Below are 72,089 nucleotides of genomic sequence, written 5' to 3'. Positions count from 1 at the left end.
GGAATTAAAGAAGGATAAGGCTAACGAAATTGTTTGCGGTATTTGTGGCTACAACATTCACACTACTGAAAATTGTCCAACTATATCTGTCTTTCAAGAGGTATTGAATGAGCAATCTAATGTTGTAAGCAATTACCAAAGACCTTTCAGTGGGCCCACCTATAATACATACAATCCTAGTTGGAGAAATCATCCAAACTTCAGTTGGAGGAATGGATAAACCGCTACACCTCAAGGTTTCCTAAATCAAATTCCAATTCAAGAGAAACCTCAAGAGGATTCGGTTCTAAAACACTTTCAAAAGCAAGAGCTTTTCAATCAGGGTATGCTATAAGCCTTTCAAGACCTTACAAAAGCGATACAAGGACTTAAAGTTGAAAATACGATTGGGAATAGGGGGAGTTTCCAAGCTCAACCTCTTCCCAATCCTAAACCACAATATGAAGTTAGTGACCCAAGCTCTTTAAATCAGATGGAGCAAGCTAAATCCATCACCACTCTTAAGAGTGAGAAAATCATTGATAAAACTATTCCGGTTAGGGCTGAAAAGCTTAAGGAACCGGAAGTGGACAAAGAAGATGGATCTAGCCATGCCCCACCAGAGTTAGAACTGGAACCTCAAGGGAAGTCGGTTGCTCCATTTTCCCAACGGTTAGTTGTACCAAAACCTCTCTCTAACTCTCAGGATATTCTAGAAGTGTTGAAATAAGTGAAGGTCAACATTCCTCTACTTGATGTCGTGAAACAAATACCTTCATATGCCAAATTCCTAAAAGACTTATGTATGACCAAAAGACGGTAAAATATTCAAAAGAAAATCTTCCTGACTGAGAAAGTGAGTGCCATCCTAAAGCAAGATGTACCGCAGAAATTCAAAGACCCCGGTAGCTCAGCCATATCATGTGTAACCGGGGAGTATCGAATTGAGCATGCACTTCTTGACTTAGGAGCGAGCGTCAATTTGATTGCTTACTCAATATACAAACAGTTAGGTTTGAGTGAATTTAAACCCACCCTAACCACATTATAACTTGCTGATCGTTCTGTTCGTGTACCAAGAGGGATATTGAGGATGTGTTGGTCCATGTTGAGAGATTTTACTACCCTGTAGATTTTATCATCCTGGATACCGAATCCATCGGTAACATGACACCCAAATTCCCGTCATTCTTGGTTGCCCATTCCTTGCCACCTCAAACGTAATTATCAATTGCAGGAATTATGTCATGAGTATGTCTTTCGGGAATATGACATTAGAAATGAATATCTTTTTCAACACAAGCAGATGGTTAGAGGATAATGATGATCTCCACAACATTAACATGATTGACACTTTCGTGGAACATAGGACACCTTTTACCTTATCCTCTGATCCCCTAGAGACATGCCTGTCCCACTCCCATGATTTTGATGATGACATGATTAACACTATGCCAAAACGGTGAAAAAAGGACGACTGAAAACCGTCTCAAATCACAACAAAGGACGGTTTTGAACCGTCGCATGGGCCATCCTATTTTGCGGTGTCATATTACTTAAAGGATGGTCATGAACCGTCATTGTTGAAGGACATTTAAAGGACAGTTATGGACCATCTGTAAAGAAGGACGGTCATGGACCATCAATAAAGATAGACTTTAAAATGATGGTTATGGACCGTCTATTACGAAGGACGGTCATGGACCGTCCTTAAAAGGGATTGTTATGAGCAGTCCCTGATGAGCCTTAAAAGGATGGTCATGGACCGTCTTTAAAAAGGACTGTTATGAACAGTCTCTAATGAACCTTAAAAGGACGGTTATGGACCGTCTCAGATTTGAATATTTTAAAAAAATATAGTCGACCTAAAGCCATCAGAAAATTTCTTGAAAAAGAAAAAAAATAGCAACAATTTTCTTTTTTATGTCTTTCATCTAATAAAAAAATATTCAACTAACAAAATATTATAATTCAGAATTATGAAAAATTGTAGAAACTTCATTTGCTTTTTTTTTAAAAAAAAAAGTGGGCACACTTTTTTAAAATAAAACTGATCATTAAAATAAAACAGTGTAATGCAAGCAAACCAAAAATAGAACGGGGCAAACTAGAAATTGAGTGGGGCAAACTAAAAATTGAGTAGGGCAAATAAGAAATTGAGGGGGACAAACTGAAAATTGAGTGGGGCAAACTAGAAATTGAGTGGGGCAAACCGAAAATTGAGCCTGGCAAACTAGAAATTGAGCAGGGCAAACTGAAAATTCAGCGGGGCAAACTAGAAATTGAGCGGAGCAAATTAGAAATTGAGCAGGGCAAACTAAAAATTGAGAAGGGCAAACTGAAAATTAAGTGGAGCAAACTAATGCATGCATTTGGTCCATGCAGGATTTTCGTGTATTTTGAAATCCATTAAAAATGTGGGCCCCACATGGATGCATGCATTTATTTATGTCATTCATCCATATACACCATTTACTTGTGACATTTTACTTATATTTATGTACAAGTGAATGACCTCTGTTGTGAATTTGATCCGTTGATTACAATTTCATGGTCCAATAAACATGATTTTACAAATTTCAGTTTGCCCCGCTCAATTTCTAGTTTATCCCACTCAATTTTCAGTTTGCCCCGCTCAATTTCATATTTGCCCCACTCAATTTTTAGTTTGCCCAACTCAATTTCTAGTTTACGCCGTTCAATTTTTAGTTTGCCCCGCTCAATTTCTAGTTTGCCCTGCTCAATTTTCAGTTTGCCCTACTTAATTTTTAGTTTGCCTTGCTCAATTTTCAGTTTGCCTCGCTCAATTTCTAGTTTCCCCGCTCAATTTTCTATTTGCCTCACTCAATTTCGAGTTTGTCCTGCTCAATTTTCAATTTGCCCCACTCAATTTCTAGTTTGCCCCGCTCAATTTTCAGTTTGCCCCGCTCAATTTCTAGTTTGCCCCGCTCAATTTTCGGTTTACCTCACTCAATTTCTAGTTTGCCCTGCTCAATTTTCAAATTTCCCCTCTCAATTTCTAGTTTTCCTAGCTCAATTTTCAATTTGCCCTGCTCAAATTCTAGTTTGCCTCGCTCAATTTCTAGTTTGCCCCGCTCAATATTTAGTTTGCCCCGCTTAATTTCTAGTTTGCCTCGCTCAATTTCGAGTTTGCCCCGCTCAAATTTAGTTTACCCCCATCAATTTTCAGTTTGCCCCGCTCAATTTCTAGTTTGCTTCGTTGGATTGGCTGGTGCAAGTTTTGTGGCTCTTATCATGAGGTATGTGTTATATCCAAACCATTCATCCATTAGTGAGCTCGTATTAATGCTTGAGGTGAAAAATAAGACAGATCTAACTATCAAGTGGACCACACTGTAAAAAACAGTGGGGGGGGGGGGGGGGTGAACATCTACCAATATTGAAACCCTTTTAGGGGTCAGAGAAGTTTTGGATCAATATGAAAATTTTTTTTTCCTCTTCATTCAAGTCTTTGTGACCATATGAATTGATTGGATGGTAAATAAATGTTATGGTGGACCCTATGAAATTTTTTACGGTGAAAATCAATTTCCCCGCTGCTATTTGTGGTGTGGTCCAATTGATCTTTGGATATGATTTTTTTTATTTTATTTTATAATGCTCTGAAATGATCTTGAAATATGGATGAACGTTGTGGATGTAATAAATACATAACTGTGGGGCCATGTAACTTTGATCTCTTTTGAACCATTCGTACAACTCAGAGTTCAAGGAGCGTCAGGAAGTGGATTGCGTACCGAGTAACTCAGTACCTTAAGCGTACTGAGTAAACTCTATGGGGCCCACCTTCGTTCACGCATTTTATTCAATCCGTTCATCCATTTTACCAGATAATTTTATGGCTTTAACCCAAAAAATTAAGCCTATAAAAAGATCAAGTGGACCACACCAATGTAAATAGTGTGAATTGAACTTCTACTATTGAAAAGTTCTCGGGGCCCACGTAAGTTTTAGATCAAGCTGATATTTGTTTTTTTTCCCTTCATCCATTTATGTTTGATCTTATGAACAGGTTGGATGAAAAATTAACATCACTATGTGCCTTAGAAAGGTTTCAATGGTGGAAATCAATACTTCCACTGGTTCATGTGGTATGGTCCAGTTGAGGTGTGGATATACTTCAATTTTGGTCTCAACACCCAAACAAAACAAGGCGTGAGTGTGTGAAATATATATATATATATATATATATAAAGGAGTGGGGGAGAGGCTGCCAAATCGGCTTATGATACCTATAGCTATGGTTATAATCCGTAGCCATAGAGGATACTTAATCGGCATGACCCTGTCGGACAGGCCAACAAGTGGTGGGGGGCCGCCAGTTCGGCGAGCCCACCCCAGTTCGGGTCTGATTTTCTGCGCCATATGTGTGCTGCATATGGTAGAATGAATTATAAATTGCGTCCATCCATCTATTAGGCCCCACTAAGCATGGCTTATAATTAAAAAATCAAGCCTATTGGATAATTCTATCTATTAATTTTCTTGAAATCATTAATTAGTTTTGTTCCTACCGATGCTTTGATAGCCAATGGTCTGGTAGATTGGAAAGTTCTAGTACGTGTAATTTTTCAGAAAAAAGCCATCACCACCGGTGCTCACTAAATGTAGGGAGCCGATTGGTAGAAAATATGCCACTTGGACTGAATGATGATGGCCTCGCATGTTCCGATTCTCACACCTATATCCATACCTCAAGTGGTAAACTGAGTGAAAGATACCTCGTTTCAACAAGAGGTCTTGGCATCGATTCCCTCGTGGGGCTGGCTAACAGTGAAGTGTGAACTGTTAGTGGGTATACTAATAAGCTAAAAAAAAATATATTCCGATTCTCTTCACTGTTGTGGGACCCATCTGAATTATGTATGGATCTAATTTTTAGTACTGGGCCTTAAAAACTTTAGTGAGACATTCACTGGTTGGAGTGGACTTCATGTAGTCATCACAAGAGGCCATGCAAAACTCAAGGGTTGACATGTCTCTCTTACAACTGCTTTTATTATTATTATTATTATACCTCAGGCTAGCTTGAGTTTTTGGCTATAGGATTACACATTTAATGATGGTACACTACAAGAAAACGGCCCTTAGCCGAGCGATGGGTCAACCCTTTGCCGGCAGCCAGTTTTAATGGCTGCCGGCAGAGGCCCTTTATATAAAAGAATAAAAAAACCTAACCTAATTTCATCTCTCAAATGGCACCGCACGACCCTCTGCCTCCCTCTCTGCCGCTCCCTCTCTCTCTCTCTCTCGTGCACTCTCCCTCTCTCTGCCGCTTCCTTTCCCTCTAGTGCGCTCTCACTCTCTCTGTCGCTCCCTCTCTCTACCTCTCTGTCTCCGACCCTCTCCCTCTCGCGCGCTCTCCCTACCTCTCTTTGCCTCTCCCTCTCCCTTTCCCTCTCCGCTCGCTCGCTCTCTCTCTCTCTCTCTCTCTCTCTCTCTCTCCCTCGTCGGCCCTCTGCTGCAATATCAGGTATCTCTCTCTCTCCGCTCGATCTACCGCATATCAAGGAGCATTCTGCTACGACATCAGGTATCTCCCTCCCTCTCTCTCTCTTCTTATCTATTCATATCAATTTGGGCATTTTTTGGCATTTTTTAATCCTTCAAGTAACATTGTGCAACGATTTGTGTATTGGGAATTTTTGAGTTTCGAATCCCTAATTAGGGATTTGTAGTGTCAATTCCCTAATTGGGATTTTCTAATATTACAAATTATGGATTGTGGGATTTTAGAATTTTGGGGATCTTGAGGGATTTTTTAAATTGAAAATTTCAAGTGGTTTTGATAGCTGATTTGGTAGATTTGATGTTTATTTGTTCATATTTTATTTATTTATAGGGTTTTGATGACGATTTGGAGGATTTGATGGTTATTTATTCATGTTTTCTTTATTTTTAGGGTTTTGACTGCCGATTTGGAGGTTTTAGTGTTAATTACAATATTCCCTGGTGGCCCTTTGGTGATGGACTAGCCAGTGTATCTAGTAGAGATAGGTTTTAGTATATACTTTCCTTTTCACAGAGTATTAGGTCCTTTATCTTATTCTTTAATGGACATTCCTCTCTTTTCATCAACAGTAATTAGGTGGCTAGTTTCCATATACAGAGAAAGATCAGTGAGCTTACGCATTCTTCTAATTTGCATTTTGTATTTTTGGGAATGCCAATTACTTTGCTAAGAAATGATATAAATACATTAATCTAAAATTTCATGCCTTTTTTTGTAGGGTTGTAGAATGCTTTAGAGCGAACTACCCCTATTTTGGCAAAGCAAAGAGTAAGTATAAAGATCAGGAACTATGGCTTGTCTATCGAAATTATATAACCATGCAATTTTTACTCATGGTATCTGAGGAAATTTCTTTATGTTTTGACTCTACATGCAAATGAATTTGAATTCCATGCATTTGAAGACTCTGAATAATTCATAAATTGTGGTAGTGAGACACTACATTGATCAAATCAAACAATGCAATGGTACGAATGGGATGCTGTCAAGGTGTTTGATCCAAAACTTAATTGCAATGCCTTATGAATGTCCCTAGGCCCTCAAGCGCCAGGGCTGCACCCTCTATGGCTTCAATCCCATCCAAAATATCAATGTAATCTTGATAATATATACATATATTAGTTTGATCCAAAACTTTTATGGCTCCCAAGAAGATTTCATCGGTGGGTATTACTGTCCCTGCTATTTTCTGTGTGGGTTCCACCAGAACTTTGGATCCACCTCATATTTTGCCTCATACCTTATAATGATATTTCTAGCTAGATGAACCATGTGTATACAACACATGCATCATTATGGGGCCATAGAACTTGGTGACCTCACTTCAGTACTAAATCTAGCTACTGAAGCCGTCAATAGCTAATCAGTGTATGTTATCATAGTGAAAATAGGATTGCATGATGGGTAACCCACCATGAATGTACCAAGTAAACTCTCTTGGGTCCATCATAAATGCCTATAGCTTGTCTATGTTGTCCATCCATTTTTTTCAGCCATTTTTGGAGTTGAGCTCAAAATTGAACCCTGTCCAAAGCTCAAGTGAACCCACCATAGGAGACAGTGGGATGACGATGTCCACAGTTGAAACCTTCTTACGTCCTACAATGATGTTTATTTGTCATCCAACCAATCCATAAGGCCACAAAGACATGGACAAAGGTAAAACATAAATTTAAGTTTGATCCAAAACACCCTCCATGGCTTCAATACCATCCAACGTAAGAATTTATTGCCAGTTACGAGACAACTTTTTTAACTCCAAGCACATCCAAAATTGTGGCACAACTTTGTCTAAAACCAATTCTCCTTTGGATTGTGTGTTTACGTTTATTTTAGGATGTAATATATTTTGGATGGGTCTCGAGTCTATGTATACAACCCTAGCCCTGAATTCTCATGTGTTGGTGATAGGTATTTGATTATTCTTATTTTAAGTTGTTTTGACGACCTAATTTGTGTTTTCTGCATTTTGTATTTCGAGATTGTGTAGCCTAACCTTTTCCCTTTCACAGAATTCTCTTGTGGTTGTTGTAGTGGCACCAGATATCACATGAACATCATGGTGGGCCCTCAAAGACAAAGAAGTGGGTGGGCTTCTCATGCATTTTTATTTTTATTTTTATATTTCATAAAAAAAAATATGTGGTTATTTATTTATTTATTAACTACATGATTCAGGTGAACCAAACTCAAATAGTTGGGAGAGGTGTCTGTCCTTCATTTTTAAAAAGCCTGTTGTGATGAATATATATAATCCAATCCAATCATTAAATGTCACACTAAAATTTAAGTATGTGCCAGAAATGAAGTTCATTAGTGATTGAGGTAGGACATAAGAGAAAACAATTTTGAAGGTGAGCATTGTCTTATACACATTTTTTAATCATGTGGTCCACCAAAATGTTGGATGAAGTTGAGTTTTGGACCATCAATTAGAGCCTACATGGGGCACAAGGTGGTCCACATGGATTTCATATAAAAATCACAATGGCTCCTTTCATTGCACCGTGAATAGTTACTCTAGCCTATTGGAAAGCTTTTCTTAAAAAGGTACCGGAATGTAATGAGGTATATAGTCTTATTTTTTCATAAAATTCCTTAGAATGATATATTAAAGAGGAAGGAAACTGCCTTGATTTTGGTACTTAAATATGTGGATGTGGAGCTATGGTTGTTATCCACTGATATAATAGCCCCAATCTTATATAAATCATGACAAAAGAATATATATATATATATATATATATATATAGAGAGAGAGAGAGAGAGAGAGAGAGAGAGAGAGAGAGAGAGAGAGAGAGAGAGAGAGAGAGAGAGATGCTAACCTGCGCACCAGTTCTCATGAGTTTTTTTGTAGAATCATTGACAGTAACATAAGCCCAAGATCTAAACCTTCCATGTGATGCAGTACCCCATAAAACCCCCTGATCACAACTTTTACTTTGAACCAAAACTTTGGTAGGTCCTGAGAATTGGTGCGCAAGTGAGCATCTCTCTCTCTCTCTATGTGTGTATGGGAATGCTCACATGTGCACCAACTCTCACTATCACACGTGAGAACTTTTTAAAACCTTATCTTCCGTGATACGAGCGTAAGATCTAAACTGTGTACATGATGTAGTACCCTACGAAACCCCCAAGGCCCAACTTTTACCTTAATTCAAAACTTTGGTGGGCCATGGCAACAGAGACGCAAATTAAGGGAGAAAATGTTTCATTTTTGCCATAGCCCACTAAAGTTTTGAATCAGGTGAAAGTTGGACTTTGGGAGTTCTGTGAGGTGTTACATCCCATGGACAGTTCAGATCTTTAACTCATATCATGTGAGATGAGTATTTAAAAAGTTCTCACGAATTCTCATGAGAACGGGTGGGCAGGTGAGCATTCCTCTCTCTCTCTCTCTCTCTCTCTCTCTCTCTCTCTATATATATATATATATATATATATATATATATATATATATTCCAAAAGTGGAAGACTCTAATTATCATATCTCCGGGTCTTTCCTCCATTGAATGTGGTCTTTCCTCCATTGAATGTGGGTGCATTTTTTTAGCCATGTGTATAAATATCAATAATGAAATGGTTAGTAGTGGCCCGTTGAAAGATTTTTTTTTTTTCTTCTTGGTAGGATTCATCCATTGTGGGGACCATTTAGATAAACCAACTGAGGCTCACATGTACAGATTGGATACCAAAGAGAGAAGTTACTGACAGGGCACAATTCTCGTGGAAATAGATGGACCACATGTAAGGTATCTCTCATGAAGACTTTATGCTTATGATATTCATGGATATTAGGGTGAGACAACTGGACGTGGACTGCGATGGTGACCCCAGTATGTAGGCTACGTGGTGTTTGGATCACCACGCAATCGACGTTCAATTAGACTTCCCTTTGTCAAGGACGACCTTGTCCCTATGGATTTCGGATATATACTGGAAACCATGGATTTCAAAAGGGCTGCTAGCTTCAAATATGGAAAGGATATCTAGTTTGGAGCCGTTCATCAGATTATCCAACGATGCCATGTCCCAGAAATCATGTTTATATTATCAGAAAAGGTGACCAATTGTCCAAATTTTACACAGGCACCGCACGTACGGCAGCTGAACAAAGTATATCTTTCACTCCTAACGGCTAGATCAACCTGGTTCTAAGACACGAAATTGACACCGTGAGGACACCTGATAAGCAGCTCAGATCTTGGACACATGTTACTCATTTTCATAGGTGACTCTTGCCCCAGTGGTAGACTCGCAATTTTCAGCACTAGGTCAAGGGTTCTGATGTACAGCGGGCTGCGGACAGCTTCATGGCCAAGATGGATCAGAAAAGGCCCGGTTGACGATAGAAGTGATCGGGACTGTCAGACCTTAAATCGGCCGTATCTCGCAATTCGGAATGAGTTATTCGACATACCATATATGATTTTGGGGTAGAACGAGTTACTTTAGGGCCCGTTTGGCCGGTTGGATTGGAAGGGATTGGATGGTATTGGAAGGGATTGGAAGTTAAATCCTGGGATTGGCCTGGCGTGCCAAACAGAGAAGATGATCTGATCCCAATCCCATGGATCTTAAGACAATCCACTGACAACACCATCGTTACCTTTAAATCCCATCCAATCCACCCTAATCCATTCAAATTTGCCTGGGACGTGTTTTGTTCGAGGGATTGGAAGGGATGGGAAGGTTTAATCCGGGATTAGCCAGGCATGCCAAACAGACTGGATATAGCAATCCAGGGATATAGCAATCCCATGGATCTCAAGACAATCCACTGACAATACCATCATTACCTAGAAATCCATGTCATCCACCCTAATACCATTCAATCCCTTCCAATCCACCTAGCCAAACGGGCCCTTAGCCACCCAACCCTGCCGCTATGTCGGGTTGCCCACGCTAAATTTATGAAATACCATCAGATCGAAGGTTGAATTCCCATTTAATTTCTGTTTTTACTATTTATAATAAGTTTTAGTTTAACTCTTCATCCATTGGGCTTTAAGAGTTGCGCCCAACATGCATGAAAAGTGCTTAGAATAATTAGAAGAACATTTATGTTTGGTCAAATAGGACACTTACTATTTTTGGCCAAAAATCTTACACACTAGTGGAAGTCACGACTGTCCATAAATAGGAAGTTTACTATTTATAGTAAGTTATGATTTCTAGGAGTTGTAGTTGCAGTTTGATTCCAAAACTTCTCCTATAGCTTAGTATCCCTATTTAAAGGGTTGTGAACTCATTTATTTCATTCATCAATCAAATTACGAATTTTATAGAATATATTTTCTATTTTCCTTGCTTTTTTTTTTTCTCGTGGATTTGAGAAGTCTCTCTAAGGAGTCCAGAGAAGCTTTGTGAATTCAGAGTAGTTATCCTTGATGAAGATGGTGATCGACCTCATCATGTTCATCCCTGCGTTAGGTTCAAGTACCCATGGGTGGTGAAATCATACTACAGTGTGAGTGTGTGGTCGTATATGCGTGTGTTAAAAAAGGTTAATAATAAATAAATCTTTTTTACTTTCATATTTTAGACAAGTCATTTTAGGTGTGGATTGTGTGGTGACTCCAACACCCCACGTGTACCAGAGAAGGGTTGGTTTTGGGATGTAGCCAAATTTAATTAGGTGACATGTTGTTGTCAGAAATGAGTTGATTAAGTAGATATTAGACCTAACTACTTTCAAATAGGTTCTGCATGTACTCCATCTCTGAAATTAGCATGTGACCCAATCAAATCTTGCCCTATTATGTGGTGACCGCAACACCATGAAGTTGGATGGTGTTGGGATATGGCTGGGATTTGATTGAGCATTGTGTTGCCATCAGTAGGGGTGTACACTGAGTCAAACTGAGTCAATATGGCCTCAGCTCGACTCGGCTTGGCCACTAGCTGACTCCAGCTCGAACTTGACTCGGCTAGGTCCTCGAGCCTAACTGGTCGGCTCAACTCAGTTCAATTAGCAGCTCGGGCCAGTTCAAGCCGAGTTCGAGCCAAAATCGAGCCTCCGCGGCATTTTCATAAACACGGGCTGTGCACTTTCAATTTCTCACTGTATGTAAAACAGCAGTAACTGTTTATAAGTTTTTTATCAAACACCTTGTAAGCAACATCAAAATCAAGAAAAAAAATGGTATCTATTTCATAAACATTCGTTTCTTGCCACTAGCTGACATTTTGTTGAATCACTTCATCCTACACTTGGTGAGCAACATCAATATCAAAGTAACTGAGTCACTGAACTAGTTTGATCAAGTTCGACTCGAGTTGGGGTTTGATCCGAGTCGAGTTGATCTCGGTTCAAAATTTTTTCAAGCTAAAAAAATCAGCTCAACTCGGCTCGAACTCAGCTTCGAACTGAGTTGAATCGAGCTTTTTCGAGTCGAGTCGAGCAAGCTAACCGAGCTAACTCGGCTCATGTACGCCCCTAGCCGTCAGAGATGGTACCAAGCAAAGTATGTTTGAATATTGTTAGGTGAATCTCCTCCTGAATCCTTTTTTTTTTTTTTTTTACCGTGGCACAGGACCTAATCAAATATTGCCACGTCCCAACATCATCGTGCTATGTGGTGTTAGGATCACTGCCTATTTGATTCGGGCTGAAAGCTAAGGGGCCAGTGCATGAGATCAAAATCAAGCTACTCCGATAGTAGATGCCAAACCGAAAAGGTTTCTTGAATGAGTTGTTATTCATCAATGTATCCATTGATGGGCCCGCAAGGCTGAGAGTTCTGCTGATTCCAATTTTCAATAGCCTAAGTGAGCACACTGTACAAAAATCACTGACAATTTGACATGTTGGTCCATGCAATCTCACACAGTGTGTACAAAAATCACTGACAATTTGACATGTTGGTCCATGCAATTAGCTCTCTCAATGTGAGAGTATTGGCTCATTTTATTTGACCCATCCATTTGAATGGCACGAATTAGGTGGCCAGGATCATCCATTGGCATGTTGTGGACCGTAACACACCCACTGTATTACTTACAAGATGGCCAGTTTAGATAATCTAAATCGTTGTTCATAAACATGAACGATCAACTCAATTCAATTTCTAGCCAGATCAAGTAGACTAAGTCTTTAGTAACTCGGCATTTGGTAATTTCGAAAACAATGTTTAATATAGTTTTAAGGGCATTTAAAAAAATAATAAAAAAAAAAAATCAATATTATGTATGATAGAAACATCTAATGAACAGCCTAGATCTTGCTAAGCTGGCTTGGGCTTGATTCGGACCTTAGATTGTCATGGGCCTGGGTTTTATCTTTGTGGGACGGGCTTGACAGTACAGCTGGTCCAAACGCATGCTGATGGTAGCCCTACAGGGCACTTGTCAATCTGAATTGGGCATCTAATCGCATCCACTGTGGATGGTAACTGATCCAATGTACGGTTAGATCAGATGATCCTGTCCATTTAACCAGCGGTCGATGGTAGAAAAATGAAAATGTTCAAATGTCCATGTGGGAAAAGAGAAGAAATTGATAGATCGTCTGAGGGGTGTGATCTTGGAATATGGGCCACTCATGATGGAACCACTAGATGGACGGCTCCATATCTATGATGCATCGCCCTGCCACTTGTACATAGGAGAGTGGCTATACGACATTCCAGTCGGATTGCCTCCGCCATATCACTCTCTCTAACGGAAGCGGATTGCGTACTGAGTAAATTCTGTGAAGTTCACCATGATTTACTAATTTTATCCACTCCGTCCATTTATTTTACCAGATAATTTGAGGGCTTGAGGCCAAAGATGAAGCATATCCAAATCTCAAATGGACCACACCACAGGAAACAGTGTGAATTGAATGTCCACCGTTAAAAATTATATGGGGCACAGAAATGTTGGGTCAAGCTTATATTTGTGTTTTAACTTCATTCATGTCTTTATTATCTTATGATCAGGTTGGATGACAAATAAACATCACTGTGGGGCCTGTCAAGTTTTCAACAGTGGAAATCATTATTGTCATTGTTTCCCTGTGGTATGATCCACTTGATATTGGGATATGATTCAATTTCTGGAATTATCCGGAAAAACGAATGGACGGCGTGGAGACTGCATACATTCACGGTGGACACAACTGAATTTACTCAGTAAAATAGGATTCCTCCCCAACTTGGTAGTGTTCCCATCATTGATTGAATGTCGATGGTGATCATAGCTGCCACATGGTGGGCCCCACCATGCATGTGCCTCGATCAAAAGGTTGAACTATCGGACAATTGTGCTGACTAGATTGGCAGACGAGGGACAGATTGCTACACCGATGGCTGACGCTTCTTTTGTTTTTAACCACGAGAAATGGACGAGTTCTGAGGGGCCATCGTGATTTATGGGTTTCATCCGCACCGTCCATCCATTTTTTTCATATCACTTTAGGGTACAAATCAAAAAAATGAGGAAGATCCAATGTTCAAGTGGACTACACAATGGGGATTAAATTCTCACAATTAAAAACTTCCTGGGAGCTGTAGAAGTTACGAATAATAGTGATATTTATGTGTTCCTTTATCTAGTTATTTGTAACCTTTTGAACAAGTTAGATGGCAAATAAACATCTCAGTGGGCCTACGAAGGTTTCAACTATTACTACCGCTTTGGGTGGTGTGGTTTTGAACCTTATATGTGCGTCATTTTTTGGGTTCGTGTCCTAAAATAATGATAAAATGGATGGACGGTGTGGATAGAACCTAAACTTCACGGTGGGGCCCTCGGAGCCCTGCCTGTACCGAGCTCGGGACCGGCTGGGGTAGTACCCGATCCACGTCCATGAGAAATGATAACTCGAGGGACTGAGGGTACTTCTTCGAGCACTTTCTTCTTACCCATGGCATGCAAACATGAATGAGATCTGACCACCCATTAGGCTGGTTACACCCTGTAGACACCTTAACCCATAAAATCAGATAGTTCTTCTTATTAAGTGGACCACACGCATGCAACAGAAACACACGGTTTAGATATCTACTCAATCAATTAAAGCTATATAAAAATGGATAATGACTAAATACTCCACAGTTATATTTTTGGACCAACCGCAGCGAATGAAACGGCAAGAGGACCTTATCTTTGGGGGAGCTGCGGATTACCTACCAACTCAGCAGGCGATAGCGCACTTAGTAAACTCTGTGGCCCCCACCGTGGATGCATGTGTCTTATCCTCGCTATCTATCTGTTTTTTTTGGCTCGTTTTAGGGTATGAGCCCAAAGTTTAGGCATATCCAAAGCCCAAGTGGGCCACACCATGAGAAACAGTTATATTTATTTGTCATCCAAGCTGTTTGAAAGGTCGCACGAGCATATAAGAAGCGAACAGACAAATATCATAAATGAAAATAAAAGAAGAAATTTTACTTATAAAATGTAGACACTTAATAGATAAAGAGAAAATCCGTCCTGGTCTGCAGCTGTGGGGTAGGTGGTGAGATCATAAAATTAAAGACTTTTTCACTCCAGCAACTTGAATGTAGATGAAAGAATTAAGTTACAAGCTAAACTAAAGCTAATCCATTGTAGCAGTGTAGACAAACAAAATTACACTGTTTCTAAGCTAAAATCGGTCAAGCGTAGCTACATAGACAGAATAGATTATACTAATAGCTTATTTTAGTTTAGTTTTTATCTTGTGTTGAGTTAGCAAGGGTCTAGAGCTCTTAGATCTCCCTCGTATATGTAAAATTTCTCTATGGTTGTTGGAGAGAAATCTTCATAGCTATTCATATTTGTTAATGTGGAAATAAACGTCCGAGCTCGTAAATAGTTATGACCTATTATACATGGCTATTTGTCATGAGTTGATCATTAATTGTGGGCGTATCCTCAATCCACCACAACAATTGAGAGTTCTTTGTAAGTCATCATATATAGATAACCGTTATCCTTTCTTTCGCTTGATAGTACATTATACACCGTGAAAATGGCCAAATTAGCATTATTTTTAAATCACTTCGTAGCTCCTTAAACAGTTTTGGTCATAGGGGTCTCTTCTATATAATGTTATAGTGCATTGGTCGTATCCATCTTTAGCCATGATCATGTTTCGATCATTACTCATTATCGGCCATTGGGCTTCTAAGGTGAGTAGTCAACTTTGTCACCTAAGCAAGATATACAACATGTGTCCCATGATAGTCATCAACTAGATTTGCCCATTTTGAGCTACTCATGACTTTTTAGATTTTGATTAAATTTGACCATAAGATTAAGCAAAAAAAATTCTTTTGTTTGTCTCTTATTAAGATTTCGCTACCACATGGCATCATTTATGTCATTAAATCTGACACGATTAGATTAGTTGTAAACAATACCCCCCACCATATATCTTTGCATATGATTGAAATGTGAAGAGATGTAGCCATATTTGATGAAGAGTCAAACCAGCATCTTCTATATGCTAGTAGTCGATTGTTTAATTTTTTTTCCTTCACAACTTTTATTTCAAGAATTTAGCTAGCAACGCTATCTGTATTTAATGTAACTATGTGAAAATCGTCGCGATTGTCTTTATTATAGACCCAATACAATTTACCTAATCTTCATTTGCATGTTTTTACTCTTCTTGGCTTCTCCTTCTTGGATGTGATTTTTGTTTTCAAAACATTTCCTAAATTCTTGTATTATCGCTTCTTGTTCCACGAGCTAAATGGGTCGTACAAAAATTCCAGCACAAGTGGTCAAACTTGCACCCTCCTATGGCCTTGAGCCATTGAAAGATCTCTTCTGCAACTAGGTTCTTTTCTCTTCTAATATTGTTGTCCAGTTTAGAATTTGTTCTTGGTCTAGCTTACTTCTCATCTTATAAAGGGAAAATTTTCCTTTAAAGATTCTAACTAACTCAATTGGTCATTATGGATACCTAATAAACAACTTAACTTAAGCTCCATAATAGGTGGTTGAATTGGTATAGATGGGTGGAAGCTCAATTTCAGAGACAATGGATAGATGTCAGCATTCATGAGTGTCTTCGTCTTTCTTGCTACGACATACCTACGAACATTTATCTTCTTTCGTCAGCCAGTTGCTTCTGGGGCTGGTCGACCATTACCTTTCACTTTTGGTGTTGTCACGCCCCAAATTTTAGTTACCCACGTAGGCTAACTCAAGACCCAAATTCTAAGGGCATGATCATATTTGTTCGCTTTTGATCACATTGTATACACTCATTCAAGTTGAATAATATCCAAACACAAATTAAATGAAGAATCACCACTAAATCATAATTTAATTAAATTTAACGAAATAAGCATTCAATCCATATCATTTATTATTTGACTAATTATGCTATAAGCTTTAAAATTTTAAACTAAGTCCTAATAAACAAGAGAAAATCTAATAATAATGGCCCACCTGCTCATAGTAATCCAACTCTTCATCTAAAACATTAACTTTGGTAAGGTAAGCTTATACGCTTAGTGGGATCACCACCTTAGCAAAATTCAAAATTTATAGATTATTTTAAATTATAAAAACAATATATATATATATATATATATATATATATATATATATATATATATATATATATATATATATATATATATATATATATATATATATATATATATATGCAAAGGAAATAGATAAATTAAATTTTAAAGATTTCAGTGACATAAATTAAAGTAATGGAATCGTAAATATGATAAGGATGCAATGCTTTGTTTGAATTCTCGTAAATAATAAATTAAACAAATATAAGCTCTTACAACTCCATACACAATGGATGATCATGTTATATTAATGCTTACGTATCAATACATTGTGATAATGGACCTATTCATATGTTAGCAGGTAAGACTATTACTCCAGTTGTACCTTTAAAGTATGTCTACATGTACAATTGCACTCATACGTCATACATGAAAGACACTCCAAAGGATCCAATGGGTTTTAAAGTCTTTTACTAAGGGATACCATCATACTAGTTACTGAATTTATGGAGTTGCGTTTAAGGGATATAATTGCCCTATTTCTATCTTTAGGGACTTTTGCTCATGGGACATAATCACCCAATTTGCTTAAACCTTTTAGGGACATCCCCAAGGCAGCGCACCTTCATATAAATTTCAAATCATAATTGAAAATAAACATGCACATGCTATGCTATGAACAATTATCTCATATTCATTAATTCAAACTAGGAATATTAAATACGTCTTATGTCATCTGTCATGGATTAAAAATTCAAACATCACACTTATCTATTTTTAATACAATGCATAGAATTCTTTATAAGGTTAAATAATTATTTTTTAATAAAATTAGCAATAATTATAGATAGTTAATAAGAAACCTTTTTGTATTATTAAATAATTTAATCTCCTAATTAAAAATAAATAAATTAATCACATGATAACCTATTAATTAATTCATTTAATCATATTTTTAATATATTTATAATTTAATTTCTAAATCTTAAAAATGGGAGGAAAATAGTGACAATCAATTATGAATTTCATAATGGAAATAATCATATGAGTTAGGTGGAATTTATAACAATAGAAAATTTATTTATTTATTTTCAACTAAAAAGTATATAAAAAAAATTGGATGCTTAGAATTATAATTTTCTTCAAAATCTTGAATTTAACAGCTTAGTTTAATTATAAGAATTCTTATACTAATCTGGATTTGATTTAAACAATTTAAAATTAAATTCATTATTTTATTTTTATAACTTAAAAATAGAATAAATAAACTAAAATTTTAAATTATATTTGGCCAATATTTAAAATAAAAAATTAAATTGATGAGTAAAATATTTAAAAATCAAGGTTGTATTAAAAAGTTTATTTAATTATCTATGTCAAACTAATCATGTTTGTATTGCAAGGTGAATTTAGGAGCTTGGACTGAAAAGGGCATTAAAAGCATAGATTTAATGCTCAAGAATCACTAAAGCAAGGGACGGATCTTAGGAGACCGAGATTGAAGAATTCACATGCCAAAGATCTAAAAAAATCAAGTGATTGAAGTTAAAGAAGCCTAAAAATCGTCCTGGATGCAAGATCATAGGGTTTCCACCATCCGTTCAGCATGAAACTTTATGCCTGGCCTGAAGATCATAAAGTAACCATAAATGTAAAATTTAAGCCATTGGATCTTTGTGGAAGTGGCCCAACGAAAAGATTAGCCACAAAACCACCAATTTGGGGCCAACCTAATCTCTAGATATGCTTCAAACTTGGGCTCAACCCCTTAAATTAGATGGAAGGACGAATGAATGGAGCAGATTTCTCAAAACATCCCTGTGTACCCCACCTTGAGTAGTATGCGTGTGCACAACACACATGCACTGGCGGTGCAGCGAATCATGGGAGTCGGTCAACATACGCTAACCCGACTCCCAGCGTTCCTCTTACGCAGGCAGCAGACTGACGTCCATTGTGATTGATTATGTCTCACCTCGATCACTCGGATAACTAATCCAAACCGTCCAGAAGATGCAAAAGGTGGCCACGACCCCAGCCATGAATAGAGCTGTACACAAGCAGACTTAGCTTGGTAACTCGCTCGACTTGACTCGGCTGGAAATGAGTTCAAGCTGAGCACGAACTGATTTTTAGTGCTCCAAATGAGTTCGAGCCGAGCACGAGCTTGAGCTAGCTTGACTCGACTCGACTCGAATAGTATTCGAAATTGACTCGACTCAGACTCGACTTGTGTACAGGGTATATAGATCCATTTCCCAAAAAAAAAACCTTAGTTACACTTACCCTACCCCTTTTGAAAACTCGACCCGTGCACCCAACCCTCTCTCTTAGTCCTCCCTCTCATCCAGCAGTCGTCCTCCCTCTCTCTCTCTCTACTCTCTCCCTCATCCACTCATCCTCACCTACCCTCTCTCTCACTCTCTACTCTCTCCCTCACTCTCAGCCTTCTCCCTGCACCACACGACTGCCCCTGTCGGCTTTTCCCTGCACCGCACGGCCGCTCGCCCCTGTCGGCTGTTACTCGCATTTTTGAGAAAGTGATGGCCGTCCATCTCTCTCATCCCTTCCTCTCCTCCTCTCTTTCCTTCCCCGCCTAAAGAAGATCCCTTCAAATATGCAAATTTTTCCTCCAAAATCCAATCTCGAGATCGATTGAAACTCAAAAGGTATGCATCTCTCTACTGCAAGCTCTCAATTCGGGAATGCCGTTAGGGTTTCTTGCATTTGTGGTAATCTAGGATTTTTGAGGTCCAAAAGAGAGCTTTTGGTAGTGTAAAATCTAATACTTTTAAACTTATGGTGTCTACTTCGTTGCTTTTGATGAATTTTTATAGCCTTTTTCCTACAATCAGCCGGAATTACTACTCGAAATTTGCTCGAAATCGGCTCGTACTCAGACGATCCAAGCACAAGCTGCTGTTCCGAGCTCGAAGGCTGAGCCGAGCTGAGCACGTGCTGGAACTCAAGCAATCTGAGTCGAGCATGAGTTGGGTAATACTCGACTTGGCTCGACTCGTGTACACCTCTAGCCATGAAGATAAAATAGGAGCTAAGATGATTTAACCATCCCAAACTCAATCCAAACGTGACTCGGTTTGCGTTTTTTGCCGCTGCGCAAGATTTACGCACAAAATCACCTCTTGTGCGTAAAGAGCCTTCGTAGGTAGTTTCTAAAAGCATCCGACCGACCTTCACACTCTTGTAAAAGGGAAGGAGAAGTGAGTCGTGGAGGGATCAGGCAGACTTACGACAATGGATGTGGAAAGAGAGAAAGACTATGGCCAGCATTGAGTTCTCCTTCTTTCTTATTTGGTTTTTCTTTTCCTTTAATGTTTTTCTGAGATTTTAGTGTAATCATGTCTATGATTGGCTAAACCTCTTAGCTAGGGCTAAGAGGTGAAGCTTATAACATGATGGGATGCTCTCTAAGGCTTCGATTCATGTTTGAGTTGAACTCTCTTTGCTTCTAGTTTGATTATAATGAATGCTTTTAGTTTTTAATGGTTTGTTGTGACTTAAATTACAATGGATCTGCGATAGCTTTAAGCATATTCTTTTCATTATTGTGATTATGAAATTACGAACCCTGTTGTTCACCATCGTCTCATGGACGTGGTTGGATGATGGAATCCTTCCTAACGTTCATAATTCTCTTAGATTGTTTGTGGATTAGTTCAATTTTGTTGTTTACTTTGTCTCATGGGCATGGTTTTGTGATGGAATCAATTCTAGTTCTAATACCTCTTATCTATTGAGAACTAGATCAAAGAAAGTTCATAATTAATTTTTAATGAATTATCTTCCAATTGGATGAAGATGGGACTCTGATTCCAGTTGTGTTCGTGAATCAAGCATAGATCTCCCTGATTTCCACAAGTAGATCCTTGAAAATCCTAGTTTTCCACCTTTAAATTTTACAAGTTTTAGTTACATAATTTACAGTAATTTTCTTAAATTCTCCTGATTTAGATTACATGTTCTTCTAGTTCTAGTTCTAGTTACTTTCAGATTACATACAAGGTTCAGTCCCTGTGGATTCGACATTGGTCTTACCAAGATTATTACTACATCGCGACCTTACACTTGGGGTTGTGAACAAGACCCGCACTTAAACTCCATCAGAGAGTGATCAGTTCCTAGAAACATTTATGTAGTGCGAAGTTTTCACTACATAAATCGAGGCAGGTCCAAAGCTCGAGTGGGTCCCATGACAAGAGGTGTGACAGCAAATGGCTACAATTGAAATCTTTTGGTGTCCAACATGATGTTTATATGCCACCCATACCATTGATAAGTTTTTCAAAATCGTTCGTAAGTTGTCTGCCTAAGTTGGCTTAAGCCGGGAATGGCTATTTTTGTTTGTGTTTTAACGGGAGGTTTGTCGCTTGCTTGAGCAATTGCTGCTAGGATGGTGGCTGATGTCAGCTGGGTTGTAGCTGATTTTTGTTGCAAGGTGTAGCAAGCTTTAGCTTTTGGTGCATCAGATTGGGGTTGTGATCTTGGCTGCTAAATGTTAATTTTGTTGGTGGCATGAAGGAGTGGCATGTGGTCAACAATCTGGCCTGATGAAGGAATAGGGGCAGTTGTTATGGTCATCAGGAGAGGACGATAGGAGCTCCTTAGGGAGAATTCTTACTCTCTCTGTTGTTTCCCATTTTGCTAGTTATATGATAGGAGAGGCCTGACTTGTGGTGCCCTCCTTGAAACATTACTTTGTTCACCCTCTGTTCATATATACAAAGCCCTTTCTAAGAAGAAGAAAAAAATGAAAAAAAGAAAAAGCTCATTCCCTATTATATGAACTTAAAACATAGAAATATTAGTCTAATCTAGAACCCCTATGCCTCAATGTGTCAACGTTGAGCGGAACCCACTGTTTCCAGCCATATAGCCCCAGAGTTTTGGATCTACATCATTTTCGCCCACGCTGGATTTTCTTAAACATCATTGTGGGCTACACCATCTTATTGGGCCTTTGTGCCTTTAAAATGCATGATTTCCATAGAGATAGAGAGGATACAAAGGGATTCGAATTGTCTAGCATCGTGTCCATCCATGTTTTCAGCTCATTTTAGGCTATGAGCCCAAAAATGAAGTAGAACTGAAACGCAGGTGGAACACATCATAGGAAAAATGTTCATTGAACTCCCACCATTAAAAAAGTCCCAGGGCCCGCCATAATGTTTGCATGCCATCCAACCTACTGATAAGGTCATGGAGACTTAGACGAAGGGAAACACAAATCTCAGCATGATGCAAAACTTTTTTGGCCCACAAGAAGCTTTCAATAATGGGCGTTTGATGAGCATTATTTCCTATGGTGTAGTCCACCTGGCCTTTAAGTCTACTTTATTTTTGGGCTCACGGCCTAAACTCATCTGGAAAAATGGATAAATGTACATCTAGGCGGGCCCGTCGAAACTTCCACACACCCAACCTTACATCACCCATTCGAAATAGGGTATAACTTTGAAAATAGGAAGTCATTTGGGGTAAATCCAACTTTTTCACTCATTAATGCTCTTCTTTTCTTTTTCCTGTAATGATTTGGAGTTAAAGTTAAAGTAACATTCTCCCCTAATGATTCGGAATAGCATTCCACGCTGCCCCCCCCCCCCCCCCCTTTGTACCACATGTGCAGAAGGTATGCTATTTAAAATATTGTAAAAGTAGGCAATTTTATGTCCATAGTCCATAAGAAAGGGGAGATTTAATAGAAAAATAAAATAAAATAAAAATTACTTGGGATGGTATCAACAGACTGTTAACCATACTAGGTAAGGTCCATGTAAGAAAGGTCATCTGCACCATATGCCATTGCTGAAGTGGCTTGTGTGAATCGTTTTTGCATGCCACTTCAATCAAACTAGCCCACCAATATCACCACCGTCATCTAGAAGGGGAATCCTTATTAAGGTGGACCGCAACCTTCGAGTCACTTTCAATCACAATATTGGAGAAACCTTGGTTGACGTAAAGAGAGAGTCCTACTGGAGCCCTAACATCCCCTCCAGTGTTGGTGTCCTCCCCGCAATCCTGGAGAATGCAAAGAGAAATTTGCATCTCCAATCTCTATAAACACCACCCCCTTCTAAATTTCCCAAGTTACACGTTGTTGACCCATTTACATTCACTTTCAAGTGAATGGCATAGGTTACACTATGCTAATCCATTTACATTCACTTTCAAGTGAGAGGCCTAAGTTAGAATAGAGTATTCTCTAAAGAAAGCTAACGAGGTAGTGGATGATTACGCTTGATTGGGAAGCGAGTTTCAGGGGGATTGACTTTTTATTTCGCCCTAGGATCTCCCATATATTATAAGGGAGAGACTTTTCCTTAACTGCATGGAGCTGAGTTCCATTAGAGAGACTAATGATCCGTTGTAGTTTCTGCAGAGATTTGGGTTGGGTCGTGGTGTTTTTCGAGGCCTGGGCCTACCCAAATGAGTGTTATCATTTTATAGCTTTTCTCATTAATAAAGTTGCCAAAAAATTTTTATTTTTTATTTTTTAAAATCAATCAAACTAGGCCATACGTGTGAACAATGGTCTGTATTTGAAATTTGTGTGTGGATATGATATGCATGCCAGAGTATACTTGACTTAAGAGTTTAACTGGACTGCTAGTGTCCCCCCTGTCCTCGTTGAGACAGCCAAATCAGAGACTAGACAAAGGATCCAGTTATCCTCTCAACCACCAATTTGCACTCAAAGTTTAGGCAACTTGTGAAAGGGTAGGGGTTAGCTCTTCTGAATGGATTCTTTTTTACTTTATGATAATAGACATGAGTCTATAGACTTAAGGACTTGTTCTTTTATCAATACTTTAGTTTAATATTTCTCACAGGGATAACAATGTACAAATAAATGAAAGAAGGCTAAATAATGCTGATTTTATTAATACTTGAATGTATGGCCCATTATAATCAACAAAAATGTTAAACAACTAAATAAATAAACGAGAAAGAAAGAAAAATACCCAATGCGTCTATTAGAATAGACACTCAAGGCAGGTAGTCAGCAGGATGTGACTAGATGGATATGATTAGCTAAATCAGAACTTAGTTGATCATGATCCTACAATTTAAGGTTACAGATATTTACTTATACTCCTTGAGTACTGTAGCGGAAGCTGCTGGGTAGTAGCGATGTAATCTAGAACTAGGTAATGCTACAGTAAGTCATGACTACGCCAAAATAGTGAATTTGAGACGAATTTTGCGACAGACGATGTCCGTCGTAAAAATTGCTTGGTTTAACGATGGATTTAATTCGTCGCTAACAAGTCCTTCATCAATCCCGTCTTTCTTGAAAATCCATAGTTCAAACGTTGCGGAATTTCGCGACGGACCAAAATCCGTCACTAATATCTAATTTACGACAGATTTTGGTCCATCGCAAATTTTGATTTTGCGAAGGAATATAATCAGTTGCAAATTCCCGCCCAAAATGCCAATTAGCGACATTTTTCAATTGCTTTTGCGATGGATCATGGTCCGTTGTAAAAGGACTTTTGCCCTAAACATTATTTTTTTTTTTATTATTTTAAGAATATGGTGGAAGATTATGTTTTTTTGTAGTCTAAGAATTGTTTTCTAATAGAATTTCAGTGGTTTAATTGTACATATTTGTATCTAAGATTATTTTTTAACAATTGATTGAATGGAAAAAATAAAAATAAAAATATTTTGTTTTTATATCGAATGAGTGGAAATTTTTTTTTTTATTATTTAAAACTAATATTTAAATGATTTATAATATCACATGAAAAAGAATATTGAGAAGTTTAAAAAATTTAATAATGTTTGAAAAATAATTGAAAATGTTCAAATTTTGAAATTAAAAGAAAAGGTTATTTTTAAAAACATTGAGATTTTGAAAAAATATATATATATATATATATATATATATATATATATATATATATATATATATATATATATATATATATATATATATATATATATATATCATTTTAAAAAATAAAATTGAAAAGTTGAAAACAAAATAATGCTTTTGAAGAAAGAAAAATGGCATTTTGAAATTTTTGAGAAAAAAAATTTAAAATTTGAGAAAAATTTTTAGATTTTGAAAATAAAAATTCAGAATATGCATTTTAATTTTTTTTGAAATATTTTATAATAAAAGTGATATTTTGTTAAAAGTTTTCAAAGAAAAATTAAGAGTAAAAAAATATACATTTTGGGAAAAATGTTATTTTTAAATGGAAATTGAAATTTATCTGTGAAAAAAATATATACATATTTTTTACTAAATTATTAGGCACATCCAGTAACCTTTAACCATTTTTGGACAATCTAACTAGTCCAGATTAATACAGGATATTGCCAACCCTTTGCCACACAATGATCATCCGTCTCTTTGAGAGTTGGCCACTATTCAAGCTCTTCATTTGTACAGTGGCAGAGTGACCTCTACTCCTTTTCCTATGATTGTCAAATGGTCAAGACCTCTCTTGAGCTGGGTGAAGCTGAACGTTGATGGTTCTTCCCGTGGGAATCCAGGCGAGAGTGGTGGAGGAGTTGTGAGGGACTCCCAAGGTCGGGTAATTTTTGTTTTTCATAGGAATTACGGCATTGCTTCCAATACGATCGCAGAGGCCCAGGCTATGCTGGATGGCATTACTCTTTGTAGCAAATTGGGGTTCTCTAATACAGTTGTAGAATCCAACTCCAAACTGGTGGTGGAGGCTAGTGCTGACCCTTTCGCTCATTGCCCTTGGAACATCTGGTATAGATTGGGAGCCATTCATGTCTTCAGCCTCAGTCTCAGCCTTTGTTTTAGGCATATCTACCGAGAGGGTAATTCTATGGCAGATGTGCTTGCCAGGATGGCCAGTGAAGGATGTGGCAATTCTTTCTTTTGGTCTCGCTCAGAATTGCCAAGGAGCATCAGGGGTCTCTTAGTTCTTGACAAGGCAGGGCTGGGTTACTTGAAAGTATGATTTTGGTGTTGGTTCATTTCCGTCTTGTATGGTAGGTGGGATCAAGCTTCCTTTTTCCTGCCTGGCCCTCCTTGTGTTGTCTCTTGGTTTGTTGTCCATAGTCCTGAGGGTGTGCTAGTATACGATAGGCGGGGCTCCTTTTCTTTTTATGGGAGCCAGCCCGAAGAGTTGTTCATCCTGTCTCTTTCTTTTAATAAAATTGGGTGGCAAGATTCCACCTTTTCCAAAAAAAAAAAAACTAGTCCAGATTGAAGAGTAAATAACTTCAGATGTTTACGTCAAATTTCACTCAAATTGTTGATCAATCTTGTATGCCCGATATCTTTCTCATATGTAGCTTGATCAGGGCGAGTGACTAGTCAAATTGAGGGTATTGATCAGTAAAATAGAGTAAATGGACTAGACTTGTAAAATGGGCCAAATATTTTGGTCAAAATTGTGACCCAACTTATTGACCTCGTAAGAACCTAAGAATAGATGTTAGTAAGTTTTGTGGGCCCCATTATGATGGGTGTCGAGCATCAACACTGTGCATTTAATGTGTCCCCTTTAGGTTATGAGATATCTCAAAAATCATTTGTATACGAAACTCAAGTGGGCCATACCATCTAAAACCATGTGAAGACATCCTAAAAAATATAAAAGCATTGGGTGGGGCCCATATGAGTTTTGGATGTGGCTGAAACTTGGTCTGACCCCTCGTCCAAGTGGGACACACATAATGAGTGGGTTGGATATGAGAATCACATTTAGGCAGGCCCAATATATGATTATGAATGGGGTGACGAGCCTCCCCTTAGTGACCAATGAGCACTTAGACTAATGAGCTGCGGATGATGGTATGAGACATTGTGCCCGTACTGTCGGCCTATGTTGGGGTGATGACCTTCCTATAGTGACCGCGAGTAGGACATTAAAGTCCAAACTGTCTTTGTCTGAGCTTAAGAATTTTGGGATTGATGAACCCACAAGGGCTAAGGATCACGAGAGTCATATGACCACAGCTCTTGTGCCGCACGATCAGGTTAGGGCAATACTTCTGCTAAGGGTATTCCGATTTTCCCAACCTGTTGGGTGAATAAATCTAATCAATCAACTAGGCTAACATGTTACATGACATTGCATTATTTATTGTGGCGATTCAGTAATTGAGGTCGCAACTGAGGGAGTGTTGCTCATTGTAATCGTTAGATGTCATCGCTTGAGGGAGTGTTGGTAGTGAGGGGCATGCATCATATCATTAAGCCATGCATTGCATTAATCAACAGTACTTAGGATTCTATGATATATGATGTTCACTAAATTTATTTATGTATGATAATTTGTGTGACCTATTGCTAATGGTATCAATGAGTTAGTTACTCATTCCCACTCTCGAATGGTGTTTTAAAACACCAACTAGAACCTATCATAGATGTAGGGTCGATATAGTTAGATGCGCTGGAGGATGCGAGCATGGATGATGAGGAAGAGCGAGCGCACTATCAGACTTTCGGCGGTTCTTCTAGTTTATGTTTGGATGGTCGCAGGACATGGGCTAGGGCCCTAGTTATTTTGGGATATTTATCTAGGTGGAACTAGTTCCTGGTTTGGGTTTCTTGGCACTGTTTTTTAGATATCTTACATGTTTAGCGGATCGTATTTATATTTTATGATATTCTCATGCTTATAGTTTGCTTAACACCTCATTGCTTATGAATAAACCCAAATGCATTGGAATCTAGAACCCATTAGGACATACGTAGCACCCGGGAAATCCAGAGCTGAGTTCATACTCGGCCCTTGAATTTCGGGGTGTGACAGATATTATTAAACAATCATGTGAATTATTTTTTGAATGACTATCAGGTGTAAGATTTTTAAAAAAATACAAACAAATCTGGCATTTTTTTAAATTCGAAGATATTTTAGTGACAGACCAAATCCGTCACTAATTTTTGAACAAGTTGACAATGGACGACGGATTTGAGGTCTGTACCTCTCCTCATATTAGCAATGGACCTTATCTGTCGCCAATATTTTTAATGACGAATAATTTGGGCAGTTTTTTCCAAATTTCAGCGACGAATTTTTTATTTTTGCGATGGACCTTATCCGTCGGTTATCTGCGACGGACCTTATCCATCAGAGATTAAATGATGAATTTTATCCGTTGGAATAAAAATGACACAGTAAATATCAACGGACGAAATCCGTCATTTGTTTGGTTTTACGACGGATTTGGTCTGTCACAAATATGCGATTTTGGCGTAGTGAGTGCCCATTTAAAAACTTTCAAGAAACCTTTATAATTGATAAATTTACATTTGAGTGCCTCAAAAGCTCTTATAGATATCAAATTCTTCTTTAAATTCAAAACGTGCCTCACATTTATTAGAATATGCTCCACCCCATCATACATTCTGATGTGCACGAAACCAATTCCAATCATCTTACAGGCATGATCATTGCCCATAAGAACTAGGCCACTATTATAGTCATCGTACATAGTGAACCAACTCCGATGAGGACACATATGGTATAATACCCCCGTATATATCTAAAATACACTTGTTTACAAGTGTCCGACCTTAAACATAAATAATACGTCATAGCCACTCGTCCCCTCAGTGGATTCCACTGAATTGGCCTCATTTGGTGAATCATCTGATTTCTCATCCTTCTGGGTTTCGAGATTTGTACATTTTTTCTTCATATGTCATATCCTCCTACAATTCCAACACTTAAAATATCCTTTGCCCTTCGACTTAGACCTCGATCATGACATCCCCTTCTCTCACTCAGACGATCTTCCCTTAACAACTAATGCCTCCATAGAAGTACATTCCCCACCATATTCCTTCTTTAATACTTTCATTTGATTTCTCATCCTTCTGGGTTTCGAGATTTGTACAGTTTTTCTTCATATGTCATATCCTTATACAATTCCAACACTTAAAATATCCTTTGTCCTTCGACTTAGACCTCGATCACGACATCCCCTTCTCTCACTCAGACGATCTTCCTTTAACAACTAGTGCCTCAATAGAAGTACATTCCCCACCGTATTCCTTCCTTGATACTTCGAATAAAGGGTTAAGATAACGATATCGAGGTCTAAGGTATCCCTACTATGTCATCGAGTATCCACCATATTCTCGTAGAAATCCGGAAGAGACGTCAATAAAATTAGGGCTTTATCTTCTTCTTCGATCTTTTCCTTCACAATTTTTAGTTTTCAAACTAGTTTGTTGAAGATGATGATGTGCTTAGTGAGATCCGACCCTTCTATCATATTTACAGTATATAATTGTCTCTGCAGATATAAATTATTAGAGAGTGACTTCGTCATGTAAATGCTCTCTAACTTCGCTCATAGGCCCACAATAGTCATCTCATTAATAACATTATAAAGGACTTCATTGGCCAAGCATAATTAAATTGTGGTAATCACCCATTAATCAAGTTTATCCCAATCATATTTTGTCATACAATTGTCAAGGAATGATGGTTGCAACTCTTGCTGAATTTGGAGAGCTTTTATCTATCGCCTCCATAATTTAAAATTACTTTTGCCCATGAATTTCTCTATCTCGAACTTCACATTCGATCCACTTGATATCATGTCTCAAATTTGATCTAAAACTCCAACGTTTGCTCTAATACCACTTGTTGGGGACACAACAAGCCCTTACACAACTTGTTTGGCCCTGAAACAACCTCAGAAAGAATCACACAATGTAATAGGAAAAAAAATTCAAGTAATCATAGAGAACGTAAGGATTTTATGTGAAAATACCCCTGCACGAAAAAACTATGGCTCCAAGAGACAAATAATCCACTATGAACAGAAAGTTATAGGAAATCGAACAATTTACATATCTAAAACCCTATTTTGTCCCTTTAAAACTCTTGGGTCATGCTTTTGTTCTCTCACATTCACCCTCAGATTACCCTAATCCTGTATTAACATTTCTTATATAACCCTCTACAGAATTAGAAACAAAACCATGCACTTAAGTAAAAGTTGCATGAATCATCAATTAAACCATCGATTTAATTAGCTCAAATTGATGACATTCAATCAAATCAACACTCCGAATTAAACATGCCCAAAAGTATCCAGAGATTAAACTATTACTTTCATGATTTTTAATCAAATTGACTAGGTTGTCGATCAAATCAAAATCCGTGTTTCTTCGTCAGATTGAAGGCACTCAATCAATACATACATCGAGGTGGGCCCTACGGTTAGGGTCCCACCCACATGGCTTGTCACGAGGTCTCACCCAAGTTGTGCTCCAATATAAGGGACACGAGAGAAAATGCATTGTTAAAAAAAATTGCTTGTTCACTCTACATAAGAGAACATTTTTAAAGTTACACGTATTAGTAATGTAAATTAGGAAAAAATTATGTCTGATCTATTCATTTCTTGTATGCATGGTCCATTTGAATAGTGGACCAATCCGATTCTTGAACCAAGGCATATTAACCTTGGAGCATGTTAATAAACAGCCTAGATATTCCACGTGTGGAGCAAACTTTTCCAATGTGTGACCCATTCTGCTACTTGTTACTTGACCAAGTGTGGGGTGGAGCATGAATAAGGAACAACCTAAAATTTGCACATGAAGTGCCCAATTTTTGGATGCTTCTATTTCTACTAATTGTTGCTTAATCACATCTGTGGTGGTCCACCTGGAGATGGCCCCAACCACATACTAAGAGAGAACTTTTTTTTTTTACAACATCATTACACAATTTCTATTCGGACCGCCCTCCACTACAAAAAGGGGAAAAAGGGTGGCCTATCATAACCCTCAGAAGTTAAGGCTAAGAAAGGATAATAGGATTTGGGCTGATCCTAATAGATCTTAGGCTCGTTCTGTCAAGGACTAAGTCTCCTCTAGTGAGGGTGGGGAGAAGAGAATGGTCAGAGAGGACCTTTTCTTACTGGTCAACATTGTCAAGGCGTGCTAAGCTATCCGCTACTTTGTTGGCCTCCCTAGGGGTGTGGACGATCGAGATATTGGCTACATTCTTGAAGTTATCATAGTGCCTTTTCCAATAAAAGGCCTTTCACGGGACTTGTTCTGACTTCGAGAACAGGTCCACCATCACAGCTGAATCACTCTCCACCACCACCCTAACACAGCATTAAGTTAAGCATAGGATAAGGCCATCCACCACCAATTTGGCCTCTGCTTGGAAATTTGAACCGATTATGTAGCATTTGGTGAACGCAAAGATGAGATTACCTCTATCATCTCTACAAACTCTGCCACTTCCAAATAGCCCCGGATTCCCGCGGGATGATTCGACAACATTTGGCTTAGACCATCCTTCCTTGGGCCTCTTCCATTTCACTATAAAAACTAAGGGGGATCTCTCTTAAGCTACCGAGAGTTGTAAGTCCTTGATCGTGTCCCTGCTAGATCGATCGTTGGAAGGGGACAAAGGGAAGGAAGATGAGATGCAGGTGAACTAGCCTTTAACCTTGTGGATAGACTGGGCCACCGAGATAGTGGATTTTTCGAAGCGTTTGCTGTTTCTAGAGGCCCAAATTTCCCAAAAGATGAGGGTGGGAGTTAGACCCCGAAGTATTCCAATGCAAGAATTTTCAGATGTCGATGCCCACCATTGAGCCGCATGGGTTGTGGCAAATTGCCCTAGAAGGAAAGCAATAAAAAGGAGGGAGGAGAAGTGGGACCACAAGGCTTTGGCTAGATCTCCAGCTGCGGATGGGTACTCCAACGATTCTTCCTAGCGGGCGGTGTCCTCTTAGTAGCAGAGACAACAAGAAGCTAATTGCACACATTTCCTCTTGATGCTCTTCTCCACAGGGATTGTCTAGTCAACACTTTCCACACCAACTGTAACGCCCTGAAATTCGGGGGTCGAGCATAACTCAGCTCCCGAGTTCCAAAACATCACTTATGCAATGTACAACACCAAAAACAAACCACATGCATTCCATTAACCAAAATCGTCGCAATACAAGTAGTGCAGCAATACATGAATCACGACTAGGAAAGCATGAAAACAACAACATCTAACACTACAAACAACCACAACTACTACAACCACTAACAGCTACCCCACAACAACAACTCCAACTACAAGCCAACAACGGCTACACACAGAAAGAAACACCAAACAAAGCAAAGACGGCCACGACGATGCTACTCGTCGGAGTCAGGAGACGGAGGCGGAGCACCCTTATCCTGCAAGCAACACAGGATAGACTTCAAAGTCCGGGACATCTTCTTGAACTTGTGCTTAACCAAGCCTCGAAGATCAACCATCTCCTGGCGTAAAGCAGCTTGCCCTTCTTCAAGCCGTGTAAGACGGGCATCTCTGGCAACCTGCTCTGCGCCCTGCTCTGGCACCACAGGAGGGGAGCTATCACTCGAATCCTGTGCCTCAATCTCTTCCTCGTCTTGCTCTGCTTCTTCCTCAGACTCCGCACCACCTTCAGCATAACTCTCATCATCACCACTCTCAGACCCGGCCTCACCCTCAGAGGCAAGCCGACAGAACCAACCTCCATCAGCTTAAGGGTCCTCAAGTTGATATAACGAACAGGGACCGGCTTCTCAGCTCCAAGCCTATAGCCAAACTCATGTGCGATCTTGCAAATGAGGCAGCCAAAGGGAAGAGACTCGGTCCGTCTACTCGAACGAGCGATGAGAATAATCTGACGCAGGACGTACGTCGGCATACACAACTTCGCATCCTGCCCCACCTGATATAGAAAATCTACCATCAGGCGCGTACACTCGCTGCGGTTGCTCCACCTGGGATACACATTGAACGTAAAGATGTGGTGAAGCAAACGGAAGTCGTCCGTCATGAAAGAAGCCAGAAGACTCCTATTCGGCTGCCATTCGACCAGACGACCACACAAGGATCGGGTGCGACGATCCCTCTCGCGCACACTGTCCACATTCTTCTCGCTGGCATGCACTTCCCCAAGTGGCACCTTCAAGAGTCGGGATATCAAAGCAACATTGACAATTCCAACTCGACCACTACCACAGGGAATCTTAAACTGCAGAGGATCCAGCGAAGGCTCCAGAATGTTGGCATAGAAGGCCCGAACAGTGCTAGCATTCGCGCGATACTCGCCTTCGAACAAGGGACCCCAACCGGCCCCTTCTAGGCGCTCCAACAAAAAGAACTCACCAAAGAGCCGCGGATCAACATGAGCCTCAAAAAGGATTCTATGCCCCTCATAGACTCCATGCGACAATTTCGCCAACAAGGTCCTACTGACAGGAGCTCGAGGATCGAGGTCCCGCTTCGTCTGGAACTCGCGCGTGGCGGACGTGCTAGCAGCGGCACCTCTCGGCCTCCGTGCACGGGTTGGGCGACTCGGCCCGGCTTCATCCACGGGCGCTCTCTTCTTCCCCATCAAGGAAAGAAGGGAAGAAATGGAAAAGATGGCCGTCACAATCTCAAAGAGGGCCATGAGAAATGAGAGAAAGAGAGAAATAAGAAGATGGTGAAGCTTCCACACAACTATGAGCCAAAAAGGGAATGAAAGGGCTCAAATGAGAGGGAAAGATGGGGAAATCAGCAATGGAATAGAAGATTTGAGAATGGGCTGATGGGTTTGCACGAAAATGGAAGGAAGATGAAGATTTGGGAGAGATTTGAGAGAGTTTGGAGAGGTTTTGGAAGAAAAGGAAAGCTTGGAGGTGGGTGTTGTGAAGGAAATAGATGGAAGGAAGGGTTTTAAAATGAAAACCGTGGAGGGGTGGGCCACACAAGCCTCATGGACGATCGGCCCGCGTCGGCCCGGCCCGCCTGGCCCGGCGACCAGCGATCCCTCGCCGAACCGGCGATGGCATCGCCGGTCTCTGGACATATCGGCGATGCCTCGCCGATTTGGTCCTCCTGGTCCTCCTTGGTCCAAATGATGTGGTCCCCCCCCTGGGTCCCACAGAAAATGCCCCGATTGGCCCCTTGTGTAGTTTGAAGCCTATCGGGTCATTCTGACAGAAATCTGATGCAAACAGCGATTTCTGGAAGGTTTAAAAATGAATAATGGGAAGGTAAACCATCTACACTCATTAATAGAGGGTCTAGAACAGGTTTCGGGTCGCTGTGTGTGATCAGGTAAGGGTACAGACTCGATCTCGGCAAAGGTTTTCAGAAAACTTTCGCCGATAGAAACTACGGAGCACAAACACAAAGCGATGATAGACCCGCACCCAATTACACTATAGTGGCGACAACGTGCGGTGTGTGACCATAACCCAGGTCCGGTTTAATCCAGATCATGCTCTGATACCAACTTGTAACGCCCTGAAATTCGGGGGTCGAGCATAACTCAGCTCCCGAGTTCCAAAACATCACTTATGCAACATAATTAATGAATGATGTATGTTGATTGTATTAGCACATAAACATGGGATAGATTAAGCCAAAACGCAGATATGATTCAGGGTAAGTGAATAAAGCAAGCGGAAGACTTATAGTAAAATATGTGTACAAGTGTAAGTCCCTCGAATTACATATACAACCAGATCGTGTAAAAGTGTTATTTATCAAAATTATAAGTACAAGTTACATCATTTCGGTTCCCAAAATAATCATCCCATAGATCCCGCCAAAGATCAAGGCTCGCTAGAACCCGTCAAAATGCATATAGGAGAAGGTAGCCTCATCGTCATCCAGGCTCCCGCTCTGCCTCGACGTCGCATCCACATCTGCAACATCAGAACCTAGACAGAGTCTGGTGGGTGTGCAACACCGCCTCCAAACGTGGGAGTGAGTGATCAACTCGGTGGAACAATAAGGCAATCGGTTAACATGTTATCGCTCAATCAAACAAGAATGATAAAGCGGGACAATTAAATAAATCCTAAGTACTCTTATTAATGCAAGTATGAATGCGGTATGATGCGTGCCCTCACACGTACACCCTCAGCGTCTTCATCTTACGTTACGCATGACATCGCCTCAAAGTGCGCCACATCTACAAAGCACATGCAAATGCGGTGCATGGATATGATTACCAAGTTGTTATTAGTCCAATTCATACAGCAGGATTGGGAAGCTAAGATACCTTCCTCATATCACCATCCAACAGTGATCCATACTAGGGTCGTCATTCCTAGACATCTCATACGATCATATAGTTGAGGTCGTAGCAAAGGGCTCGTCACCAATCAATGCACGCCTTTCATGCCCTTACTACCACAGATCGGCTCGTCACCTCCTTGCGGTATCCAGGTATGCTCGAGGTCACTACAAAGGGCTCGTCACCAATCAATGTAGGCCGACAGCACGAATATAGTGTCCCATACCACCATAATCGGCTCACGAGTCTGATGTGCTCATTGGTCACTACGGGGAGGCTCGTCACCCCAGCGTGGGCCGACGGCTCGACCACGGTGTCCCATACCACCATGTCCGGCTCATGAGTCTTAGCGGATCGTGTACCATGGTTATTAGGATTTCACTGGTAAGTTCGGTACCCTAGATTCAAGCAGTAGCGTCCATACATGGTTAACATACACTGGACAATCGGGTTAGTTGATGAACTCGACTAGCACGAGCGCACGTTGAATTGAACGACATAGAGTGCGCAAACACTCCGCGTGGCCAAACCACTGCCGCCAACTCTAATACGACTCGGGTTCGTCTAATGCGTCTCACGTGGCGAAAGCAATCTCAACCACGACCAAAGGGTCAATTACCGATTTCCTGGACTAAGGCATAGTCCCAAACATCCTACACTACGACAGATATTCATATGGAATGTAAAACAGTAATGGATCAACAACTCAAATCATGTTACATACACATCTGAAGAATAATCAACTTAATATAAATGTAAGCATAGGAATGCTTGAATTTAAATAACTTGAAATGTAAATGCATAAAGGAAATCATGCGCATCCATAGAAGTATTGAGAACCACTTCTCAATGCCTGCATTTAGTGTAATCAGTTACACTTAGGTCATTCATGCATTTCTACAAACACTTAGCATACAAGGAATAACATACATGACGTATGTTGGAATACATGCACTTAGACAATTCCCTTTACCAAGGAGTTGTCATACATGCATCTAGCATACATACATGACCAATAATCATGGCAAGCACAAGTGCGTATTTTATACATATACGGTACTTTATAAATACACTTAGAATACACAAATCTCAATATAGCACATGCATATCAGGAAAGCAATGTAAACATAACATTTGACATGTGAAATCTCATCCATAACAAGAATAAATCACTAACTGGGATTGAAAGCCTTGAAAACCATAACCTATACACTTAAAGTCCGCACCTTAAGCGAAGAAAGAACCGCCGAACTGATTTAGACGAGTTGTCTTCGTCAACGGCGCTAGAATACCCTAAAATAAGGATAGAAATGAGATACAACAACACCAAGTCTAATCTAAGCTCTAACACAGGTTAGGGTTAGGTTAACTTACCCCAAAAGAACTCAGAATCGCCAAAGGAACGATTCAAAGTGAAGATTCAAAGGTGAAGAAGAACAAGGAAGAATCAAGGTGATTCACCAACTAATCTCTCTCACTTCCTCTCTCTTTTCCACTCTCTTTCCAAGCTAGGGTTAGAGAAAATTCGTATGGAAATGAGAGCTAGGGTTTAAGGACTATATATAGGCCTTAAAATGATGGAAATAACCCCAGGGTCAAGGTATACTTAGGTTATAACCAAAGTACGCCTTTCTCGATCCAACGAAGCACTTCTGGTGGGCCTATAACCACGAAAGGTCGGACTTAAGCTCACTGACCATGGATCTAGGTCAGGTTGAGTTTTCGTACCGACCGGCTCTTCAGATCAGCCGTGGCGGACCACACTCAATTCAACGGTCACGGAAACTCGATCAGGTCCACAAGCACTAGGATATGCCTGGGCCAACCATCCTGATCAGAGGGTGAAATTGGGTCAGAATCCAACGGTCAGAATGCTTAAAATCGTCGCGCAAGCGACACGACTCAGATTTCAATAAAAGCTTATTAAATTCCAACCGTTCTCACACTCTTCACTCCGAACTCAACCAAATCGACCCAGAACATCAGATCGACTTGATTTTTGAGGTGAAGACCAAGCCCAACTCAGTGACCGCAACAGCCTAAGATCATCGCCATCGGACTTTCGACGCGCGGTCTAGGTCCGATCCAGATCTTCCAAAAATTCCCCAGAACAACTGGATTTAGCGATGGATCCCAGATTTCAGAGTAACGTAGCGCTCACTAATCTACACGTTTAGAGCCATGCAGATACAATTTAAAGTGATTGATGCGAATTTCACAAGCAATCAAGTAGAGCGCTAATTACCCCAAAAACAACTACTTAAGGAAAGATTAGCACAAAAATTCCAAGGTCGTTACAATAACATTGCTAATTAATTTTGGAGGAATTTTATTGTACCATACCCATTTTGCCTAAGATCGCCTTGTACTCGGTGGGCGAATGATTTTGCCAGCAGATTTGATGGAGAATCTTCCTAACGATTCCCTAATCTAGATGGGGTAGTCTTCTCTGTTCCTGGTTGTTATCCCTTCAGTGAGAATAGGTTGAAAGATGATGGTGGGGAGGAGGGATGGCCACTACGTATTGGGTAGCAGACCACTGGGGCCCAGGAAATTTTTAATTGGTACCTGTGGCCCATATGTGAAGTGAGCCAAGTCCTGTCCAGTTTGAATTCCAGAAATTACTGCTGCCTTCTCCAAGGAGAACCAGAGAATTTTTTAATAATGGGTCAAAGAGTTTTCTCACTTCTTTCCAACACTTTGGAGTCAGAAGTTCATCGGGGGAGGTTTGATGGAGAGGAGGTATCGATACCGTACTTTGATCTCATGAACTCACTCTATTGGGAATTCTCTTGGGAGAAGAGGACTGATCAGGCCATTTTCATTCTCATGGTCGTCGTGAAAATCTGCAGAGAGGGAATGCCTAGGCCACCTTCATCTCTTGGAGACATAATCTTTTTCCAACCAACCCAGTGATATTTCTTCTTACCCTTAGACCAACCCCACAAGAAGTCTACAAATCTCATTTCCTTGTTGTCTATCAAACCTTTTGGCATTTCTACCATTACCAGTGTATGAATTGGGATGCTGTTGAGGACATGTTTAATAAGAATTACTCTCCCTGCCATGTTCAGAAAACGGCCCTGCCATTCTTAAACTTTTTCAGCGATTTTGTCATGCATTTTTTTAAAAATAATATCATATCATTTCAGAAAGGTATACGCTAAACAAGGCTCTGCACAAAGAAAGGAAGAGGAACATCCAGCCCCTTGTAAGAAAAGTGAGGAGCAAACGAAATGGGGGACAAGAGGGCCTCACCAAACCAATTGAAAGCCCCGAAAGAGAAAAGGAAAGGACCCATGTCAGCTAACCGATCTGAGCGAGCCAATCCCGGTCCTATCCAAAACAATCATACCGCGGACAAGAGGAGGCAGGGAAGAAGAAAGAAGATAAGTCTTGGACTGTTGAAGATGGCTCCCTTCCCGGGCCATTCCATCTGCCGGGCCGTTACCTTCTCTAAGGATATGAGGAAAGAGAAATTTCCCATCCGGTGTAGACAATTGATTCTAGACAGCCAATGTTTCCACTTCCAAGGGGTATTTAACTAAGAAGAGAGAGCTTGAAAAATTAAAATTGAATCAGTTTCGATAATCACCTTATCCAATCCCTTTTCCAAATAGATCTTCATCCCGTCGTGAATAGTGCGGAGTTCTGCCATGTTATTTGAACCGACCCTGAAGGCCGCAGTGAAACCGAAAACAAAGACACCGTTGTCGTTCCTGCGGATGCCACCCCCGCCTGAGGGGCCAGGGTTGCCGAGCGCCGATCCATCCACATTTAATTTTACCCAACCTGGGGAAGGCTGGCTCCATTTCACCAAGATCGAGGAAGGACGATGATGGTTATTCACCGAAGACATTGGGCTGAAACTGCGGGGACCTCCAGTGCTATCCATTAAATCTGCTCCTAAAGCCAAACTTGCCCACCATCTAACTCTGGCCACTGATTTTGAGAGAATCATAGGAGAATTGTCGTAGACTGTGCTATTTCTGGAGCGCCAGATTTCCCACAGAATGAGGATTGGTAGCAAGTTTCTGACAGATTTTGGCGCAGCTTCTGGCGCGGAAGCATTCCTCCAATGGTTCAGCTTGCCTGCGATAGTGTTGTGGATAAGAGGGGGGACACCACATAGCCGACCGAAATAAGCCCGTAGGGCTTGAGCTTGGCGACCAAAAAGAAATAGATGAGATATGGATTCAGTTTGCAGGGTGGAATTTGAATCTTATAGACAACATCTACATTTGGAGGCAATGGACACGCCTTTGGCTTGAACTCGGCTATTTACCTGAATTGCATTTTGGAGAGCTCTCCATGCGAAAATGGAGAATTTAGGGGGGAGAGAGCAGATCCAGATCCACGACGGCCAAGACAGGGGCGGCCCAGGAGGTCTCAGGAGATTCCAGGAAGACCGAACAGAGAAGGAACCTGTGGCCTCTAGCGGCCAGAAGCACTAAGGCTGATCATCCGAGATTATAAACCCACCATTGAAAATTTCATTGATAATCGGTTGTGGCAGAAGGGAGAACACTTGGGCTGGAGGGAGGGGGCCGAACCGACTAAAAATGTCTTTCAGCTGCAGATCCTAGAGATCAGTAGGGACTGGGCCCTCGAGCAGACGTTGGAGGGTGCCCTTGCCTAGCCAATTTTTAGACCAAAAATTCAGTTCGCCATTACCGACCAGCCATTGAACTGACTCGGAAAGAATGGGAAGAAGGGACCAAACACGCTTCCAAAGAGGGGACGAGATAGGAGAGGAGGGCGTCGGCGCATTGGGAAGAAAATCTCTGCTATATTTGCTTCGCATTAACTTTGCCCATGGACCATGCAGATCTCCATGATTTACTATCCAGGTTAGCTTGAGACGATGCGTATCCATAACTTCTTGAAGCCTTCTAATACCCAATCCACCTTCCTCTATGGGTCTTGCAATCTTTTTCCAAGCCAGCCAATGGTGTTTCCTGTTCCCATCAGCCCAACCCCAGAAGAAGTTTGAAAAACTTTTTTCAATTTTTTCAATTACCTAGCGAGGGGTATGCATGGCTGACATGATGTGGATAGGAATACTGCTCAAAACATGACGAACAAGAGTGAGTCTGCCTGCTTGAGAAATCAGTCTTCCAGCCCACCCTGAAGTCTTTCTGTCGACCTTGTCCACCAAAAACTGAATGCCGAAGCTTTGATTTTGCCCAGGCAAAGAGGTGCCCCCAAATAGGTGATATCGTCCCTGGCTTTCTGAAAATCGAGAATACGCTCCATAGATCTGATTCTAGTAGGAGATAGAGAGTTAGAACAAGTGAATCGACTCTTTTGGAGGCTAATTTTTTAGCCTGTCACTACCTGGAAAAGAGATAGAAAGTTGGAGAGATGCAAGAGGGAGTCCCTTTTACCGTTTGTGAATAGAAGAATATCATCGGCGAAGAGCAAATGTGAGGAGATGGGACAGCCCCTACGCATAGAAAACTGATGACAACCGCCGCTGGCAATCATGAGCTTTAGATTTACTGAAAAGGATTCAATTGCAATGAGAAAAAGCGCGGGGGAGAGCGGGTCCCCTTGTCTCAAGCCCCGATTAGATTTGAAGAAGCCCGTCGTTTCCCCATTGATAAGGAGAGAGAACCAGTTATTTCCCCAACAACTCTCCATAAGCTGAACCCATCTCTGGCTGAAGCCGAATTTGAGGAGCACTTGTTTAAGATAAGCCCAATTCACCCTATCATAGGTCTTTTCGAGGTCGTGCTTGATAATGATATTGCCTCCCCGCACTTTTCTATTTATGTCCCGAATCATCTCTTGGGCTAAAGCGATATGCTTTGCTATTGATCTCCCCTGGATGAAAGCACCTTGTTCCTGTGAAATCATCTTAGGTAAAAGCGAAGATGGCCTGTTAGCTAAAAGCTTGGCAAAAATTTTATAAATAACGTTACATAAGCTTATGGGACGAAAATCTGAGAGAGAAGCCGCTGTAGGGATCTTTGGGATAAGACAGACGAGATTTGAAGTGAAAGCTCTCGGGAGGGCGGTCCCTTCTAAGAAGGCCCTCGCCGCTTTAAGAATGTCACTTCCAACAATGTCCCAACAGGAAACATAGAAGGCTACCGAGAATCCATCGGGGCCCGCGGCCCCGTCTTTAGGAATAGAGAGTGTCATCGTTTTAACCTCCTCCATCAAGGGAGGGGCTAATAAAGAGTCATTTTCCATGTGGTTGATAACCCGGGGAATAGCTTGTAAGAAATCAGCATTAAAGGAGGTGGATTCATCCTGAAAAAGCTCCTCGAAAAATCTAACCGCTTCGAATTTTATATCCTGGTTAGAAGAGACCGATTCTCTAGCCGCATTTTTGATCGAGGTAATGGAGGCCCTTCTGATTTTTTTCATTTGCAGCGGAATGAAAAAATTTGGTATTTCTGTCTCCCTCAGTTAGCCAGGAGTTCCTAGATTTCTGTTTTCAGAAGACCTCCTCCATGAGGTGAAGGCGGCTGAGGTTTTGTTTTGCATCAATGAACCGGTGGGAGAAGTCTTTAGAAGGGTCAGATTGCATACTGTTGTCGAGTTTGTCAAGCTTCTCTTCAGCTTTTTGAATGAGGAGGAAGATATTACCGAAAGTTTCCTTGTTCCACATTTTTAACAACTGTTTTGTTTTTTTCAACTTCAGCTGAATATTGATCATCGGATGAGGGGAGCATTCCCCAGACCAAGCCTTCTGAATTAGCTGAAAGAAAGAATCATGCAGCGTCCACATTCTAAGGAATTTGAAGGGCCTGACCTTTAGGGGATCACGAGAAGGGAAGACGAGGCGCAGCGGAGCATGGTCGGAGTTTAGTCTGGGAAGGTGAACGACCTGAAACTGAGGAAAAGCAGACACCCAGCTGGAGTTTAGAAGCACTCTGTCCAATCTAGCCCAAACACGGGCATTCCCTTCACGATTGTTACACCAAGTAAACTGATTGCCCACGAATCCTGCGTCAATAAGGCCTGAGTTATGGATCATCTGAGCAAATTCCATCATGTTAGAAGCATCGTTTGTACGACTCCCTCTTCTTTCTGTTGAAGTTGCCACTGCGTTGAAGTCGCCTACAATGGCCCAGGTCCCCTGGACCGCTCTGCTGAGAGCTATAATCTCATTCCAAAGCAATCGCCTTTAGGGTGGACAACACTTTGCATACACTACCGAGAAAAAGATCGGCACACTCCTGGTAGTAGGGCCAAAGGATAAAGACAGCATCTGGTTTGAAACCATGGTCGTCGTAGCATTCATCTAGTTCTTGAAGAAAATCCAGATCTTCCCCCCTGATCACCATTAGAAACTAAGCAGTGAAAGCCTAATTTTAGGCCCAGCGCTACCCTTTTACCGTCAGAAAGCATAGGTTCCAAGATCGCTAAAAGACAGGGATTGAATTGCTTTACCATACGTTTAAGATGTTTGACGGTAGGTGCGTTACCGACACCGCGCGCGTTCCATATAATTACGTTATCCATCCGTGACACATCCTGAATTCACTGCCCGACGCTTCAGTTTACGTAAGCGGCTGTACCACTCACTCGGAGATTGCATTCGACATTGCGGTCTGCTGCACTGTTTTCTGGTTTTTCTGGTTGCTGGAGGTGGAGGATTAACACGAGAAGGAGATCGGGCATCAGAGCTCTCAGTTGCCACTTGTATAACAGAGGAATCAGCGTCAACCTGATGTGAAGAGTTGGTTTACACTATGTTGAAGAATGAGGATAGATCAACCATAATGTCACCCAGTTTTTCTGTTGCCTGGGTGCAATTGCTAGACCCTGGCTCCCCTAAACCATTTCCATCAACCAGTCGAGGTCTGCTACAAAAATGATTGATGACCTGATGATCCATTTGAAGTGGTGAGCTACCCTCTGATCGAGCTTTGTTATGTCTCAGAAAACATCTGGAGAAGGGGGGCAAGATTCCTGGGCTCATTTGGTTTGGCTGAGGAGAGAAGCAAGAGACTGCTGTGAAGGGGTACCTCAAAGATACTGAAGCAGAAGGGTTGGGGAGGGTCACTTGGGATTGTTTGCAGAAGGAAAGAGGCGGGCTTAAAGACGAGTGAAATTGTTTGGGGGACTTGGGAGATTGATTTGGTAAAGAAAGGGTATGAGTGGAATCATCTCCATTACAAGGGGATTCAAGGGGCAGAGGAGGCTGATAGGTAGAGAGTGGGAGAACAGCAGAGAGGGGATGAACCGCGAGGATAGCTGACTCGGAGTTGAGGCAGAAAGAACAAGATTTTTTACCAGTACTGAACCCAGATTCTGAGTCACCACTACTGTACCTAGCTTCTGAGTCAACACTCTCAGCCATGACAATTCTTTATTCTGGGGGACGATTTTCCTTGCCATACGTATGAAACTGGATTTGGGTCATATCCTGAGAATGTTGCTGGAATTGGGAGGTCTTGGAGGTAAGCCTAGCAGCGTCGGGATCAATTTTTCTATCCCAGAAACCTTCAGGATATATGATGTCCAGATGGTTTGCCGTTGGAATAATGCTCTGATGAGACTGAGCATAAGGCAGCATTCCATCCAGAAGGTCGGACTCACCATGAAAAGCTGAAGAGTAGTCGACTAACAGTGCACTCTGTGGATTTTGTCATGCATAGATTGGAAGAGCATTCTCGTAATTCTACCTTTGCACAATGGGACTCCAAGATATACAAATTGGGGTGTGCTGCTCTCGCTGTGCATGAAAGTTGAGGAAGGACACCATTGTGGAAAGGGATCTGTGGTTGCCAATTAGTGAAGATGATGGCAACATCCGCAAATGGGTGGTGTGAGATTGGGAGGCTGGCCTCTTGCGGTCTTAAATGGCATGTAGCTGCCTCTGACCATTAACGACAAGATACCTCTACTCAAGGCCTCCATAACTAGGATGAATAAGCTGGGAGAAAGGGGATCCCCCTGACGCAATCCCCCCTTTGACTTGAAGAAAACCTAGGATTCACCATTGAGTAGAACTGAGAACCACACTCTGGCCCAGCATTTTTCCACCATGTCAATCAATCTTTGATAGAACTCGAATTGGGTAAGAATCACTTTCAGAAATGTGCAGTCCACTCAATCATAAGCCTTTTCTAGGTTGATCTTCAGGCAGAAAATGTTTGTATATGGCAGAAGGTCAAGAATTTAATTTGCGGTGTCCACTTGAGATCACTCCTATACCACTGGTCAAATAATCATATAACTATCCAAAATTACACCAACAAAGTAGGTGTACTGTCTAGATGGTCCACATGTGACATTCTCGACACATGTGAGATCATCATCATCATATAAGTTTTAAGTTTTATGTCAATGAATTGAGGTCAGCAATTTTAGGACAGACACCATTAATTAATATGAATTTTGGGTTGTATTTATTACAATCATCAGCATCAATTTCAATCATGTAACTCATAAATCCATTGCAGCTGGCTGATATCCACGCTAAGACCTATATGATGAAGCAAATGTACATGCGACGTGCATATGCGTCCTGGGATGTCGTGGCAAGATAAAATTCTCTCTTCCTTTTTCTAATTCCTTTGTGTGTGTGTGTGTTTTTTTTTTTTTCCTTTTGCCTCTTTTTCCTCAGAAATACTTTGTCTATTCTGTCCAAAAAAAAAAAAAAGGAAAAAGTAGGGGAATCTCAAGAGAACAACCAAATCCAATAAATAAAAAAAGAAAAAGAAAAAAGGAGGGATCTCTTTTTGTTTTGGAAAAGTATAAAGAACACGGTATTCAAGGTCCAGATCAAATAAATAAATAAATAAATGATCTGGGCACATGCAATATCTTCCATATAAAAGTCCAGCCTTTTTTATATTCCAAATGTAGGATCCTCTGCTATCCTCGCACATGGAGTCTGCATAATCAATTTGATGGGTCGGATTTATATTTTCAATGGTTGCACATTTTCCCACGTTCCCCAAAAGTATAAAAATAAAGACTTCATGTTTTAATTCCCGAAGCTTCTTTGGAATGGGATGATTCTAGCCGTCCACTATATGATGCCTTTTTATTTCCTTTTAATTGCCCATCTATAGCCTTCTTCTGATTAAAGGGTGGTAATACCTATTCTAATTTTATTGTGGATTGGAAAAAAAGAAAAAAAAAAAGAAGAAAGAGTCTAGATCATTGCTCTGTGGCCTTTATGGATGCATATTGGTCAAAAACATTTTCAACTGTTCAAACCACGATTAGCGCCTCTCTCTCTCTCTCTCTCTCTCTCTCTCTCTCTCACACCCCCATACACACCAACCAGTCACACCAAAGTGGGATTTCACAGCAATGGGTACTCCAACCCATGACATGTGTTGAAACTCTTGTGAGTCTACTACCAAGGCATGAGTACAGTGTTGGGTTTTGGACTGCAGAATCATAAAGAGATGGATCTAGGATAGCAATCCAAGAGCACCAAGCAAACACAAGAGAACACAAAAATTTAATGTGGAAAATCCTTTCGGGAAAAAACCACGGCACAAAACAACAAATCTTCACTATGAAAGCAGAAATTACAAAGAGGAAGGACTTACCAGACTTGAGCAATCCTCAAATTTCTACCTTGCTCCACCCTTTTAGATACCCTAGAACTCTTTTAAAAAGTCATAGAATCCCTTAGAATAAATACCTCTCAATCCTGTTTACACCCATATATATATATATATATATATATATATATATATATATATATAGAGAGAGAGAGAGAGAGAGAGAGAGAGAGAGAGAGAGAGAGAGTTTTAGAAAGAATCCCAATCGGAAAGAATCATAAATGAAATCGGAAACAAATCCCGCACTTTTACAGTTACGCGAAAAATCTGCGCAAAATCTGATTAGATTTAAGACATCAAATATAATAATCTTCATCATGTCTTCAATCTTCAAACTTGTAGCTCCTTGTCCTTTTCTCTTATCTTCGTCTCACATCATAGCTTCATCAATGCTTCTTATGCACACTCCATCTTCTTTTTACGCTATCGTCAAGCTCAAAAAAGTTGCACAAAACTTGAACTTCTCTCTAGGAATAACCTCGGTAAGTATGTCTGTTGGATTTACGCTAGTATGAATCTTCTTCAAAGTTACGCCTCCTTCCTCAAGCACATGTTGGATAAAATGGCAACGAACATCAATGTGGTTAGTACAAGAGTGATAAATAAAAATTTTAACCAAATTGATAGTGTTCTCGCTATCACAATTAACCGGCACGGCCTCCTGCTAAAGTTTCAACTGATTTATCATACCTCTTAACCAAACACCTTCCTTAAAGGCTTCTGTCACTATCATATATTCTGCTTCAGTTGTGAAAAGTACCACCACAGACTGAAGCTTCGACATCCAACTAATTACTTCACTTGCTAGTACAAACAAGTATCCTGAAGTTGACTTTCTGGAATCTACACTACTTGCGTAGTCTGAATCCACATACCCTACTAACTTTACCCCAGTCTTCTCAAAAGTTAAGACGTAGTCTTTTGTACCTCGAATGTATTGAAGTAGCCTATTGAGGGTCAAATATTGCATATTAGACCATAATTAGTACTTGATTTTACGTACATGATAATGCTTAATGTCATATTTTAATCATGTTTCTATTGCAAGGTAAATTTAAGAGCTGAGACTAAAAAAGGGTACTAAAAGCATAAAATTAATGCTCAAAAATCACCAAGGTAAAGGACAAATTTTAGGGGAACCGAGATCGAAGAAATTACACGCCAAAGATCCAAGAAAATCAAGTGATTGAAGTCAAAGGGGTCTGAAAGTCATCCTGAATGCAAGATCACAGGGTTTCCACTATCTGTTTGGCTCGAAACTTTATATCTGGCCTGAGGATCCTAAATTAACCGTACACGTCAAATTTCAGTCATTAGATCCTTGTGAAAGTGGCCCAATAGACAGATCAGTCCATAAATCATCGATCTAGGGCCCACCTGATATCTGAATATGCTTCAATTTTGGTCTCAACCCCTTAAACTGGGTGTCGAAATGGATGGACAGAGTGGATTTCTCGTATATATCACAGTGGACCCCACATATGGTGTGAGAGTGCACAAGTGGTGCACTCTCGCACCACACCTAGGGGTGAGCATCGAGCCGAGTCGAGTCGAGGTGGGCCAAGCTCGGCTCAGCTTGATCATGCTATACTCGAGCTCGGCCTTGAGCTCAACATTGAAGCTTGGCTTGTTTGTCAAAGCCGTCGAGTCGAGTTCGAGTCAAGCTAGTGGTTCGAGTTGAGTCGAGTTTACCTCGAGTCGAACTCGAGCTTGTTGGGTGAGAGAGTAATGGATTCTGTTCTTAATCCTCCTCCATTAATTTAGAAGAGAAGCTAAATAAAAAAATAAAATTTAAGAGGCATTTTACATGACGCTCCACCAAGTGAAATTCATTTTTGATTTGGCCCGTCAACCAAAATAGAGTGTAGTCCATATTTTAGCAATCTAAAAAATCCATCTGTGTGGGCCCTTTGATAGAAGAACCATGGGCTAAAAGCATCCTCAATTGTATGTTTTGAATTACCCATCATCAAAGTCATACTTTCTAATGGATAGGATTTTGAACAAACCTGGGATCATAGAAAAGTGGGACACACCTGTATTGTTACAGCTCAGACAAAAGCGCAGTTTCCATTACCTTGCAGATGATCTGCGGACTTGTAGCTCACAACATATTCCGAAAGGATATGTCTATTCATGTGAGTGCTCCATAAAAGCCCTAAAGAGATTGTAAAGATAGAGAAAATTAAAATAATAAAAGTTAAAAAAAAAAAAAAAAAAAAAGATTGTTACGACTATAAGCAACCTCAAGGTATTAAATTACTTTTGAAAAGATGCTTGCAAACTAACTTAAAAACATAGATTATCTGGTGACCAAAATCCATATGCATGCTTTTCAAATATTTAACGTAAATCGCTACTATCTTCATAGTTAGTCCAAAAACCGCCCACCATTACATTTTGAACATCGTGTTTTTGTATTGACAATCATACCCACTAAAGCAGACACCTCGGTCATGACGCCCTTTCATGCAACTGACTAATCTAGGTCATGATCTTTCTGACAAATTCATGTCACCCGGTCCACCAGTTTCCCTCAATCATTTAATGGCCTAGGCCAAAATTAAGGTATATCTAGAACTCAAGTGGGTCCCACAGAAAGAAAAAAATGGGGTAACAAATGCATACTGTTGTTCATCGTGATATTTATGTGTCATCATCTCTCATTGATAAGGTTTATCAAACTCTTCATATGGTCATTTCCACTTGTATGAAATTAAACCATCGAAACAGTAACCTCATTCAAAACTTTCCTGGCCCCACTAATGTCGCAAAATCAGTATTTCCAGCCATGTGGCATACCTGAGTTTTGGATTTGCATCATTTTAATGGAAACGGATTGGCTACTTCCCCTGCCACCAGCCAATGGCTGATGGTCAGTGCCTTGTGGACCCCAACATGATGTATGTGTTTCATCCATGCCGTCCATCTATTTTTCTATATCATTTTAGGGTATGAGACAAAAAATGAGGTATATCATAATCTCAAGTGAACCACAATACAGGAAACAGTGTAGAATGAGCGTAAATCATTAAAAACTTTTTGGGGGCCATAAAAGTTTTGGACCAGGCTGATCATTGTTTTACACACACACACACACACACACACACACACACCTACCTTTCATTTAGGTCTGTATGACTAATCAACAGATTGGATGTCAAATAAACAGTATAATGGGCCTTAGGAGGATTTTAATAGTGGATATCCAATCACTATTGTTTTCTTGTGGTGTGGTCCACCTGAGATTTATATCCCTCTCATTATTGGGACAAAGCCCTAAAATGATTTGTAAAAATGGATGATTCGCATGGATGAACCACATACATGATGGTGGTGCCCATAGAGCACTGACTACCAGCCATCGGGCTAGTGGCAGGAGCTAGAGGTGAGCAACTTAGGCCTGATCCGGTGGATCCGACCCAACCAGACCCAACTTGGTACCGTTCCGAACAGAGCCAACGGTCTGATCGGGCCTGATCGATTCTGATGGTCCAGATCCGAAAGTATTTCGAATCGGGTTCAAATAGCACTGTATCCGACCAGATCCGGTCTGAATACCCCGACCGAATGGGTCCGAACCGACCCGAACAAACCTGACCCGGTTTTGACGTTCGGTATACAATAAATATCAGCTTGATCAAAAACTTGTATAGCCTCCAGAACGTTTTTAATGGTCAACGTTCACTCAACACTGTTTCCTGCAATGTGATCCACTTGAGATATCTATATACCTCATTTTTATTCTCATAACATAAAATGATCTATAAAAATAGATGGAGGGCATGGATGAAACACATACATCATGGGTGGGGCCCATAGAGCACTGACCACGAGCCATTTGTGGGTGGCAGGGGAGTAGGCGAGTAGGCAGTAGCCCATCCTTTAGTACGCGCTCCTCGAGCTTCGGGCGTTCCTCGAGCTCCGAGTTGTACGAACAGTTCAAATGAGATCAAAGTTATATGGCCCCCACAGTGATGTATTTATTATATCTACACCGTTCATATACTTTTAGAGATCATTATAGGACATTATCCAAAAAATGAATAATATCAAAAGATCATCTCGACCACACCACAAATAGCAGCAAAGAATGATTTTCGCCATTAAACAATTCGTGTGGTCTACTTGATAGTTAGATCTGCCTTATTTTTCGTCTCAAGCCTTAATACGAGGTCACCAAATGGATGGACGGTTTGGATATAACACATACCCCATGATTAAACCCACAACGCGCTAATATAGATACAAAATCAAAACTGTGCATGTGCTTGCGTGAAAAGCAAGTCTTGTAATTTCTTATCGTGCACGTAAAGTAACGTCCAGTGAAAACCTGAACATGCAGGTGAAAAGTTCTTTCAAAGCCATGTGGGGCCTACCTTGATGTATATGTTTTATCTAAGCTGTTCATCCATTTTAACATATCAATTTAGGCCTTGAGCAAAAAAATAGCATATATTAAAGGTTGAAGTGGACCACAATATATGAAAAGTTAATTTAAATTCACACAAATTCGAATCGTACCCAACTCGATCCGACTCGGTTTCTCTAACCGAGTCGGACTCGGTTCGGGTCAGGCGAATCATGCATCGGATCTGTTCAGATCAGGTGACCCGGATTTGATCGAGTTCGGGTCAAACCATTGCCATTTCAGATCTGATCAGGTTGAACCCAATCCGCTCCGATCCGAACCGATGCCCACCTCTAGGACTAGCCAATCCGTTTCCCATTTTCATGCCCCACACCTAAACTTTTTTGAAGAAACTAGTGGAAAAATTGGAATTTAAAAAAATAATAATAAAAATAAAAATTCTTAAACATCACCGTGGGCCACAACATTTTGGACGAATGGCTTTCTACACTGGCAATTGACAAATAGCCAAGAGACCTCTGGTCACGGCATTTCATGCAACTAGCGAGTCCAAGTGGGGCCACCTTGGTGATGCTTATAACAAATCTATTATATCTATCATGTCCACCACTTTCACCAGGTAGTTTTATAGCCTGAGTCAAAAATTGAGGCAGATCCAAAGCTTGAGTGGGTCCCAACGTAAGAAGTGTGATAGAAAATGGCCACAATTGAAATCTTTTGGTGTCCAACATGATTTTTATATATCATCCATACCAATGATTATTGGGATATGAAATTTGAGAAACTATTTAAATAAATTAAAATTAAAATTAAAATAAGAAAATAGAAAACTTATCTGTTTATAGAAGTCAAGGCGTGACGTGAGTCACTCGGCTTGAAATCGAATTTACTCCCCTTGGACAGTGTCCCAAGTACAAGAGGTTTCCAGAGGTATCGACCTCCAGGATACAACAACTATGACTCGGTCCCAGCGGTGCGCTCACTGTACAAGGGCTCAAACCACTTTGTTGTCTTAACCTGAACTAGAAAACACTTAAACCATACTTTTAACATAAAACAAACTTTTTCTTACTTCAAAAAAATAAAAATAAAAATGAGAGAAAGTCTATTTATAGAATTTATGAAGACACCCTTAAGGGTGTAGAGACACCCTTTCACAAAGAATTGTGACTATTGGGTTTAAACCCAAGTGGTGCGACCCTTAGGCTTAAAAAGACACAACTTTTCAAAACAAAATATGAAAGGATGCAACCTTTCATACTTAAGTGAAAAGACACATCCATAGGGCACTTATGGTCACAACCATGGCCCGTCCCAATAGATATTTTGAAATACTAAATTATTTTAAAATAATTTAAAATACAACAATGATAAGTTTTTGGAAATTGTTTGTTAGGTTATTCTCAGTTAATACAAAACTTCTGTGCCCCACTTAATGTCTCAACCTTAAGCAGTTAAGACCCACCGTTTCCTGCCATATATGGCCCACCAGAGTTTTGATTTGCAACATTTTCGGCACGCGCCAGAAAATCATCTCAAGAAACTCGTAAACTGATTGGATTTTTTCAAACATCACTGTGGGCTAAGCCATATGTTGTGCCTTTAAGACCCCTGATTTCCATAGAGATAGAGAGGATACAAAGGATTCGAATTGTCTAGCGTGGTGTGGATTCTCTGTGGGGCCCATCATGATGTATGTGTTTAATCTATGTTGTCCTTCCATTTTTTTCAACTCATTTTAGGCCATGAGCCCAAAAATGAAACAGAACTGAAACGCAAGTGGACCACACCATAGGAAAAGTGTTAATTGAATGCCCACCATTAAAAATTCCAAGGGTTGCCGTAATTTTTACATGCCATCCAACCTATTGATAAGGTCATTGAGACCTAGATGAAGGGAAAACATAAAAATCAGCTTGATGCAAAACTTTTGTGGCCCACAAGAAGTTTTCAATGATAGGTATTTAATGAGCATTGTTTCCCATGGTGTAGCCCACCTGGGATTTAAATCTACTTCATTTCTGGGCTCTTGACCTAAACTTAGCTGGTAAAATGGATAGACAGAGTGGATCAAAACATACATTTAGGTGGGCCCATCAAAACTTTGCATTCCCAACCTTACATCACCCGTTGAAATAGGGTATATAACTTTGAAAAAAGGAAGTTAATTGGGGTATGGCGCAGGGAGGACCTGATGAGGTCAATCACCATCTTCCTTGGGGGATAACTACTCCAAATCAATGGAGCTTTTTGGACTTTTCACAAAGCTTCCTCGAATTCACGGGTAATAAAAGCATGAATAATTTTTAATAAATTTGAAATAATTTTATTGATGATAAATTAAAAAAGAGAAAAGTAAAAAAGAAATTACAACTCTTTAACTAATGAGTTCAACACTAGGACGGAGTTTACACGTAGACTCCAACTCAAACACCCTAAAAATGTGACTTACTATAAATAATAAACTTATTATTGATAGACGACCTCTACTCCTACTAGACTGTATGGTTTTCTACCAAAAATAGTACGTTTCTAATTTCGCCCAACCACATTATTCTCTTATTTTTCCTAAGCCCTTTTTATAATGGGCATGAATTCTACCACACTCAAAGGATCAAGAGATATACTCAAACTAAAACTTACTATTTATAGTAAAAATGTCTTTTAACCGTCAATCTGATGGAATCTCGCAAATCCGGCATGCGCAACCTAGCATAGCAGGGTTGGTCGGCTTAAGTAGGTTTTCCTACCCAAAATCAATATTGATATTTCCAAAAACTCATCCCAGTTTGTGAGATACAACTGATTTAAGTTTCTGATAGTTTGGATCATTTCTGCGTCTGATCAGGCCTTCTCTCGTCTATCTTTTCCATGAAAGTGTTGGCGACCCACTCTATATCAGGGTCCATCCAACTTTTTCACTCATTTAAGCTCTTTTTTTTTTCCTTCCATAATGCAATCAGAGTTAAAGTCAAAGTAGCTTTGTTTTTTTCTTTTTACCACAATTTCAAAAGGTAAGCTATTTATAATATTTTACACGTAGGCACTTTTATGTCCATTGTCCAAAGGAAAGGGAGATTTAATGAAAAAATAAAATAAAAATTACTTAGGGATGGCATCCGAACAGGCTGTTAACCATACTAGCCAAGCTCCATGTAAGAAAGGTGAGCTGCACCATGCAATTGCTGAAGTGACTTGCGTGAATATTTTTTGGGTGCCAATTCAATCAAACTGGCCTGCAAGTACACTACTGCCATCTCGAAGGGGAATCCCTATTAAGAAGGTCAATTTCAATCACAATCTTGTAAAAACCTTGTTTGGCACAAAGAGAGAGCCCTTCTACTAGAGTTGGAACCTGCACTGTAGTGTTGGTATCCTCTCCATAATCCTTGGAGAATCCAAAGAGAAAATCGCCTTTTCAATCTCTACAAACACCACTCCCTCCCGAGTTCTCTAAGTTATGCCAAATTAATTCATTTACATTCACTTTCAAGCAAGAGGCCCAGGTTAGAATATTCTCTAAGGGAAGCGGGTGGGATAGCGGATGGCTTCGCTCGATTAGGAAGTTCAAGGGAATCAAGTCTTTCTTTCGCCCTTGGATCTCCCCCATATTTTTACGGGGTGACTTTTCCTTGACCGTGTGGGGATGAGTTGCATTAGAGAGAGTGACGATATGTTGTAGTTTCTATAGAGATTTGAGTAGAGGTATATGATAGGTGGGTTGTGGTGTTTTATTAGGCCTGAGCTTGCTTGAATGAGTGTTCCTCTTATATAGCTTTTCCCGTTAATAAACTTGTCAGTTTATTTTTAAAAAATTCAATCAAATCAGGCCACATATGTGAACAAGAACCTGTATTCAAAATTCATAACAAAATTTATATGTGTGTATGATGCAAGTGCTAGAGTCTATTCGATTCAGAGTTTAACTGAATCGTTGGTGTTCCCACGGGTTGGAGACTAGACACAAAATCTAGTTATCCTCTCAATCACCATTTAACACTCAGTGTTCAGGCGACTTGTGAAAGGGTAGGGGTTGACCCTACCGAATGAATTCTTTTTACCTTGTGGCAATAGACGTGAGTATACAAATTTAATGACTTGTTCTTTCACTAGTATTTTAGTTCAATATTTCTCAAAGGGATGAGACTATACAAATAAATTAACGAAGGTTAAACAATGTTGATTTTATTAATACTTAAATTTATGGCCCATTACAATTGACAAAAATATCAAACAACCAAATAAATAAACGAGAAAGAAAGAAAAATACCTTATGCATCTATTGGAATAAACACTCAAGGTAGGTGGTTAGCAGGATGTGGATATGATCAGCTAAGCTAGAGTTTAGTTGATCACGATCCTACAATTTAAGGTTGCAGATATTTATTTTTACTCAGGCAAATTAGCAGAAGTTGTTAAATGTAAGCTAAAACTAGACAATACTATCGTAAGAAAGATATATTGTAAAGAAGATAGATGTGTTTGGCGTAGAGCCCGAGCTCTTCTTCATATGCTCCTTTTATAACTTCTCGGGGTGGCATAACCCTCACCATGTTTCCTTGCTGATCATGAACCCTTCGCATATTTGGCTTGGAAAGAAAGGACTCTATTTAAAATTAGAACTGTTGGCTTCTCCAATCTTCTTCTCATAAATGATCATTCACAAGGATCTTCATGGTCCACTAAATAGATTCAATGTCGGGCTTGGAAGCATCCAGATTCCTCTAATGAAGACAATCAGGCCATGATCCGGGATGCTCAACGGTTGATCATTGATGTAGAGAGGGTCGCGGATAGTTACATGGCCAAGATGGATCAGAAAAGGCCCGGTTGATGACAGAAGTGATTCGGACCGTCGGACCTTAAATTAGGCATATCTCGCAATCCGAAATGAGTTATCAGACATAAAATATATAATTTTGGGGTAGAACGTGCTACTTTAGCCAACCAACCCTAATATGCTTGGTTGCACAAGCCGGATTTGCAAAATACCCCCGGATCGACGGTCATTTCCCCGTTTTAATTCCATTTTTACTATAAATAATAAGTTTTAGTTTCATTATAACTCTTCATCCGTTGGGCTTTAGGAGTTACGCCGAACGCGAAAAGAGCTTAGAATAATTAGGAGAATAGCTTTGTGAGGCCAAATAGGACACTAACTATTTTTGGCCGAAAACCTTGTGCACTAGTAGACATCACGATCGTCTATAAATAGTAAGTAGTGAATTCTAGGAGTTTTAGTCGTAGTTTGATTCTGATTTCTCTCCCATTGCTTGGTATCCTTATTGAAAGGGTTGCAAACTCTTTTTTTTTTTTATTCATCAATCAATTTTGAATTTATTAGAATTTATTTTTATTATCTTGCTTTCTTTCCTCGTGGATTTGAGAAGTCTCTATGAGGAGTCCAAAGAAGTTCTGTGGATTCGGAACAGTTATCCTCTTGAAGAAGACGATGCTCGACCTCACGTCCTTCCCTGGGTCAATCATAGAGTGATCATGGCCACTCGATGTCTCTTAGAGATGTTGAATGGTATGGATCAAACCATCTCCTGCACTTTTCTTGTTCGTCAATTATTTCGAATGTTGTAGGGATTTAACACATGATATTAATCTTTTATCAGAGTATGGGCCCAATTGGATCTAGTGCTCCCATTCTCTTAATTCCAATCAAACCACGACTGTAGGGTAAGATCATCATATAGGACATCCAGGTGATCCATCTCTCTTCCGATCTTTATAGTGTTAGACGGACTGGATCTTCCCGATACAAATATGTTATTGGACAGATCATATCCTTCTTTGAGCCCCTTCTCATGATCGACGAACGGCTTGGGATCAAACCTGGTTGACATGTCTACCTCCCCTGATTTGGGTCCGAACCATAGCTGAGCTATCTTGGATATCGGTTTGATCTTCGGATATAGAATCTTTTCGAATGTTACACCCTCTCTAAATATCTTTAGGAAGATTTCCCATTTTGGAAGGATGTGAGAGATGGTTTCAACAAGGAGATCATAGTTGAATACGTGATGAAATTTGCTCTCTTAGCAAGTCTCTTAAAGTCATATTGGGTAAGGTGCCTCACTAATTAGCACGATAAACATGGCTGTGTGGCACTTGTCAATTAATTGTCCTCCTAAGGGCATGAATAAGAATCGGTACCTTCTCATTAATAACAAGATGCATAATGCCAAAAGTATATCATAGGCAGATATTATCGGGCAAAAGTAGGATTTCTAACAATAATAGCCACATGGTATCAACAAATGGCAACCTTTTAATTGGTCTACGGTGACGTAGCTGAAAATGAGTATAAACAAATCTAATCCAACAATTCATGTGGGCCTGACCATGTTAACGTCCCTATTAAACATGGATCTAACATGATCCCGATTCGATACAAAGGTCCAAAGTCCTGATTATTATGGAGCCCGACCGGATCAGCGTCCATGAAAACCTGAAATGATCCATACCCTAGAAAGATTCGGAACCGATCAACACTACTCATATTTCCACAAAATATCTCTTGGATTGGAGAATCAGTCCTATCCAGTCTCTGTCCTTTTTCCATTATTGAATGTAGACTGCAACCTGTCTATTTGCAGGCGATCCGAGGGACCAACAGTTCAATGGTCTGGATCACTCAACCATTATATCGACTCAAGATGGAAGATACGCATGTCCTCGGGTCAAAGATTGTTCGATTCCTCTATAAAGAGAGGATGAGTGTGGAATGTGGCTCAGAAAACTGTGAGGATTACAGAAAGATGGGATCCATTCCAGAGGTTGGCCTGAGCTCAGGCAAGCGAGCCATGCCAGTCATCGGCATGGGGACCGCAGTGTACCCGTTCACCGGGTCGGAAACCATGAAATTGGCAATCCTTGATGCGATCCAGATCGGCTACAAGCACTTCGACACGGCCGCTCTCTACCAGTCTGAGCAGCCACTCGGCGAAGCCATTGCTGAAGCCCTTCAGCTTGGGCTCATCAATTCGCGAGATGAGCTCTTCATCACCTCTAAACTGTGGTGCTGTGATGCCTATGGTGACCGCGTCAGGCCGGCCCTCGAGAAGACACTCAAGTAATGTGGAATTAATAGGAAGTACTGCCCTTTCTACCCTACCACAAAGCCATAGTGACCGTTCATCTTGAGTGTCCTATACCATAGATGGGTCACGAAGTAAAATTCTTAGAAATCACATATCCTCCCTGTTAGTCCATAAATGTGATCAAAATATCTAGCAATATAAGCCATCCACGTTGGGAACACTAGATGAACCTTTATGATCACGACATGGTGGGACAAAAGGGCCAATCTCCATTTCAAACACTGGTATGGTAATATAGGTACCAACAATACCATATCGGATTTACGACTCGGCGACTCGCCGAAGTCAGGTGACTGAGGGCCTGATTTGGCTGAGGAATCAACTGTAAATGACTCGAACCAAGTCCATGTTGATTCGGACGAGTCATCAATCCATTTTATAATTCTTGTGTTTTACTAACTATTTGATAATTCTCAATGGTGTAGTAATCTGGGGTTGGAGTATCTTGATCTCTATCTCATTCACTGGCCTGTGAGCATGAAGCCAGGGGAATATAAATTTCCCTCCGACAAGGGAGACATGATGCCCATGGATTTCAAGTCTACATGGGCAGCAATGGAGGAGTGCCAGAGGGTGGGCCTCACCAGGTCCATTGGGGTCAGCAACTTCTCCTGCAAGAAGCTAACCCAATTGTTGTCAACTGCAGAGATTCCTCCTTCCGTTAATCAGGTTGGCCAGTTTTTTAATGAGAACGCCATTATACTTTTACTTGAGCAATACCTACCTGCAGTTGAACACATGGTTTTAAGACTCGTACAAGTCACTTGCGAGTCATCTCACTTGGAGCTAATCCAGTTTAACACCATGAGTCAAAATTGAAAATAGTTGTGACTCGGCCGGGTCATCCTGACCCAAGACTCAACATGGTGATGCAAGTTGCCGAGTCTTAAAGCCCTGGTTGAGAATCCATGAATGCCTAACTCATGCTGATCATAGTTCTAAAACTCAATGATTTGACTCAGAAATTGGGTGAGTCAACTCAGGCTAGATCTCAGACTCTATGACTCTGTGCGGCTCATAGTGACTCGAGCTCAATCGCTCACTTTTAAACAGCTTTTTTAAATGAAAGATGAAAGATATTTGTGAGTTTCCTCATAGAATAAGAGGCTCACCATATATAAGCTGTATATTCGTTCATTTTAGGTGTTTAATACATTTTAACTAGTATAATTATTATAGTATTTATTACTTGGATAAATGTTTTTAGTTTAATTAGTAAATATTGATTTGAGTCAAGTTAAGACTTAGGTGATTCTTCGAGTTGACACGGACGATCAGAACCGAGTTAACTAGGGTTTTATAGTTCTATTTATTTTTGAACTATGATGCTGATGCAGCTTGCTTGTGCAAGATCCGATCTGTTTATCTGGCTTGACCCACGGAGGATGTTCCATAGGAAAAAGTTTAGGCTGGTCCAGTTAGCAGGAGGGTCACAATTGTCATTTGAGTGTGAACCGTTGATTATCAATTCAAACTATCTATTTTTTATTTCTTTTTTCATACACAAAAACTCGACTAGAAATCTAGTTGAGTTGAGTTGACTCAAAAATCATCTAGTTTTTCTTGAGTCATGATGAAATCTGATAAAGTCGAGTCAATTCCCATGAGTTGAGTCTAGCCTTTTCGAGTTTTAAAACTATGGGGCACGCTTGATGAATCTGGCCACATTAACACGTGTATACACTTGCAACTTGGTTTGCTTCACATGCAAGGTTGCAAGGACCGTCCATCTTTTCATCTAGAAGTAACGGACATGATGATCATGAGATGCTGTATTTTGCAAGGTGGAGATGCACCCACTTTGGCAACAGAAGAAGCTGAGGGAGTTTTGTGCTAGGAAAGGAATACATGTAAGTGCGTACTCTCCGTTGGGTGGGAAAGGGACCCCTTGGGGAACAGGTCAGGTCATGGACTGTACAGTACTGAAAGATATTGCTCAGGCCAGAGGAAAGACTGTTGCTCAGGTGATTGATCCTAACTCTTTCTATAATATCTTCCTTCGTAAGGTGCTGGAATACATCCTAACATACGTACATAGTATAAAACAAGTCAGTATATAGTACATTTATAATATTTTAATGGGCGGTCTTGGGCTTACAACCGAAGAACCGATACAAAATTCAGTCTTGGGCTTACAACCGAAGAACCGATACAAAATTCAAAACCGGTTTCGATTGCCACCCAAGCCATTTTTATAATTTTCAATAATCCTTACATGCTTAGTGGAAAATGCTCTGATACTTTGGGAGTACTGAAAGTCATCGTACTCTTTGCATCTGGTTGTTTGCTTAGTACTGTCGATCGAGTTGAACTGTTGATAAAGTCTCGAACACACGGTGATACCATGCTAAAATCACATTCATCATAGCCATTGCTTACTTGGTCAGTGACAAGTAGATTGGTCAAAAAAAAAAAAAAAAAAAAGTCAGTATATAGTACATTTGGATTTCCACCGTTGGATAATGCTCTTTTCCAGTGACCAAAACCATCTATATGAGTTAAAAGGGGAGCGGATTGGCTGGTGGACCACACACCACCCATGTGGCTGGTGTGTTGACGTCACCAAGTTCTGTGGGTCCCATTATGAGGTATCAGTTATATCCAAACCGTCCATCCACCTAGTGAGCTCATTGTAAGGCGTGAGCGTGAAAATAAGACAGATCCAAAAATCAAGTGGACCGCAATGTAAAAAGCAGTGGAGCATTGAATGCCTGCCATTGAAACCCTTTTGGGGGTCATAGAAATTTTGGATCAATATGATACTTGCTTTTTCTCTTCACCTAGGTCTGTGTGACTTCATTAACAGATTGGACGGAAATTAAATGTTACAGGGGCCTTAGGAATGTTTTAACGGTGAAAATCATTGTCACCAAATGGATGAACGGTGTAGATATGATAAATACATCATTGTGGTGTGGTTTGAGACTTAAAAATTACTCATTTTTGAGATAAAGATCTAAAATGATATTGCCAAATGGATGAATGGTGTAGATATGATAAATACATCATTGTAGGGCCATGTAACTTTAATCTCCTTTGAACCGTTCGTAAAACTCGGACCATCTAGGAGCGTCAGCGCTCCCCTTCGCACGACACGTACCCACACCAGCTACGTTGCTGGTGTGGGGTACACCAGCCAATACAATTCCAGTTAAAAGAGTTAAAACTGTTATGAGTTTATTTATTTAGTTATTTTATTCCTTCATCTTCCATCCTAGATCCAATGTGAGGATCACCGGGTAAACAGGCTGGATCATTGAAAGATGAGCCCAATTTCAAAGTCTTAACTAAACCTGACCCAAGGATTGGGGGATACCTCAAAGGAGGTTATACTGTGTGAAGGTTTGGCGAATAACCTAACATATAGCATTAGATTATATATGTCAGGACTTTAGCCTTTAAATTTGGGTCATCTTCCAATGACCCAATACAATTCATATGAAAATGTCTCATTTTATATGGTGGAAAAGCAACAAATAAAATTTCTTAATTGAATTATCTAAACCCTTTTGTAATTTAACCCTTTTGTTTTGAACATAAATGATAATCATAATCTTTGAATAATCAATGGGTTGAAATGTTTGATCTGAGAGTGATTTTGGGCATCCCGTATAAGAGGTTCATCAAATAAATAAATAATTTGTTTCTTTGAAAAAGGCTCCTGTTAGGGATCTGTGGGGCCCACCATGCTCATGTATATGTTTAATCCATGCCATTGTTCTATTTTGACTGATCATATATTTTAGGGCATGAACCCAAATGAGGCAGATTGAAGGCTCCCAACGACAATATCACATGAAGCAGTGAAGATTAAATTCCTGCCATTGAAAACTTGCTAGGGCCACCATGATGGTTATTTGCCACCCAAGCTGTTCACAAGGTCTCATAAAACAGTATGAAGGGAAAACATAAATATCAATTGAAAGCTTCTATGCCCCCGTGAAGTTTTCAACTATGAGCTTTCAATCCTCACTACTTCTTGTGGTGAGGTCATCTTGAGCCTTCAACCTGTCTCATTTGGGCTCGTGTCCTACGATTATCTGTAAAAATGGATGAATGCCATGGATAAAATGTATACATCACTGTGGGCCCCAGAAATTCACTGGCAGGACCGTCTGTCTCTAGCTAGGTCCTCACAGGGGTTGTACACACTCTGAGCCCATATTTGAGGAAACCTCACCTAAAAGTCTGCCAAACTGAAATATTTTAACCCTTGAATCTTCAAAGGTTAAAGAGACTGTCCATACTCAAAGGTAATGGGTCAAGTGATCAAAGCTTTGAAATATTCAAATTTAAGAGTTTTTTTTTTTTTTTTCCTTGTTTCTTTTTACTACTTGCCATCCAAGAAGAATCCCATCACTTAATTGGTTTGGATCATTGAAATATGACCCCAAACCCAAATGCTAAAGTCACAGAAAAGATCATCATCCAACTGATATATGTAATCCGGATAACTTCTTATTGAGGTTTGCTTGGTTGGGCACTGTCTATTTACATGACGTTTGAATTTGGTGACTAAAAGCTTGCCAAAGTCATGAACTTAATAGGCACTTAGACAAGCTCTTAACAAAAATGAAATGCTAAGGCTACTTTCCCCAGGAGTAGAATCCCACTCATCTGCACATTTGTGCAGCATGATCAGTGCCATTCACCATGTGGGCCCCACTATTTTAAAATCCTTAAATGGTTCAAACTAGACCCGATAGGACTTGGAATTCTCCAGTCCAGTTTTCATTACACGGGCTTGTAAATGTGTGGCCCACCAGCTGAATGGCCCTGATCTCTCACAATTATGCCACATGGCACGTACAATGGATCCCAATAAGATCACCTATTTGGAAGAATGTGTAGGTTTCCTTGAGGTGGGTATATGAGCAAGGTGTGAGCATGCTAGTTAAGAGCTTCAACAAGGAGAGGTTGAATGAGAACCTTCGAATCTGGGATTGGTCACTGAGCAAGGAAGAGCTGCACCTGATTGGTCAGATTCCACAGCGAAGAGGATTTCCAGCCTTGATGTTTGTCTCGGATGGTGGTCCATTCAAAACTGTGGAGAGCTTATGGGATGGTGAGATATGATGCGGAATGCTAATTGCACTCACATGTGGTAGTATGGCACTAGTGTTTGAGATCACAGCCGCCATTTTCTGGGAATTTTCCAATAATGTAGATGCTAGATTTATCGAATGAGGCATGTATGCTGACCAATTAGCTATAGCTGTTTCTGTTTGGTTATTTGGAAAATAAAATCACTTCCTTTTTTTGTGACAGCTTTATCGATTTGAGAAATTAAACAAGATAGGTCTTTTTTCGCCAAAGCAATTCTCAAAAAGTGACTAAAACAAGATAGTTGATATCTTCAAGCCATGGGATCATAATCTTGGAAGACCCAGGGGATTCACTTTCATCCGTTTCCACTATGAGAAGGATGCTGAGGCAGCATTGGTATCCCTAAATGGGAAGTTGGTAGACGGAAGGACTCTCATAGTGGCAAAGGCCATGGGACGAGCGGTTAATGTATCACCCTCCTATCACCAAGGGAAGATATTTCACCAACATCCGCGTCCCTCAACCCAGCAACCCTCAGGCCCCGGTAGCATGTCCTTTTCGGAAGCAATCACTAACAGGGGCCACAAGCGCACATCAGGTGTTTGCGAAAATGCCCTAGGCATCCATACGGGTAAGGGAGCATTCAAAGGTCCCCCAGGTGCTCGGCAGAATGCACCAAGGAATTTGGCGGTCGAGGGAATGCTCGATTCAATGGGCGCACATCTGATATTTGTCCTTGTGCATCTCAGGTAACCAAGGTCAGGGCAGAGGGTAGAGATGTTTCAGAGAGAATGCAACAACTGAAGCTCACTTTGGTGGGTCAGGCCGAGTCCCCAGACATTCCTCTCATCCGTTTGATCCAAGGCTTGAACAATTCCCGGTACACTTCTTCGGCCATCGATGTCTCGCGCTTAAACCGGAATCACTTCCTGCTTGTCTTTAAGACAAGGATTGAACTGATCTCTTTCTACTTAGATGTCTCTCTTCATGGTAGGATGGGTCTGTCTAAGGTGGAAGCTTGGATCCCTGATTTCGGCTTGGCGAACGAGGGCATCTGGATTCGTTTTTATGGCATCCCGGCACACGCCTACCTCAAATAAGTTTTCGTAGCATTGGGCAATACATTTGGCAGGGTCACTGAAATCGATAGATGTTCGCTCCTGGGTTTGGTACAAGTCGTAACTAGAGTGAAGATGACTATTAGTCCGGGCATGGACACCCAATGAACCAGGCAGTTGGAAGTGGCAGGGAAGTCATTCCACATGTGGCCAGTCCCAGAACTGGTAGGCTCTATTAGTAATGCAAACGATATAAGGATGACTTCTAGGAATCTATATAAAGGTTCCACGAGGCAATGGGTGGAACAGGCCTTCTACCACCCGGATTCACCCCTAGGATTGCCAAAAGACCTAGGGACCTGAACCCCCAGACTTCTCCGTCTCTCTCAGGTCTGGAAACACACTAGAAGCTCCTCAACCTCTTCCCCCCGGTGCATCCAGGTGTGAGATTGAGGCCGGCAAGGCCCGTTTCATTGAGGCTGGGAACGGAGATTGTTTTGCTGATTGTTTCATCCCAAGTTCGAGTCCTGGCCACCATAGACAATCCACTGCAACTTCAAGTCCTTCTCAGGTTCAAAGGCTGGTCTCAATTCACCCGAACCCAACAGTTGATCGGGCAATTATATCTCCCTCTCATACCACCCATCCAGGAAGGCTCTCTCGAAAGGCCACAGCCCACTGAGATTAGGGGACAATTTCGAGGAAGATGTGGAGGACACCTAGGTGGTGACTTGGAATTCTTACACTCCTCTAGCGGTAAACAGGAGAGGCTCCATCGAGGGTGGGAAGATAGCGGTTGATCTATCTCCATATTTCATTCATGCTACCATTTCCACATCTGTTGTTAGTAGAGTTGGGCATCGGTCTGGATCGGATCTGATTGGGTCCAACTCAGTCCGATTCGAAATCTCAATGGCTTGACCCAAACTCGATCCGATCCGGGACCAAGTCCGGGTCACCTGACTTGATCCGATCCAAAATGTGCTTTTGCCTGATTCGATCCAAGTCGAACTCGGTCAGGAAAACCGAGTCGGATCGGATTGGGCACGGTTCGGATCAGTCCAAATTATTATTATGATTATTATTATTTGAATGGATGTTGCCCCAAAAATCTCCCCAATCCAATAAACCCGATGCTGTGATCATTGGATTGGGAATTAACAATCAAGGAAAAAAGGCCACATTCAATAGAAAAAAGGCCAAAGGTCGGATGGCTAAAATCATCCAATCTGTAAGACATCTAGGCTGGTCCATGCATGAAGGTCCCATCAGATCAATGGTCTGGATCATCACACCATGGACATCACTTGCAAAGACCGAGGGCCTGAGGACACTACATATTTATAGACGGTTATGATATCTACTAGTGCACAAGGTTTTCGGCCAAAAATAGTAAGTATTCTATTTGGCTTCACCAAACCGTTCTCCTAATTATTCTAATCTCTTTTCACGTTGGACGTAACTCCTAAAGCCTGACGGATGAAGAGTTATAATCAAACTAAAAGTTACTATTTATAATAAAAATGAAATTCAAACAGGGAACGACCGTCAATCCAGGGGCATTTTGCAAATCCAAGTTGCGCAACCCGGTGTAGTGGGGTTGGTTGGCTAAAGTAGCTCGTCCTACCCCAAAATCATATATTTTACGCTCGATAACTCATTCCGGATTATAAGATATGCCTGATCTAAGGTCCGACGGTCCAGATCACTTCTGTAGTCGACCGGGCCTTTTCTAATCCATCTTGGCCATGAAACTGTCCGCGACCCGCTCTACATCAGTTCCTTAATGGATCCAATAATGGGACCTTGGACCATTTGGGTTGGGTCCATTAGGTACCAATTGATTATCCGAGCTTAATACATTTCTAATCAAGGCCTAACCTTCTGAATACATTGGCCAATTGTTGATCATTGAGGAACTGCCTACTATTGAAGTCCATCTCATGCGTGGGCGTGGGCCTGGGCTGAACCCTCCTCATGGGCCTCAAATCCATGAGTTTCACCTCACATGAGTCACCCGCCTCATACGGGTCCCAAATCCATGAGTTTCATCTCACATGAGTCACCAGCCTCATATGGGCCTCAAATACCACAAGCTACCCCTCTCGAGCCCGGTGTAAAAATACCTCCGCATTAATCACCCTGGTGAGGAATCTTGAATACAAGACCTCTTGCCTCACATGAGGCACAAAGTCATAGGTTCTGTGGGCCACCCACCTCGTATGTACCCTATATTTTATAAGCCACCCTACTCGAGCCTGATGTGAAAATCTCCCTACATGAGGCACATCATACCTTCAAAACATATCCATTTGGCTAAAAACTTAGTTGGGTCAAGTGGACTCAAAAACTTGACAAGTTTCTCAAAAAATAATATGGGTTTTACTGAGTTTTATTCAAGTTCTGCGAACTCTATTCTTTGTGTCAAGTTGACTTTTAAGTTTTCTGAAGTTTTTAACTGAGTCATGGCTAGATTGAGCTTTCCTAGAGTCATGGTGAAATCCGGTCGAGTCAGTCAACTCGGGTGTGTGGAGTCAAGTTTTGTCATTTTTAAGTATTCCATACACCTGATGAATGTGGCCACTTTGACACGTGTTTACACCTGCAACTTATTTTTCTTGCACATGGGTGGCTGCAAGGAGTGTCTATCTTTTCATCCAGAAGTAATGGACGTGATAATCACAAAACGTATTTTATTAGGCGGAGATGCACCCACGTTGGTTAAAAAAGAAGCTTAGGGACTTTTGTACTACAAAAGTTATACATGTGAGCGCGTACTCTCGGTATTTTGTTAGGTGGAGATGTACCCACTGGCAACAAAAGAGGCTTGAGGGATTTTTGCATTGCAAAAGGGATTCACGTGAGCGCGTACTCTCCGTTAGGTGGAAGACGGACCACGGGGCACAGGTCAAGTCATGGACTGTCCTGTACTGGAAGACGACATTGCTCAGGCCAAAAGAAAGACTGTTGCTCACGTGAGGGATCCTTGCTAGCCGTAATATTTCCACTGCCCTGTCGGGATATTTTTCGGTGACTAAAACTGTCTATTCGATGATGACTCCTGTTCCAAACTGAAATAATTTAACCCTTTGAATATTCTCTTAATACAGAGGAAGCGGCTTGGGTGGTGTAACATACACTACCAACCTGGCCAGTGTGTTGACGTCACTAATTTCTGTGGGTCCCATCATGAGTTATGTGTTATCCAAACCATCGGTTCATTTGGTGAGCTGGTAGTAAGGCTTGATCCAAAAAATAAAATAGATCCAAAGATCAAGTGGACCACACTACATAAAGTAGTAGGGGATTGGACGTCTACCATTGAAACCCTTTTAGGTTATAGAAGTTTTGGATCCATATGATATTTGTTTTTCTTCTTCATCCGGGTTTGTGTGGGAAGTGGATATAGCTAGTGTGGGTACGTGTCGTGCGAAGACAAGTGCTGAGGCTATGAGTTGTAAGGACAGTTCAAATGAGATCAAAGTTACATGTGCTGCAAAATGATGTATTTATTATATCCACACCGTTCATCAATTTTTCAAGATTATTTTATTGCATGAGCTAAAAAATGAATCATATCCAAAGCTCAATTAGACCACAGTGCAAATAGCAAAGGGATAATGATTTTCACTGTTAAAACATTTGTAAGGCCGTCTATTACATTTTTTTTTTTGTTTTCCAGCCAATCTGTTTATAAGGTCACAAAGACATGGATGAAGAGGAAAAATAAATATCATATTTATCCAAAATTTCTATGACCACCAAAAGGGTTTCAATGGTATACATTCAATCCCCCACTGCTTTTTGCAGTGTGGTCCACTTAGATCTTTAGATCTGTCTTGTTTCTGGACTCAAGCTTTATGATGAGCTTGCCAAATAGATGGGCAATTTAGATATAACACATACCTCATGATGGGACCCACATAACTTGCTGACATCAACTTACTAACTAATTGGTTAGTGTGCGGTACACCAACCAATCCTCTTCCGCCTGTGTGACCGTCAAACAGATTTAACTGAAAATAAATGGTAGAGTGGACCCTACAAATATTTTAACAGTAAGAATCATTGTCCCATTACTATTTTTAGTGTGGTCCACTTGAGCTTTGGATATGACTCACTTTTGGACTCGTGCTCTAAAATTATCTGCCAAATGGATGAACGTGTGGATATAATAAATACATTATCATGGGGGCATGTAACTTTGATCTCCTTTGAACCGTTCAAACAACTTGGAGCCCAAGAAGCACCAACACTCTCTTCTCACAACACATACTCACACTAGCCAGGTCCGTGGTGTGTGGAACACCAGCCAATCGGCTCCTGGTTACAAAGACCATACGTACTCAAATGAGATGAGACAACTCGTAAAGGCATATGAATATTCCTCTCCAAGAGATTTTTTATTGTTATTATCAAGCATCAAGAAGCGTGTCATCGCATAGATGGATAGATCATTGAAATATGACCCACACCCTGATGTTAAAGTTGCAACGTATATTATTAAGATATGGCATCGGTAGGTCATTGACACATAATTTTTTAATTTTGTAATTAAAAATAAAAATTTTACAGCAAAATTCCTCATAGATTTGAATTTTACCATAATAATGTCTCTTGTAGCCCATGTTTTCCTGGGGCGTTTTATAGGGGAGAGATTACGTTATTGACTTCCTTTGCTTTTTCTTCACTATGAAGTGAAAATTTGGTAGAGCCCACGTACTATGTATCTCACATTCAATCTAGCCGCAGGATGCATAATAATATTGAGTCGGGATCCTCTGTTATCAGATCAACAGAGAATTCCTGTTACCCTAATGGTTCGGCGTCCGAAGCTGTTTTTTATTTTTTTTATTTTTTTAGTGAGTGGTGACGTGGACCAATGAGAATTTGGGTATCAGGAATTCTCTGTTGACCTGATAACAGAGGATCCGGACTCAATAATATTATTATTGAGAAATTTGCGACTGTACGACCCATTTATGGCCCATTTAGGAAACTACGCCCAACTCATTTTCCTTTGCGAGAATACGCCGGAGCTGTATGGAAGGCTTGCCAAAGGTCGAAAATGCCCCTGCTTGATCCTTCAACGGATATGTGGCGCTCGAAGACCAGCGCTGACACTCCTCGAACTCCGAGTTGTACGAACGGTTCAAAAGATATCAGAGTTACATGGGCCCCACAGTTACGTATTTATTATATCCACAACGTTCATCCATAGTTCGAGATCATTTCGGAGCATTATCAAAAAAAAAAATCCCATCCAAAGATCAACTGGACCACACCACAAAGAGCAACGGGAAAATTAATTTTAACCGTTAAAAATTTTGTAGGGCCCACCATAACGTTTATTTTCCATCCAATATATTCATAATGTCAGAAAGACCTCGATGAAGAGGAAAAACAAATTTTGTAATGATCCAAAACTTCTGGGACCCCTAAAAGGGTTTCAATGGTAGACGTTCAATCTTCCACTGCCTTTTACAGTGTGGTCCACTTGATAGCTAAATCTGTCTTATTTTTCTTCCCAAGCATTAGTATGAGTTCGCAAAATAGATAGACGGTTTGGATATAACACATACCTCATAAAAGGACCCACAAAGGCGGTGGGGATTACAACAGGAAAAAAAAAGAGCTGGTATATTTGGCTACGGATTATATCCGTAGCAATAACCGCAGCCAATGCTTTTTCAATATGTCCTCTACGATACATCGAAGGTCTTTCGATATATACTTCGATATATTGAATGTCTTTCGATTAATCGGAAAAGGTCCAAAACTGTCCAGCAACTTTGCATAAAAAATCCTGCAATTTTCGATTAATCGAAGTGTATTCGATATGTATCGAAGATATAGCTACAGATTATAGCTGTAGCCATAACTGTAGTCCGTAAAAGTCTATGCAAATTTTTTTATTTTTTTATTTTTATTTTTTAGTTTTTATTTTTTACATGGAGAACTTTATTCTACCTACAATTTTCTCTAATATATATTTATATAAATATGTATATATAAGCATATAAAAAAAAATTCTCTCTTTTTTTCATTTATTTCTCTCTTCATTCAACAAGAATATCTTATAAACCAAAATTAGTTACTTGATGTACACTATATGATTTTGGGGTAGGAGAAGATACTTTAGCCAACTATCCTAGTTATTTTTTAAGATTCCATCAGGTCGATGGTCGAAAATCCATTTCAATTTCCAATTTCACTGCATTTCATGCATTCAGCGATTCCCACTTCACGCATCAGCATTTCACGGACATTGTGTTGCATTCACGTCGTTTGAGTGCATTTCATTCGGGATCGAATCACTTCAATATCAAGTCAATTCCATGCATTTCACGGCATCCAACAATTCAGTTGATTACTTGAGCATTTGGGTAATCTTCACTTCACGAGCATGCATCATGACGTCTGAATGATGCGATTTGACGCGAAATCCTCAAACAACGTGTCAACACGAATTGTTTGGAATGCACCGGAAATGCATGGGAATGATCATGGTTTAGCATTGACGCCGAAATGCATCTGACGTGGTGAGCGAATTGCCGCAAATGCCTAAGCGTGAATCAACACGGAATTGTTTGGGATGAAGTGCATTGGGAATGATCATGGTCTTAAGCGAATTGCATGCGAAATGCATGAATGGGTGAAGCGAATTGGCCGAAATGCCTCAAACAAGTGAATCAACACGGAATTGTTTGGAATGACCGTGAAATGCATGGGAATGATCATGGTTTGAAGCGAATTGACGCGAAATGTATGCAAATGACCGTGAAGTGAAGCGATGACCGCGAAATGCCTCGAAATGACTGTGAATCAACACGGAATTGTTTGGGACGACGTGAAGTGCATGGGAATGATCATGGTTTGAAGCGATTGACCGCGAAATTGCAAATGGCCGTGGAGTGAAGGGAATTGACCACGAAATGCCTCAAACGACCGTGAATCAACACGGAATTGTTTGGGATGATGCGAAATGCATGGGAATGATCATGGTTTAAGCGATTTGCGAATTGCATGCAAATGACTGTGGAGTGAAGGGAATTGACCGCGAAATGCCTCGAAACGACCGTGAATCAACACGGAATTGTTTGGGATGACCGTGAAATGCATAGGAATGATCATGGTTTGAAGCGATTTGACCGCGAAATGCATGCAAATGACCGTGAAGTGAAGGGAATTGACCGCGAAATGCCTCGAAACGACCGTGAATCAACACGGAATTGTTTGGGATGACGCAAAATGCATAGGAATGATCATGGTTTGAAGCGATTTGACCGCGAAATGCATGCAAATGACCGTGAAGTGAAGGGAATTGCCGCGAAATGCCTCGAAAGACAGTGAATCAACACGGAATTGTTTGGGAGCACGTGAAGTGCATAGGAATGATCATGGTTTGAAGCGAATTTGACGCGAAATGCATGCAAATGGCCGTAAAGTGAAGGGAATTGATCGCGAAATGCCTCAAAACGACCGAGAATAACGAATTGTTTGGGATGACCGAAATGCATAGGAATGATCATGGTTTGAAGCGATTTGCGAAATGCATAGAATGCATGGTGACGATTTGATCGCGATGATGAAGCTGATAAGGGAATTGCGAAATGCCTCAAAAGACCAGTGAATCAACACGGAATTTTTGGATGACCGCGAAATGCATGGGAATGATCATGGTTTGAAGCGATTTGACGCGAAATGCATGTAAATGGCCGTGGAGTGAAGGGAATTGGCCGCGAAATGCCTCAAAGCAGTGAATCAACACGGAATTGTTTGGGAGACTGAAGTGCATGGGAATGATCATGGTTTGAAGCGAATTGATCGCGAAATGCATGCAATGACGTGGAGTGAAGGGAATTGATATGCCTCGAAACGACCGTGAATCAACACGGAATTGTTTGGGATGACCGCGAAATGCATGGGAATGATCATGGTTTGAAGCGAATTGACCGCGAAATGCATGCAAATGACCGTGGAGTGAAGGGAATTGACCGCGAAATGCCTCGAAACGACCGTGAATCAACACGGAATTGTTTGGGATGACCGCGAAATGCATAGGAATGATCATGGTTTGAAGCGATTTGACCGCGAAATGCATGCAAATGACCGTGGAGTGAAGGGAATTGGCCGTGAAATGCCTCAAAGCAGTGAATCAACACGAATTATTTGGGATGACCGGGAAATGCATAGGAATGATCATGGTTTGAAGCGATTTGTGCGCGAAATGCATGCAAATGGCCGTGGAGTGAAGGGAATTGGCCACGAAATGCCTTAAACGCCGTGAATCAACACGGAATTGTTAGGGAGATAGCGAAATGCATGGGAATGATCATGGTTTGAAGCGAATTTGCCGAAATGCATGCTAAATGGCCAGTGGAATGAAGGGAATTGGCCGAAATGCCTCGAAAGCTAGTGAATCAACACGGAATTGTTTGGGACGACCGTGAAGTGCATGGGAATGATCATGGTTTGAAGCGAATTGATCACGAAATGCATGCAACTGACCGTGGGGTGAAGGGAATTGACCGCGAAATGCCTCGAAACGACCGTGAATTAACACGGAATTGTTTGGGATGACCACGAAATGCATGGGAATGATCATGGTTTGAAGCGATTTGACCGCGAACTGCATGCAAATGACCGTGAAGTGAAGGAATTGGCCGCGAAATGCCTCAAAACGATGCACGTGAATCAACACGGAATTGTTTGGGATGACTGAAATGCATAGGAATGATCATGGTTTGAAGCGATTTGTGCGAAATGCATGCAAATGGCCGTGGAGTGAAGGGAATTGCCCGTGAATCGAAACGATAGTGAATCAACACGGAATTGTTTGGGACGCCTTGAAGTGCATGGGAATGATCATGGTTTGAAGCGATTGGAAATGCATGCTAAATGGCCAGTGAAGTGAAGGAATTGGCCAGTGAAATGCCTCGAAGCACGCAGTGAATCA

General features: G+C 40.6%; 1 protein-coding gene across 1 annotated transcript; it reads left to right on the top strand.

The window, feature by feature from the left end:
* Positions 1-56,567: 56,567 nt before the first annotated feature.
* LOC131227693 (non-functional NADPH-dependent codeinone reductase 2-like) lies at positions 56,568-62,283 on the top strand. Its single transcript, XM_058223485.1, has 4 exons — positions 56,568-56,998; positions 57,452-57,695; positions 58,811-58,990; positions 61,878-62,283. Exons 1-4 carry the CDS (start codon positions 56,583-56,585, stop codon positions 62,100-62,102), a joined length of 1,065 nt encoding a protein of 354 aa, XP_058079468.1. The 5' UTR covers positions 56,568-56,582; the 3' UTR covers positions 62,103-62,283.
* The last annotated feature ends 9,806 nt before the right edge of the window (positions 62,284-72,089 follow it).

The sequence above is a fragment of the Magnolia sinica genome, chromosome 15, assembly GCF_029962835.1.
Source record: "Magnolia sinica isolate HGM2019 chromosome 15, MsV1, whole genome shotgun sequence".
Classification (NCBI taxonomy): domain Eukaryota; kingdom Viridiplantae; phylum Streptophyta; class Magnoliopsida; order Magnoliales; family Magnoliaceae; genus Magnolia; species Magnolia sinica.
Note: the sequence above shows the minus strand (reverse complement) of the source record. Positions and strands in the feature narration are given on the sequence as shown.

What these genes read in the sequence shown, in the direction of transcription:
- LOC131227693 (XM_058223485.1), top strand. Translation starts at nt 56,583, where the DNA reads ATGGAAGATACGCATGTCCTCGGGTCAAAGATTGTTCGATTCCTCTAT. An exon ending in GCCCTCGAGAAGACACTCAA is followed by an intron (nt 56,999 to 57,451) that starts GTAATGTGGAAT and finishes TCAATGGTGTAG; the next exon opens with TAATCTGGGGTTGGAGTATC. An exon ending in TTCCTCCTTCCGTTAATCAG is followed by an intron (nt 57,696 to 58,810) that starts GTTGGCCAGTTT and finishes GTATTTTGCAAG; the next exon opens with GTGGAGATGCACCCACTTTG.